This window comes from Abramis brama (genome assembly GCF_963993115.1).
Source record: "Abramis brama genome assembly, chromosome: 1".
In the NCBI taxonomy this organism is placed as follows: Eukaryota; Metazoa; Chordata; class Actinopteri; order Cypriniformes; family Leuciscidae; genus Abramis; species Abramis brama.
This window is the reverse complement of record NC_139963.1, coordinates 59,912,005-59,984,093: the sequence shown is the minus strand read 5'-3', so window position 1 is coordinate 59,984,093 and position 72,089 is coordinate 59,912,005. Positions and strand designations below refer to the sequence as shown.

The following is a 72,089-nucleotide window of genomic DNA, read 5'->3' as shown; positions in this document are numbered from 1 at the left end:
TCTGATACAGAGATATAGGTCTTGCAAAACGGTTGCTAGGGTACTCAAGTTTGGTTGCTATGGAGTTGCTTGGGAGCTGGGAGCTTTAAACTTAAGAAGTTTAAAGTGGTTTGAAGTTTAAAGTAGTTTACGAGTTTTTGAGTTTTGAGTTTATGTTTAAATGAGTTTAGAGTGTGTGTGTGTGTGTGTGTGTGTGTGTTCACACACACACACACACACACACACACACACACACACACTCAGAGTTTATGAGTTTAGAGTTTATAAGTGTATAAATTGATGAGTTTATAAGTATAAGAGTTTTTGAGTTTAGATTTTATAAGTTTTAATGAGTTTAGAGTTTATAAGTTTAAATGAGTTTAAGAGTTCAGAGTTTATTAATTTATGAGTTTAAGAGTTCATAAGTCTATGAATTCATGAGTTTATAAGTTAATTAGTTTATAAGTGTATGAGTTTATAGTGCATTAGTTTAAATGAGTCTCAATGGCTCATATAGTATATAGAACGGCAGTTTGGTTTAGTCTTCAAGGTGTTTAGATTTAAATTTTGTCAGTTTGAATTTTTTAGAACTCCCCAATGTAAGTCAATGGGAGTTTTTGAATGAGTTTTTTCGAGTTTTGATCGTCATTTTTAGGAAAACCGTAAGTCCGATCAGTCTGAAAAGATATAGCACACCGAGTCAGATCAGTTTGAGTGTCTGAGCCGAATTTGGAGTATGTGGAGTTAAAGCTCTAGGAGGAGTTTGAGTTGTAAATTTTTACGGTCAGAAGAATAATAATAATAATAATAATAATAAGTTTAAATAGGATTTCAATATGTTGGCTCTCTCAAGCCAACTTAACTAGAATGTACATTTTCTGAAGAAAATGTGAAGTGGTGCTTGCAGTGGCAAAACTCGCCACTCGGTTGCTAGGGTGTTGTACATGATTGCATACGAGCCAACAACCATGTCTGTACGCTGTTGTGGAGCTGAAATATGGCTTCTATATGTTGCAATATGGTTGCTAGGTGGCTCTAAATGGTTGCTAGGGTGTGAATACACAGTTACCATGGTGATATTTACAGACTGTTTTACAACTGAAACTAATGAGCCAACCCCCATCTCTATACAATATTCTGATGCAGAGATGTAGGTCTTGTAAAATGGTTGCTAGGGTACTCTGTTTGGTTGCTATGGAGTTGCTTGGCAGCTGCTAATGATGAAACTGCAAAGGCTTCTTGTCAGTATGAATGATTTAAACCAACTCCCATCTCTATACGATGTTCTGATGCTGAGATATACGTTTTGCTAAACGGTTGCTAGGGTACTCTGTTTGGTTGCTAGGGAGTGGCTTGTCAGCTGCCAATCATGAAACTCCAAAGGCTGCTTGTAAGTATGAATGATATAATCCAACTCCCATGCCTCTGTGACATTCAGAATGGAAGATATGCCTCTTTGGATTTTGGTTGCTAGGGTACTCTGTTTGGTTGCTATGGAGTGGTTTGGCAGCTGCCAATGATGAAACTCCAAAGGCTTCTTGTCAGTATGAATGATATAAACCAACTCATGCCTCTATGACATTCAGAATGGAAGATATCCCTCTTTGGATTTTGGTTGCTAGGGTACTCTGTTTGGTTGCTAGGGAGTGGCTTGTCAGCTGCCAATCATGAAACTCCAAAGGCTTCTTGTCACTATGAATGATATAAACCAACTCCCATGCCTCTGTGACATTCAGAATGGAAGATGTCCCTCTTTGGATTTTGGTTGCTAGGGTACTCTGTTTGGTTGCTAGGGAGTGGCTTGTCAGCTGCCAATCATGAAACTCCAAAGGCTGCTTGTCAGTATGAATGATTTAAACCAACTCCCATGCCTCTACGACATTCAGAATGGAAGATATCCCTCTTTGGATTTTGGTTGCTAGGGTACTCTGTTTGGTTGCTATGGAGTGGCTTGTCAGCTGCCAATCATGAAACTCCAAAGGCTTCTTGTCACTATGAATGATATAAACCAACTCCCATGCCTCTGTGACATTCAGAATGGAAGATATCCCTCTTTGGATTTTGGTTGCTAAGGTGCTCGACAATGGTTGCTAGGGAGGGGTTTGGAAGTGTTGAGGTGATTCATGATTGGCTGTTTGCTGCCCCGAGTCAAATGAGACCACCCCCATGTTTCTATGACAATTCAGTCTGGAGATATCTTTTTGAACTCTTTCAATGGAAGTCTATGGAACTTGTTGCTAAGGGGCTCTAAATGGTTGCCAGGGCGTGGCTTGATAGCTTCACAATGATCCTGAGAGACTGATTGGTCATCTGAGTAAAATGAGCCCTCCCCCTTGTCTCTATGACACTGTGATCCAGAGCTACGTTCAATACAAAGTCCCTATGCAATTTACCATAGTAGGAAAAGCATGTGTTTCACGGGACGTTCCTTCCCCATAGTAAGTCAATGGGGCAACTTTGGGCATCTCCTGCCCCCCAGGGGTGCAACTTTTACCCCATTGTGAGGTATGCTCTTACAGAACCTGTCAGCCTCTTCAAATGTGGCAAATCACACGTTTCTGCGAAATCCTCGCTCAGAGCTACGTGTGGTCAAAGTTCGTCGCAATGTTAAGTCAATGGGACTTTTTTGGCCGCTTTTTCGCCCCTGGGGCGAGCACCGCCCCCCCGATCGCTTATAAAAGTCATAGCACACCTCTCCTCAATGAGCCGGTCGATTTGACACCTCACTCAGGGGTCTGTGACAAACGGTGCGGGGCGAGTTACGCGCCAAACTTTTGTGTGGAATAATAAGAAGAACTAGAATGTACATTTCCTGAAGAAAATGTGAAGTGGTGCTTGCAGTGGCAAAACTCGCCACTCGGTTGCTAAAGTGTGTTTAGCTAGTTTTTAGCAAGATTATAACAAAATGATCATCATGCTAGCATTATAAGCATGTGACTAACATAATGCTAGCATGTTGCTAGCATGATGCTAATATGATTAGCATGTTGTTAGCATCATGCTAGCATGTTTTTAGCAAAAGCTAACGTGAATGTAGCTAGCATGATTAGCATGTTGTTAGCATTATGCTAGCATTTTTTAACAAGATGCTAACATGAATAGCATGTTTGCTAGCATGTTTGTAGCAAGAAGCTAGCATGATTAGCATGTAGCTAGTATCATGCTAGCATTATTATCATGTTGCTAGCATCATGCTAGCATTATTAGCATCATGCTAGCATCATGTTAGCATGATTAGCATTTAGCTAGCATGATGCTAGCTTGTTTTACCACGTTGCTAGCATGGTTTACCATGATTTACCATAGTTTAATATGATTTACCACAATTTACCATAGTTTACCAGATTTACTATAGTATAGCATGATTTACCATGTTCAAGTATGATTTACTATGATTCTAGCATGATTTGCCATAGTTTACCATGATTTACCACGATTTACTATAGTTTACCATGATTTACTATAGTATACCATGATTTACCATGTTCAAGTATGATTTACTGATTCTAGCATGATTTACCATAGTTTACCATGATTTACCATAGTTTACCATGATTTACCACAATTTACTATAGTATACCATGATTTACCATGTTCAAGTATGATTTACTGATTCTAGCATGATTTACCATAGTTTACCATGATTTACCATAGTTTACCACGATTTACCACGATTTACTATAGTATACCATGATTTACCATGTTGAAGTATGATTTACTGATTCTAGCATGATTTACCATAGTTTACCATGATTTACCACGATTTACCATAGTTTACCATGATTTACTATAGTATACCATGATATACCATGTTCAAGTATGATTTACTGATTCTAGCATGATTTATCATAGTTTACCATGATTTACCATAGTTTACCATGATTTACCATAGTTTACCATGATTTACTATAGTATACCATGATTTACCATGTTCAAGTATGATTTACTATGATTCTAGCATGATTTACCATAGTTTACCATGATTTACCACGATTTACCATAGTTTACTATGATTTACTATAGTATACCATGATTTACCATGTTTTAGTATGATTTACTATGATTCTAGGATGATTTACCATAGTTTACCATGATTTAGTCAAAAGAGCCAAGTCCCATCTCTATACTATGTTTTGATGCAGAGATATACGTTTTGCTAAACGGTTGCTAGGGTACTCTGTTTGGTTGCTAGGGAGTGGCTTCTCAGCTGTCAATGATGAAATTCCAAAGGCTTCTTGTCAGTATGAATTATATAATCCAACTCCCATGCCTCTGTGACATTCAGAATGGAAGATATGCCTCTTTGGATTTTGGTTGCTAGGGTACTCTGGTTGCTATGGAGTTACTTGGCAGCTGCCAATGATGCAGTTCCAAAGGCTTCTTGTCACTATGAATGATATAAACCAACTCCCATGCCTCTGTGACATTCAGAATGGAAGATATCCCTCTTTGGATTGTGGTTGCTAAGGTGCTCGACAATGGTTGCTAGGGAGGGGCTTGGAAGTGTTGAGGTGATTCATGATTGGCTGTTTGCTGCCCCAAGTCAAATGAGACCACCCCCATGTTTCTATGACAATTCAGTCTGGAGATATCTCTTTGAACTCTTTCAATGGAAGTCTATGGAACTTGTTGCTAAGGGGCTCTAAATAGTTGCTAGGGCGTGGCTTGATAGCTTCACAATGATCCTGAGAGACTGATTGGTCGTCTGAGTAAAATGAGCCCTCCCCCTTGTCTCTATGACACTGTGATCCAGAGCTACGTTCAATACAAAGTCCCTATGCAATTTACCATAGTAGGAAAAGCATATGTGTTTCACGGGACGTTCCTTCCCCATAGTAAGTCAAAGGGGCAACTTTGGGCATCTCCTGCCCCCCAGGGGTGCAACTTTTACCCCATTGAGAGGTATGTTCTTACAGAGCCTGTCAGCCTCTTCAAATGTGGCAAATCACACGTTTCTGCGAAATCGTCGCTCAGAGTTATGACTCGTCAAAGTTTGTCGCAATGTTAAGTCTATGGGATTTTTCGGACGCTTTTTCGCCCCTGGGGCGAACACCGCACCCCCGATCGCTTATAAAAGTCATAGCACACCTCTCCTTAATGAGCCGGTCGATTTGACACCTCATTCATGGATCTGTGACAAACGGTGCGGGACGAGTTACGCGCCAAACTTTGTGTGGAATAATAAAAAGAAGAATAATAATAATAAGTATGAGCAATAACAATAGTGATGCCTTGCTTTCAGCAAGCACCACTAACTAGAATGTACATTTCCTGAAGAAAATGTGAAGTGGTGCTTGCAGTGGCAAAATTCGGCACGGTTGCTAGGGTGCAGTTAGCTAAGTTTTAGCAAGATGATAACATGATAAGCATATGACTAATATAATGCATGGTTGCTAGGGTGTTCTGGGTGGTTGCTATGGACTTGCTAGGTGGTTGCTAGAGTATTCTGGGTGGTTGCTAGGGCTTTGCTAGGTGGTTGCTAGGGTGTTCTGGGTGGTTGCTATGGTGTTCTGGGTGGTTGCTATGGTGTTGCTAGGCGGTTGCTAGGGTATTCTGGGTGGTTGCTAGGCGGTTGCTAGGGTATTATTGGTGGTTGCTAGGGCGTTGCTAGGCAGTTGCTAGAGTATTCTGGGTGGTTGCTATGGTGTTGCTAGGCGGTTGCTAGGGTATTCTGGGTGGTTGCTAGGGCGTTGCTAGGCAGTTGCTAGGGTATTATGGGTGGTTGCTATGGTGTTGCTAGGTGGTTGCTAGGGTATTCTGGATGGTTGCTAGGGCGTTGCTAGGCAGTTGCTAGGGTATTCTGGGTGGTTGCTATGGTGTTGCTAGGCGGTTGCTAGGGTATTCTGGGTGGCTGATATGGGGTTGCTAGATGGTTGCTAGGGTGTTCTGGGTGGTTGCTATGGTGTTGCTAGGCAGTTGCTATGGTATTCTGGGTGGATGCTAGGGCATTGCTAGGCAGTTGCTAGGGTGTTCTGGGTGGTTGCTAGGCAGTTGCTAGGTGTTCTGGGTGGTTGCTAGGCAGTTGCTAGGGTGTTCAGGGTGGTTGCTAAGGTATTTTTGTTAGTTGCTATGGTGTTACTAGGTGGTTGGTAGTTGTCAAATATGGTTACTATGGAGTTTTTATAGAGTTCTTAAAATCTTTAATAACGAGTGCCTTCAGTACTATGGCCGAATAGGCACAAGCATGGAGCGATATCGCAAGGCCATGAGAGTAAAATTGCTTTAAAAAATAAAAATATATATTTTTTTTGTTTTAGGGTGGTTGCTAGGGAGCTCTTAGTGGTTGCTAGGGTGCTGTAACTGGTTGCTAGGGTGTGGCTATGAAGATTTTAGGCCATTACTTATTGGCTGCTTGATAATATAAATCCTCTGAGGGAGAGAGAGAGGGAGAGACGCAGGGGTGTCAGGCCCTTTGGAGTCTGTGTGTGTGAAAACGTCGGTTGGGATTCAAATGTTTTTAGAACTCCCAATGTAAAGTCAATGGGACTTTTTTGGCAGCTTTTTCGTCCGCTGTGCGAACATCGTACACCCGATCGCTTAGAAAAGTCATACCACACCTCTCCTCAATGAGCCGGTCGATTTGACACCTCACTCAGGGGACTGTGACAAACGGTGCGGGGCGAGTTTCGCGCCAAACTTTTGTCCGGAATAATAAGAAGAAAAATAATAATAACTAGAATGTACATTTCCTGAAGAAAATGTGAAGTGGTGCTTGCAGTGGCAAAACTCGCCACTGGGCAGATGCTAACACAATTGACATGTTGTGATACCATGATATACCACATTTTAGCATTATTTACCACGATTTACCATGTTTCTAAGATGATGTACTACGATTTACCACATTCCAGCATGATTTACTATGATTAGCATGTTGTTAGCATGATGCTAGCTTGATTAGCATGTTGCTAGCATTCTTTTAACAAGATGCTAACATGATTAGCATTTTGCTAACATGTTTTTAGCTAGATGCTAACAGGATTAGCATGTTGCTAGCATTATGCTAGCTTGAATAACATGTTGTTAACATGATGCTAGCTTTATTAGCATGTTGCTAGCATGATGCTAGCTTGATTAGCATGTTGGTAGCATGATGCTAGCATGATTAACATGATGCTAGCTTGATTAGCATTATGTTAACATGATGCTAGCTTGATTAGCATGTTGATAGCATGATGCTAACATGATTAGCATTTTGCTAGCATGCTTTTAACAAGATGTTAGCATGATTAGCATTTTGCTAGCATGTTTTTAGCTAGATGCTAACATGATTAGCATGTTGCTAGCATGATGCTAGCTTGATTAGCATGTTGGTAGCATAATGCTAGCATGATTAGCATGTTGGTAGCATAATGCTAGCATGATTAGCATGTTGCTAGCATGATGCTAACATGATTAGCATATTGTTAGCATGATGCTAGCTTGATTAGCATATTGCTAGCATGATGCTAGCTTGATTAGCATGTTGCTAACATGATGCTAGCATGATTAGCATGTTGCTAGCATGTTTTTAACAAGATGCTGTTGCCAGGTGGTTGCTAGGGTGTTCTGGGTGGTTGCTATGGTGTTGCTAGGCAGTTGCTAAGGTGTTCTGGGTGGTTGCTAGGCAGTTGCTAGGGTATTCTTGGTGGTTGCTAGGGTGTTCTGGGTGGTTGCTATGGTGTTGCTAGGCAGTTGCTATGGTATTCTGGGTGGATGCTAGGGCGTTGCTAGGCAGTTGCTAGGGTGTTCTAGGTGGTTGCTAGGTGTTCTGGGTGGTTGCTAGGCAGTTGCTAGGGTGTTCTGGGTGGTTGCTAGAGCATTTCTAGACATTGCTAGGTGTTCTGGGTGGTTGCTAGGCAGTTGCTAGGGTGTTTTGGGTGGTTGCGAGTGCCTTCAGTACGGCACGAGGCCGGGCTGAATAGGGTGTTCTGGGTGGTTGCGAGTGCCTTCAGTACGGCACTCGGCCTGCGGCCTCGTGCCTATGGCCGAATAGGCACAAGCATGGAGCGATATCGCAAGGCCACGAGAGTAAAATTGCTTTAAAAAATATAAAAAAAATTAAAAAATGTGTTTTTTTGGTTTAGGGTTGTTGCTAGGGAGCTCTTAGTGGTTGCTAGGGTGCTGTAACTGGTTGCTATGGTGTGGCTATGAACATTTTAGGCCATTACTTATTGGCTGCTTGATAATATAAATCCTCTGAGGGAGAGAGAGAGGGAGAGACGCAGGGCTGTCAGGCCCTTTGGAGTCTGTGTGTGTGAAAACGGCAGTTGGGATTCAAATGTTTTTAGAACTCCCCATGTAAAGTCAATGGGACTTTTTTGGCCGCTTTTTCGTCCGCTGTGCGAACATCGTACACCCGATCGCTTAGAAAAGTCATAGCACACCTCTCCTCAATGAGCCGGTCGATTTGACACCTCACTCAGGGGTCCGTGACAAACGGTGCGGGGCGAGTTACGCGCCAAACTTTGTCCAGAATAATAATAAAAAGAACTAGAATGTACATTTCCTGAAGAAAATGTGAAGTGGTGCTTGCAGTGGCAAAATTCGGCACGGTTGCTAGGGTTTTACTAGGTGGTTGCTATGGTGTTCTGGGAGGTTTCCAAGGTATTCTGGGTGGTTGCTAGGGCGTTGCTAAGTGGTTGCTAGGGTATTCAGTGTGGTTGCTAGGCAGTTGCTAAGGTGTTTACCATAGTTTACCATGATTTACCACGATTTACTATAGTTTACCATGATTTACTATAGTATGCCATGATTTACCATGTTTTAGTATGATTTACTATGATTCAAGGTTGATTTACCATAGTTTACCATGATTTAGTCAAAAGAGCCAAGTCCCATCTCTATACTATGTTTTGATGCAGAGATATACGTTTTGCTAAACGGTTGCTAGGATACTCTCTTTGGTTGCTATGGAGTTACTTGGCAGCTGCCAATGATGAAATTCCAAAGGCTTCTTGTCAGTATGAAAGATATAAACCAACTCCCATGCCTCTGTGACATTCAGAATGGAAGATATCCCTCTTTGGATTTTGGTTGCTAGGGTACTCCGTTTGGTTGCTATGGAGTTACTTGGCAGCTGCCAATGATGCAATTGCAAAGGTTTCTTGTCACTATGAATGATATAAACCAACTCCCATGCCTCTGTGACATTCAGAATGTAAGATATCCCTCTTTGGATTTTGGTTGCTAGGGTACTCTGTTTGGTTGCTAGGGAGTGTCTTGGCAGCTGCCAATCATGAAACTCATAGGCTGCTTGTCAATATGAATGATATAAACCAACTACCTTGCCTCTGCGACATTCAGAATGGAAGATATCCCTCTTTGGATTTTGGTTGCTAGGGTACTCTGTTTGGTTGCTATGGAGTTGCTTGACAGCTGCCACTGATGATACTGCAAAGGCTTCTTGTCACTATGAATGAAATAAACAAACTCCCATGCCTCTGTGACATTCAGAATGGAAGATATCCCTCTTTGGATTTTGGTTGCTAGGGTACTCTTTTTGGTTGCTAGGGAGTGGCTTGGCAGCTGCCAATGATGCAATTCCAAAGGCTTCTTGTCAGTATGAATGATATAAACCAACTCCCATGCCTCTGTGACATTCAGAATGGAAGATATCCCTCTCTGGAGTTTGGTTGCTAGGGTAATCTGTTTGGTTGCTATGGAGTTGCTTGACAGCTGCCAATCATGAAACTCCAGAGGCTGCTTGTCATTATGAATGATATAAAACAACTTCCATGCCTGTGTGACATTCAGAATGGAAGATATCCCTCTTTGGATTTTGGTTGCTAGGGTACTCTGATTGGTTGCTATGGAGTTACTTGGCAACTGCCAATGATAAATCTGCAAATACTTCTTGTCACTATGAATGATATAAACCAACTCCCATTCCTGTGTGACATTAAGAATGGAAGATATCCCTCTTTGGATTTTGGTTGCTAGGGTACTCTGTTTGGTTGCTATGGAGTTGCTTGACAGCTGCCACTGATGAAACTGCAAAGGCTTCTTGTCACTGTGAATGATATAAACCAACTCCCATGCCTCTGTGACATTCAGACTGGAAGATATCCCTCTTTGGATTTTGGTTGCTAGGGTACTCTGATTGGTTGCTAGGGAGTGGCTTGGCAGCTGCCAATCATGAAACTCCAAAGGCTTCTTGTCACTATGAATTTTATAAACCAACCCCCATCTCTATACGATGCTCTGATACAGAGATATAGGTCTTGCTAAATAGTTGCTAGGGTACTCTGTTTGGTTGCTATGGAGTGGCTTGGCAGCTGCTAATGCTGAAACTCCAAAGGCTGCTTTTTCAGTATGAATGATATAAACCAACTCCCATGCCTCTGTCATATTCAGAATAGAAGATATCCCTCTAGGATTTTGGTTGCTAAGGTGCTCGACAATGGTTGCTAGGGAGGGGCTAGGAAGTGTTGAGGTGATTCATGATTGGCCATTTGATGCCCTGAGTGAAACGAGACCACCTTTGTGTTTATATGATCTACTAGAGCGTTTCTAGACGTTTCTAGGGTGTTCAGGATGGTTGCTAAGGTATTTTTGGTAGTTGCTATGGTGTTACTAGGTGGTTGGTAGTTGTCAAAGATGTGGTTACTATGGAGTTTTTATAGAGTTATTAAAATCTTTAATAACGAGTGCCTTCAGTACGGCACTCGGCCTGCGGCCTCGTGCCTATGGCCGATTAGGCACAAGCATGGAGCGATATCGCAAGGCCACGAGTGTAATATTGCTTTAAAAAATACAAAAAAATGTACAAATTTATTTTTTTTGGTTTAGGATGGTTGCTAGGGAGCTCTTAGTGGTTGCTAGGGTGCTGTAACTGGTTTCTAGGGTGTGGCTATGAAGATTTTAGGCCATTACTTATTGGCTGCTTGATAATATAAATTCTCTGAGGGAGAGAGAGACGGAGAGACGCAGGGGTGTCAGGCCCTTTGGAGTCTGTGTGTGTGAAAACGTCGGTTTGGATTCAAATGTTTTTAGAACTCCCCATGTTAAGTCAATGGGACTTTTTTGGCCGCTTTTTCGTCCGCTGTGCGAACATCGTACACCCGATCGCTTAGAAAAGTCATAGCACACCTCTCCTCAATGAGCCGGTCGATTTGACACCTCACTCAGGGGTCTGTGACAAACGGTGCGGGGCGAGTTACGCGCCAAACTTTTGTCCGGAATAATAAGAAAAAGAAGAAGAATAATAAGTATGAGCAATAACAATAGTGATGCTTTTAAAAAAGCACCACTAATAATAAGTATGAGCAATAACAATAGTGATGCTTTCAAAAAAGCACCACTAATAAGTATGAGCAATAACAATAGTGATGCTTTCAAAAAAGCACCACTAATAATAATAAGTATGCAAGAGAACACTAATGATGCCTTGCCTTTGGCAAGCACCATTAATAAGTATGAGCAATAACAATAGTGATGCTTTCAAAAAAGCACCACTAATAATAAGTATGAGCAATAACAATAGTGATGCTTTTAAAAAAGCACCACTAATAATAATAATAAATTAAGATATAAATCAATATAATTCGTTGTAAATTAAATATTTTAAACAATAGCTACAAAAAGGTAATAATTGACTGTATAGTCCTAACGTTCATGCATGAACTGTCATTCAGACTTACTGTCTAACAACCAGAGAACAGAGAACATCAGAGATATTAAAATACATACTCTTCTGAGTTTTAAGATGTAGGCCTTTTTTTATTAACATTTATCGGCCTATAATTTATACCTATCTCAAGGATGCGCGCTTGTGCGTGGCGCAGGTCAAGTCAAGTCGACCTCATTTATATAGCGCTTTTAACAATATGGTTGCAGCTTTTGGATATAGAAAATTACTGTAACAGATTGTTTATAGGCTATAGCTTTACAACAGCTCTTGGATAAAGTTCTACACGTCCGCATCATGTTGTTTTCTTTCTTTTTCAAAGGCATGACATTTTGTAGTCATTTTGAATGTACACAAATAAAAATATACATTTTACTGTTTCGAATGACAGAGTATGAAACGATAAAGTATTAAGTTATTTCCCCAACTGAGGAACAAATTCAAGTGATGGCGCCGGCGAATCGCGCTATTAACAACATCGGCTCACTTCTGGCATTAACTTGACATCACAGCCGCGGTTCATTATTAAATGATTATTAATTCCTGTTCAGTATTAAACTTTGGACCGAATGAAAGATGCGCGAACCCAACTTTGCGGTATAGTTTCAGTTTCGATTCAGATAAATTCGTTTAGGCTTCACTCTCAGAAAAAAAGGTACAACAGCTGTCACTGTGGCGGTACCTTTTCAAAAGGTACACCTTTGTACCTAAAGAGTGCATATAAGTCCCTCAAAGGTACATATTGGTACCAAACGTGTCCATATTAGTACCTAAATGGTACATATTAGAACCCTTTTGAAGGGTACTGTCCCAGTGACAGCTTTTGTACCTTTTTTTCTGAGAGTGTTGGCGTTTAAAATAGGCTAAAAGTTGTTTGTAATAAAAGGCACAATGGGCTATTTTTATAGACTACTATGCATTTATTATTATTATTATTATTATTATTATTATAAGTGGTTACTTATTTTTCATTTCTTGTTGTTTTCTGATTCCATTCATTTAAGGATTTGGCTATGGGGAAGTAAAATACGCATAGCCTATATGTTATTAATAGTGTTTATAATGTTAATGTTGTATTTTATTTACAGGTCTTTTACACTATTTCTGAATAGACTAGCCTAATAATATAATGCGTGTTTCCCTCTCAACATGACTGAGTGCGCCACGCACAAGCGCGCATCCTTGAGATAGGTATAAATTATAGGCCGATAAATGTTAATAAAAAAAGGCCTACATCATAAAACTCAGAAGAGTATGTATTTTAATATATCTGATGTTCTCTGTTCTCTGGTTGTTAGACAGTAAGTCTGAATGACAGTTCATGCATGAACGTTAGGACTATACAGTCAATTATTACCTTTTTGTAGCTATTGTTTAAAATATTTAATTTACAACGAATTATATTGATTTATATCTTAATTTATTATTATTATTATTATTATTTAAAACTTACTGGACGAGGGCGACCATGGTAGACCAACAGTCGTCATTTACCCTGTATACAGTAGGCTATACAGAAGAAAGACCTGTCTAGGCTCTTCGGTACGGGTTGTGTCGAACCATTCGTTAATCTGGTTGTTTGATGAGAAAAAGATGAAATGTAGTTGCAATAAATGCGTTAAGAATCCGTACAACTGCAGCAGAGGATGACTATTTTATTCTGCAGTGCAGAACTGAGGAAGAGCTGATGACGGAACAGTTTGATCAAGATAAATAGCAATCTTGTGAACTTTACTTCTTTAAAAAAATGTTTCCTTCATCTCAGTAGCAGAAGATTATTAGCCTGTTGTTTATTTTTTATCAATACACATACAAATACAAAGTTTATTAAAAGTAGGCCTATTTTCAAAGTTAATACAATTATTTGAATTGTGACTAAAATATGCCTCTAAGTCTTGTCTTTAATAGCACCTTGCTTGAGATTTTTGCTAAAATATACACTTCAAAACATGTCAAACAACAACATAAATGATATATACATCATCCATATTTCCACATTTGTATTAATGACGCTATAACGCAAACCGAAAGTTTCTCGTGCGCACGCGATAGTTTCTCGTGCGCACGCGATAGTTTCTCGTGCGCACGCGATAGTTTCTCGTGCGCACGCGATAGTTTCTCGTGCGCACGCGATAGTTTCTCGTGCGCACGCGATAGTTTCTCGTGCCCACGCGAAAGTTTCTCGTGCGCACGCGAAAGTCCTATTTTTTTTTTTTTTTTCACAGGTCCCCTCAGGGGCTCCGTAGGTTTTTCAGGCAATTTGAAAAAGAAATATTTCGCAAAACTAAAATGGAAACAGTTTTTGCGCATTTACAGGTCACCTGACATAGATGACGTGGTGTGTTTGGACAAAATACCAGACAGAGTTCTTTATTAAATTCATAAAAGACAAAAGAATTACAGGAATAATGGATTATAAACCTCAAATAAATGCCACAATCAAGACCCCGAAGCAGATATGAGGGAGAAACACCTCATATCTGCCACTCACAGTATAAGGGTCTTTCCTTACCATTAATGATTGGATAACACATGTACATCTCCTTTGATTAATAATAACGGCCAGTGCAGTGGCTGTGATATACATAAACGTCTACCAACGTCCGTTGCCATGATTTTTGGAATGACTTACTTATTGCAAGAGTAAAAATTAAATGTTAGTCGCATAACATCGGTTAATGAATACGCCACCATTTTGCAATAGTTCTTTGTCGACATTTAGGAAAAAGAAGAAGAAATAAAAAAAAATCGCAAATTTTTTGCACAAATCTGTAATGGAAACACACCTACTGATGTTTGTGTGAAACAGCTTGTTTAGAAGCTCTTTACTGGCAAAGCTAAAACTGTTGTTTTAAACTAGCAAAATGCAGTGTGTTTTCTTTCAAATAAATTAAAGACTCACTGTTTTTTTCCCCCCATATATTGCTATTTGTTTTTACTTGGCCAAAAACTCCTTTTACTAGTGTTAATTATATAAAACAGCACATTGAATGGTTTGAGAGATACTGCTGTGGTAAAACACACCTTTAAAATATATGTGATATTTCTGACAATCATTGTCAATGATCAAAGCTGTGAGAGTCAACTTAGTATTATGTTAAGAGTAACACTTTAAAGGTGAGGCATGTAGTGAAGAAATAATACAATTATATATGGCAGTGTTTCCATCAACACATCTAAACCCAAAGAAGCCTTTTTTACACAAGACTTTAACAGCTCAAAAGACACTGATTCTGTCTCACTTTCACTGGATGGTTTCTAGAAGCTTATAAAAGACTGAGCTGAAATGCTGATGATGTCACAGTGATTGACACTGGTGGGCGTGTCTTATCTCATCAAACTGAACTTCTTCTACTGCTCTTTCTCTCCATCCTCGTCTGTTTGGCTAATAGAAGGTGTTTCTCTTCCTGATGATTCTGGAAGGAATTAGAGACAATCACACAAATAATAAGAGAGAAATCTGGAAATCAATTCTGAAGCCGTTCATGAGAAATCAAAATAAATGTCAATAATTTACCATCAAATTACCAATAGAAATTAAATGTACAAAAATAATTTAAAAACATTGCCAATAGCACATTGTTTGGGCACTTGCTCTTTTCTCATCAAGGAACATGACATTTATAATAGAAAACGTATGCGTATTGGCCGTTTATTTACACGACAACAGCGTTTTGGAGGCCTGAAAACACAAGCTGTTCAAAACTGTGCCTTTACTTTCTCCATGTAAACAACAAAAATGTGAATCTGTGAAAACAGTGAAGACATGTACTTGCGTATTATGTGCTTACGTTTTCGCAAGGTGTTTTTCAAAGTGACACTGCCAACTACTGGCCTGGCATGCACATTACAGCCTTTTTAGTCGGTTTAGCAGATGAACGTGTGAACGGGGATCACTTTGACAACGTTGTCGTTTGTTTTCGTGTAAACATACTAGTCATGCAAACTCAAATGTAATTTTTTTTTTTTAATTGACGTATTAAAAGCTTTACAACTTGCCCATTTCTCTCAGGACAATCACTTTTATATTCAATTACGTTCATTGATGACCATCTGGCAGCTTGTGTTCAAATGGTCTTCAAAATGAACTGAAAGAGCTGAAACAAGGCGATATTCTGTTTAAAACACAATCATGATCTGCCATGTGTGATGTATAGCTTCATTCATATGATTCGTTCAGTTTTCAAACGCCATTTTACACTCTGATCTGTTCATATATTCAAAAAAACAAATCTTTTCCTACTGATCCGGTTTTAACAACAATCACAGAGGAATTAGACAATGGAACTTTTCATTCATTACACATGATGGTCACATAGAAACTTTAGGAAGAAAATGAGGTCTAAAACCTGGTTTAGTGTTTTATTTACAGGTCCAGTCAGCAGGCGTCTGGCTCTTTAGTAAAAAACATTCGTCAAACAAGTTGTGGACAGTAGGCAAACAAGGCTTAAAACACACTTTCCACTCAACGGCATGGAGATTTGTATTTCAGTGTGATCGGGCTATGTGGACAAACAGGCTGTTTTAACCTGGCAGTAACAATCATAACTATACGCAAATACTATTTAATAAACAAACCCTTCTTACATTAAAAAAAAAAAAAAATCAAAAGACTCACCATGATCTCCAGCACATTTAGTACTGGGGTTACGGATTGCAATGCTCCTCCTGCCCTGTCGGTCTATGAATGTCTTATTATCACCTATCGCTCGACTTAAGGCAGTCTCTGCAACAATCATGTGCCGTACCCCTTCACCTTTCTCCATCTTTGAGACATCAGTACCTAGAAAGAGAGAAATACACAGAAAAAGTAGAAATTAGATCCTCAACGATCGAAATAACTACACAGAAGTCACAGAGGATCACCAGGATTTTTAGGACTATAAAACGGCTTAACTCTTTTTTAGCTTGTCCACAAACAAATTTGATGAAAAAGACATTGCTTTATCAAAGCTCTGTTGCTTGGAAAATGGTTCCCATAAACGTCCAAAAGAGCAAAAGCACACAGTGTATATAAAGATATGCTTTCAAATATGTAGATGCATGTTGTAACTTGTATGTTTGATGCTGCTACTGCTAAGATGTATAGTTTGTTGATTTGATTGTTATTTTTTGTTATTTTTTTGTCTTGTATTGCTCTGTGGACCCCAGAAAGATTAGCAACCACTCAGTGGAAGCTAAAGGGGATCTGAATAAAGAATAAAGAAAACTAAAGGATAGGAGATTCAGAGAGAATTAAAAGGAATATCCCGTCACGTGAGGAGCCTGTACTTCCTCCATATTCTGTGTGAAGACAAAGACTTCATATATAGGAAGACGGCACACTCCGGTTACTTATGAATGGGAGAAAGTGCAACGTCCAATATTGCGAATAAGCCCCGCCTTCTAAATAACAGCCAATCGTTGATTAGTAAAGTCATCGCATCACAAAACAAGCTTTTTTTAACACTATTTGAACATAATAAACAAGCTTTATGAGACTGTTGTTGTTGTTGTCAAGTTTCAGTGGTGTTTTCAAATATGAAATGTAATCATAAGCTTCATGAACAGTTTTGGAGAATTTGATGTTTCCTCCTTCAAAGAGATAGGAGCTGCACTTGATGCCCGAGAGGCGTTTCAAAGATTACAATTTAAAAATAAAACTGCATAATTTTAACCACGACTATACAGATTTTTATTAATATTATTTTAAGATTTTAAAAAGCAATCATTTAACCATTAATTAACATGCAAAATGTATTTTGTTTGACACACAGTATTGTGGGCTATAGCAGCAATAGAGATCCGACTTTATCAAGCTTATGGGCTTATTTAGCAAAGCAACAAACTTCTTTTTCATTGAACATTTATTGTCGCACAGCATAACACATTTTGCACTTGCTGTTTTAGTTGTAATACTCACATATTTCTTTTTCAGAGTTCTCCAGTTCATCAGTCAAGTCTGATCAGAGAAACAGAGAAATTAGATTATAGTGAATGAATAGATGATGTACAATGACTGTGATATGTTATGATAAATGCTTTTTTTTAAAAAGGAGGTAATAGTAATAATAATAATACTTTAGCTTTTCATTTATTAGAGTTGAAAGAAATGTCTTCTCACAACATTTTTTTAAACAACCATGTAAGAATATGTATCATGACCATATTCCAGGACGTCAATACACTGCAAAAAAACGCTTTTCTTACTTAGTATTTTTGTCTTGTTTCCAGTCCAAATATCAAACATTTATTAAATCAAGATCCATTTACTAAAGTAATACAATGACGTAAGATATTAAGTCTTGTTTTCTGGGGAAATAAAAAAAAAATTAAGTGAGTTTTTGTTTAAAACAAGCAAAATTATCTGCAAATGGGTTAATAAAAAATAATCTTGTTTCTGTTTGAATCAATTATTTATTTTACATAAGCTTATTTTTTTTAAGCATCAACTCACTTAAAGGGGTACTTCTCCTCTGGAAAGATGAATGTGTATTTAAAATTTGAAATTATTTTTGAATTTGGAGCTTTCTAGACTGAGAAAATCCAGAAAATGTATTTTTGGCTTATGTGGATGAAAGACAACAACTCCCAGAATGCACTTGCTTCGCTGCTCTACGAGGCCACTCCCAAGCCACGCCTACCGGTAAGAGTGCGCAGTTGAAAACAACAAGGTTAGGCTACTAGTGAGACTCTGTGACGAGTTTGCCCGGGATTTTGAGATCACCCAAAATGTCCGGGATTCGGCTTTTGCGTTCTACAGTTGCCATTCATCATGTTTACTGTGGCGAGCAGGACGGGACTGAGGGCCGCGGGTGAACGGCGCAAGTACTGAGACGCACCGGTCTAGTATCTCTCACGGAGGAGTGGGAATTTTCTTAGCAATGTTAAAACGCACATCAACCGATCACTTGTTTAGCGTTCATGTAAACACTACATTCAGATTCACCAATCAGAATGAATTCAGTTAGATTGAAACAAAAGGTGTGCATGTAAACAATGAATGGCGACCGCAGAACGCAAAAGCCGAATCCCGGACATTTTGAACAATCTCGATGGCCGGACATGTCCGGGAAAAAGAGGATGGTAACCCCTACTACTCAGCTTTCTCCACAGAACAAGAGCCTGTTAGCTTAGCTTCCAAAGAAAGACGGCTGACACTGTGTGCATTCTGTGAGTGAGATCCCACCCTCTATGGGCGGGCTGAAAACATGCGGAACAACGCCATCTACTGGCTGTAGTCTTTAGCCTCTGGCCAAAAAATCCTCCGATGACGCAAAATGACGATTTTTGCGTCATCGGAGGATTTTTCCAGACAAAAAATACATAAATCTCTCGTCTCAGGGGGATATGAGGGTGGAAAGCATGGTAATTCGAAAATACTACAGGTTTTCTACTAATACAAAGCTTAATGCTAAATCCTGAAGTATCCCTTTAATTTGTATTGATTCCCCCGGAAAACAGGTCATAATATCTTGTCATTTTACTCATCTAGTAAATGCTTCTTGATTTAAGAATTTTTAGATATTTGGACTGGAAACAAGACAAAAAATACTAAGTAAAAAAAAAAAAAAACATTTATTTACATCAAGAGGTGCATCAATTTCAAGATCTTGTATTGACAATGCAAGAGGTGAGCACTCTGTAAAGTCTCCTCCAGCACATCCCAAAGACTGTCTCTGAATATCCCATCAACACCTATCACTTGACTTTTTCAACATTAATGCACCTTTCTCCATCTCTGATCTCGCTGTCTCTTCTTGTGTGACATCAGCATCTAGACACAGAGACATACAAAGCCAAAGTAGACATTAGATCAAGAGTTTGCATGTGAACATCAGAGATTGAAATCACTACACAAAGATCACTGAAGTGATTTTTTTCAGTTTGTACATGATTTGTGTTCTTTATATTATGGTCTCCATTTTGGTTTGCGGCATTAAAAACAAAAACACAAAATGTAAACCATTAAAACACCATAGTGATAAAGATTTTAAAAATAAAACATGTAATTTACTTCTATAAAAAAATATTATAATGATGACAACCCTGTTCTCTAACTTGCACAAATAGCAATTTTAACAAAGGAATGAATAATGTTTGTATTTTATTGCATTTTCTGTTGAAATTCTCATTTCCGCAACTTATGTGTCATGACCGCAACAGGTGTTAATTTAATAATGTAGTCATTTGATTTGAAATGCACATGAAGAATATACATTATGTTCTTTCAGGTTTGCCACATCATTTTGAAAATGTGTCAGGTTTCAATAAAATATATTAAAAAATTAAGTTGTAATTTGCAATAGCCATTGCGGTAATGAGAGAAATCAGTCAAAATTATTAGAATGATTTCATAGTTTCAAGTTTAAAACCGTGAAGATGATGTGAACTGCATTAGCTTTCTTAATGGTACTGATTTCTTCAGGCTGTAGCGGTAATGAGAAAAGCCAAAAACATGTTTAATTCCAGAAATCCTGGCTTCAAACAGATTTCTGAGAGTCTTGTGTGTGGCGATCTTCAATGGTCTGCCATGAATAAAAGTGTCTAAAGTATCTAAGTCTTTTTGATACGACACTAGCAATGACCCACAGCTTTTCTTGCAGATGTTGTTTGCAGTCACGCATGTAATTAAAGGGTCTGGAGAAAAGAATCCGAGTAAAAGTTTCAGTTTTCTCTTTAAAATTGAGTTAAGTCAACAAAATATTTATCCTATAAATGTCGGCTCAACATCGTGATGTCTGTCAGCCTATCAGCCCAACCCTACAACAAAACACATTTCACACTTGCTGTTTCAGTTGTAATACTTACGTATTTCTTGTTCAGAGGTCTCTTCTGCACCGGTCAAAGCTGCACAAAAACAGAGAAATTCGGTTATAAGTGAGTAATACGATGAACATGACAGAATTAAACACTGAGATGATCCTGTGTGATTCTTCCTGTGCTTCAAATAAACCACCATCATCTGCATGACTATATGTTGTGTGTGAACATTAGTTAAATCTATCGTTAATGTGAATGATCAATATCAGCAGCTGGGTTAAATGTTTGAAATTGTTTTATTTAGCTCAACTATTGTTAAAAAAATTTTTTGCAGCACAACATTTTTTTCCCAACATTTTTAATGGGAATTAACATATTTTAACAGTGTTGGGTGGAACACATTACAAGTAACTTGAGTTATGTAATCGGATTACTTTTTTTTAAGTAATGCATTACTTTTAAATTGTACTGAGTTACTATTTCATTTATTGTTAATTTATAGTTGCAAATATTGACTGACAGCTCTCCTGTCCCATATTGAGAGAAATGGTGAGTAAGTGCAGAGCGGTGTGTGTGTGAGAGTGTGTGAGAGTGTGTGTGACTGTGTGTGTGTTTTAGTGAGTGTGCGTGTGTGCTGTAGTTCTAGACTAAATGTTAGCATTTACTCTTCTCACTTGTACAAAAACAGATTCAGTTTTCATCAAAGTCAATAAAAACTTATAATTAAATATTTTAAATTAAACAAATATAATTAATGTATTTAATCTCACTTTAACCAGTTTGAGGATCCAATTCAACCATATTAATAAGCAGAAATAACTTTAGACAAACATCACATTTGTGATCAGCCTGAAGCTTGTCACTTTTTTGTAGTTATTAAAAACAATAACAATAATTGGTGAGCAGCAAACAGTCTCCTGAAAGACATGTCATGCAGACGTTCATACACTCATTTCACACTTGCTGTCTTAATTGTAATACTTACGCAGTTGCTCTGGATTTCCAGGTTTCTTGCTTTCAACTGTCACAGCAGAAACACAGAAATGAGGACATTATAAGTGTGTGCACAGATAAAGAAACACTGTGAAGATACTTTGTGATGCTTCTAATAACTTTTTATTAATGATCAGAAAAATCCATTAAATCCATCACTAACATGAATTATCAATAAACAATACTTTTCATAGCAATGCATTTATTAGTTTTATACACCTGTGATTTCTTAATGTTAAACTATATTGTCAATGAAGCGATTTTTCTCTCTCATTGCATCAGCTGTGATACTTACACACTTTCTTTATGTTTTCAGAGATCTCGGCTTTGTGTCACAGCAGCACGCAGAAACAGAAATGAGGAGATTATAAGTGAATGAACACGTCAGAAACACTGAGAAGATACTGTGTGATTCTTCATGAGCTTCTAATCACATCATCTGCATGACTTCATATTAATGATCAGTAACAGTTACAGTAATGTTGTAAATCACATGTTGTATGCGAATTAATGTCTCACAAGCAGAACATGTGGTGAAAAATTATACATATTGACTAAGAAAAATCATTTCTACTGTAGAACAATAAAGCTTATTATCATCAGGTTTAATACGTACACAGACGCTCTGAGATCTTCTCTTCATCTGTTACAGCAGGACATAGAAACAGAGAAACTAGATTATAGTGATTGATCAGATGAACATGTCAGAAACACTGATCAAATCACAAAATAACAGATCAAGAGTCAGCAGGACTGTGACTTTAGGCCACTTGGCACTGACTTTCAGCAGTTATGTGAGATTCAATGGTAGAAACACAGATTTTATTATTATTTCTTAAATCAACACTTTAGCAATCAGTAACAATTACTGTAATGTTGTATATGTTTTAGTCATCAGTATATTAATATCATGCAGCTCAATACTGGACAATCAAACACATCACACACAAGCAGAACTTGAAAATTATAATTAAAATAATTAATTAAAAAATAATTGAAAAATAATTTATAATCTACAGTAGCACAATAAAGTTAAATTATTTTGTTGTATCAGCTGTAATACTTACGCAGTTGCTCGAGTTGTTTGGAGATCTCCGCTTCATGTCGGCAGCACATCGAAACAGAGATGAGACACTGAGTGATTCTTCATGAGCTTCTAATAATCACTTCTACATGACTTTATATTAATGATCAGTAACAATTACAGTTAAGTTGTGTGTGAACATTAAAGCATAATGTGAATTAATAAACAATGCTTTCCACAGTATTTTGTTGTGAAATTAGTTAAGTGATGATGTGTCACTGAATGACGAACTATTGACTGTGAACAATTATTATTTATTTAGCTATATCTCATCCTGGACTACATTTCCTATAAGCCATTGTGGCTGATTACCTTCAGGTGTTTCTCTGCCTAGATACAAGTCTATACATTACCACTGCATGTCTGAGCTCTCGCTAGGATTCCCTGGATTACGGTATTGATCTTTAGTCTGGTTTCCTGGATTTTAATGTTTGCCTTTGGTTTTGACCTTTTCCCAGCTATCTGGAATATGATTGTGGATTACCTTTAATAAAGCTGCGTTTCCTCAGCACTAGTCTCTATTGTACCACAATAAAACTACACGTTCTCTTGCTGTATCAGCTGTGAAACTTACTTATTTCTTTTTTACAGTCCTCGGCTTCAAGTTACAGCAGAACATAGAAACAGAAACAAGGAGATTATTAGTGAGCGATCAGAAACTGTGTGATTCTTCATGAGCTTCATCATCTGCATGACTTTATATTAATGATCAGTAATAATTACAGTAATGTTGAATGTGTGAACATTAGTTAAATCCATCATTAATGTGTAATTTATGTAAACACTACAAATGACTAATGCTTGACCCCTAATAACACAAATAGACATTAAACACAGATCTTAATGAAGTTGTTGTAAACACACACACACACACACACACACACACACACACTTTATCTCAGCTCACACATGTGAAGCTTTAACTAAATACTGAGCAACAGTGTGTATTATATTTTATTTTGTATAAATATCGCTCACTCGCAGGACCAAGTAGAATAGTTGTTCTAAAAGACGGCGTGCGCTTTCAAAGGCCAGTGAAAGCTGTCAGTTAAGTCGTATTCGGACGTTAATTTTTTTTTTCATGGGCTCGTAAGGTATTTTAAACATTTACAGGGGTAAGTCAGTGATTTTAGTGCCGTGCGAATCCATAATGTCAGTGTTTTTTCTCACCCAACCCGCATAACAATCTCTGGCCAAATTACCTCTGTTTTTTTGACAAACAGGTCGTGTAAGGATTTAAAGGTAGGGTAGGTAGGATTTTTATAAAAAACTTTTTTTCAAATTTGTTTAAACTGTCTTTATATACCAATACATAATTAAAATGTAAGTGCTCTGAATAAGAGAGTATAAAAATTGAGTGACTGTAGACCTTTTAATCTGCAATAAACACAGCTCATTATTTCCATTCGGGACGAAACAATTGATTGGTTTGGGCGACTGTCACTCACTCTCGCAACCATGGCTACCACCCCTGTTGCTGTTGACGCTCTCGCTGCCGGCGGTGTGAACGCACAGTTAGAGTCAACAATGTTTTCATCATGGAAACTCGCAAAACACCGTATATGTTATGAATCTTACACGGAATTCACCATCACAGTGTAACTGATGGCAATGGAAAAACGTGTATCAATGCAACCTGTTTTTAGCTTTGCCTTATAAATATAAGCTCGTTACCTATAAATATAGCTTGTTACCGAATCAAACAAAGTATATTTTAAACTTTACCAGTATCGATATGCTAGCTTGATAGGGAGTACTAAAATAAATCTTATTTGTTTATATTTATAGTGATAAAGTTAGGTGTTTTATTACATGTGATTCTGACATGATGTCACTGCATGCACTGCTCTCCTTCCTCTCCACTCGTCTCAGGTAAATAAATAAATAAGTAAATAAATGCGTCTTCCAGCTGAGCCTGAGCGTTTGGCATCACGCGTTCATGTGTTTTGGGGGCGTGGCTTTGGAAGGAGCCCAGAAGGGAGGGGGTGGAGTGAATGGAAATAATTAGCTGTGTTTACAACAGTTGTGAGAGGTCTACAGACACTCGATTTTTATACTCTCTTTTTCAGAGTACTTACATTTTAATTATGTATTGGTATAGACAGTTTAAACAAATTTGGAATGTTTTTTTTTTGAAAAATCCTACCTACTCTGCCTTTAATTGTCATCTGAAACCTCTGAGTTTACAAGAAGAGATTCAAAACTTAAAAACTGTTTAAGTAATTTTTTATCACTGCCGAGCACCGTACGTAAGATGTAGCCTACAATTTTATTACTGAAATGCTGGAAAGTATTTACAAGAGCAATATTTTATCGCAGCTCCACCTCAGCGAACAAAAAACGGGAAAGAAAAGAAAGCACGTAAAAAAATTAAATGGTTATTGTGAAAGCCATATATGATACAAATTTAAAATATGTGCTAGGCTATTACTATGGAGCGAATTATGTGCCATAATTTAACAAACAAATCCAGCATTTTGCAAACAAACTCAATCTACTTCGCAAAGGAAAACTCGACTCGCAAACAAACTCGATCCGCTTTGCAAAGGAAATCTCGACTCGCAAACAAACAGAAAGCAATGTGCAAGCACAAAGGTCACAAATGTGTGCAGGCAGATTTTCTCACAAATGCGTCCAGGCAGATTTTCTCACAAATGCAGTTGAGCAACTTCCTCCTCTAAAACAGTAGATGGCGCTAAACTATAGGCTAATTTAACGCTAGTCTCCCAGGAGAAGCACTGATTTGAAACTTGCCTTTGCCTACAGCTGAGGAAAATGACCGGTGAACGGGTGTGTTTCTGTCTTATTTGATCTATAATTAACCTTTTTGAGGTTTTCTCTTGCCAAACGTTTATTGCATATCTAGACAGAAATCCACATCCACGCTAAATTAGCCTATAGTTTAGCGCCATCTACTGTTTTAGAAGAGGAAGTTGCTCAACTGCATTTGTGAGAAAATCTGCCTGCACGCATTTGTGAGAAAATCTGCCTGGACGCATTTGTGAGAAAATCTGCCTGGGCGCATTTGTGAGAAAATCTGCCTGCACGCATTTGTGAGAAAATCTGCCTGGGCGCATTTGTGAGAAAATCTGCCTGCACGCATTTGTGACCTTTGTGCTTGCACATTGCTTTCTGTTTGTTTGCGAGTCGAGATTTCCTTTGCAAAGCGGATCGAGTTTGTTTGCGAGTCGAGTTTTCCTTTGCGAAGTAGATTGAGTTTGTTTGCGAGTCAAGTTTTCCTTTGCGAAGTAGATTGAGTTTGTTTGCAAAATGCTGGATTTGTTTGTTAAATTATGGCACATAATTCGCTCCATATATTACAGGCTATTATAGTTTGGATTATTTTTAAAATGCGTTGAGCGCTGTTGGCGATTCATTTAGCGTTCAAGTAGAGCGTGCATGCGCAGTTACTTTCCACAAAGGCACACTTCACTTTTTGTTCAAATAATCCTTACGTGTGTAAATGTATAACTTCCTTCAATTTAATTTAAATGTGTAATTAAAATAAATAAAAAGTAACTGTATTTTAAAGTTTAGAATTAGATAGTCGTGCGTTAAAATTACCACAAAGTGTCCAACCTACTCTAATACTGTTAAAACCTGTTTACTTGTGAACAAGGGCTCTGCAACTTGAAAGAAAGCTATTATTTGTAACATGCACATGAAAAATTGGACACAACTAAGGGAAACGGTCATGCAACAACAAGCATCAAAACAGTAAAAGGAACCTCAAGGTTGTAAATGTGTGCAAATGTATTGGGCCCCATTCCTGTATTACGCCCAAATCACTAAATCCGTATGTCACATGTTTCATGTGATTCAGTCATGAGTATATTAATATCACGCAGCTCAATGCCGGACAGTCACACAGTTCATTAATAAATCAAATGCAGGCAAAACATATGGTTTAAAAAAAAAGAAATATTGCCTATGAAAACTATTTTTTACATTTAAACTGTACCGTCGCACAATAAAGCGAACTTTTTCTCTGTATCAGCTGTAATACTTACACATTTTCTTTAGTTTTTCCGGGATCTTTTCTTCATGTCACAGCAGCACATAGAAACAGAAATGAGGAGATTATAAGTGAATGAACAGATGAAAGATCATTTTTACTTTAAAATACTTACCCATTTCATTGTCACAGCCTTTCGCTTCATGTCACAGCAGCAGCACATAGAAACAGAAATGAGGAACAGATGAAGAAACACTGAGAAGATACGTAAGGGATAATGTATAGAGAAGCGGTCGTTATAGCGAATAACAACCCCGACAGGCTGAACAGGAGCCTTCAGCCTGAAGGGGTTGTTATTCGCTCTAACAACCGCCTCTCTATACATTATCCCGCTTATTACATGGCTACCTACAAAATAAATAGTCCGTTCCGCGTCCATAGCAACGCGCTGTTTTTCATGGCAACGGTCTGTTATACTTCGCAGCGGTCTGTTATCAAGAAATAACAGACCGCATTCTCCATTGGAATTCAGCCAAGCCATTTAATAATGTATGATAATCACTTCATCTTAATAGTCTGTCTCAATTACAGTAACGTTGTGTGTTAAAGTCAACATGAAATCACAACTGACAGTTTAAGCAATGCTTATTTGCATATTATATGTCTTCAGTCAAATGCTCTGAACAAACAATCATTTGATGTGATCCGAAATACCATAAAAAAAGGATGTCCAAAATACTGGATGAATGTGTAATGCACTAGACAGACACACAGACGTGTTTAAAACAATATATGGTTTTCGGTTCATTTATGAACAATTGTTTCAGTTTTAACACTTACCCAGTTCTGTTTCATTGATCTTGGCTTCGCGTCACAGCAGCACATAGAAACAGAAATGAGGAGATTATAAATGATCAGATGAACATATCAGAAACACTGAGAAGAAATACTGTGTGATTCTTCATGAGCTTCTAATAATCACTTCTCCATCTACATGACTTTATAATAATGATCAGTAACAATTAGGCTACAGTAACTTTGTATGCGATACACATGATTTCCATCATAATGCATCAGTAAATCCATCATTAATGTGATTTAACAAAATAAACAATGCAGTAAAACTTCACAAAACAGCTCCATTTGTTAACATTAGTTCACTAGTGCATACTAATAATTTGCTAATGGGACTATATTATAAAGTGTCACCAACAATACTTATCACTGAATTTATTGGCTAATATTAATTTAGATATATTTTAAGTGATGTGTGACACCTGTAATGTTTTTATATCAAACAACAAAGTGAAGTTTTCTGTTGCTGTATCCGCTTTAATACTTACACAAGTGTTTGGAGAGCTTCACTTCATGACACAACAGCACACAGAAACAGAAAAGAGGAGATAAAAAATGAGTGATCAGGTGAACATGTCAGAAATACTGACAAAATACTGTGCGAATATATATATAAAAAATGTATTTATATATTACAATATATAAGACTATATAATACGCAGTTGCGAGTTGGAAAGTCAGAATTGTGAGTTTTTAATCATTTCTGCTTGGCATTTCTGACTTTAAAATTCACAATTGTGAATTAAAACAAGAATTGTGAGATGCAAACTCACAATTGCGAGGGAAAAAAGACTGAATAGTGCGATAGAGTGAAAAGTACCTTTATTTATTTTATTTTTATTTAGTGCCAGAAACACTTCCATACACGGGTGAAGATTTACAAATAAAAATATAAAATGTACTAAAGCACAGTAATGAAATAAAAATACTTTGTTGATGTCTACCACTGGTTGTATATGATTCAGTCATCAGTATATTAAATTCATGCCGCTCAATGCTGGACAATCACAAATAATTAATGATTTAAATATAAAGACAAAAATAAAAAATACTGACTATGAAAAAATCATATTACACATTTAAACCATTTGTATCTGCTGTAACACTTACGCAATTGCTCTAGTTGTTTGGAGATCTTCGCTTCACGTCAGCAGCCGCACATTGAAACACAAATGAGATTATAAGTTCTCAAACGAGTTCATTCATGAGTTTATTAATGTCATGCAGGTCAATACTGGATAACCACACACTTCATTACTGCACTATATCAAATGAGCAGAACTTGTGGTGAAAATGATAAATATTGACTAAATCTACAGTAGCACAATAAAGTAAATTGTTTTGTTGTATTAGCTGTAATACTTACGCAGTTGCTCTAGTTGTTTCAAGATCTCCGCTTCATGTCGGCGGCACAGCAAAACAGAGATGAATGAACAGATGAGACACTGAGAAGACACTGAGTGATTCTTCATCATATGCATGACTTACGTATGAGTTTCTTGAGTTCAGAATCGCGGCGTCGACAGTAAATCCCGACACCAGCCGCCGCAGCCACAGCCGCCAGCATCAGAACCACACATATCCCGACCACCGCTCCTGGAGGAAGACCTGGCACTGAAGAGACGGAGAGACACCTGGATCAACTCAAGTACTAGCAGACGCTAGTGTTTCAGAGCTGTGCTGAAAGAATAATACAACTCACCAGAGACAGTAACAGTGAATCTCTTAAATAATATCCTTCTGTCACTAATGATCTTCAGTCTGAATTCTCCAGCATGTTCAGTTTCAAGGTCAGTGATGGTCAGAGATCCAGTGTTAATGTCCATCTTCAGTCTGTTTCTGAATCTCCCATCATCACCATCATAGTGTGACGCGTGATCGTCTTCTGTATCGCCTTTCGCGATGAGAGATCCTTCAGCTCCAAATCTCCACAGTATTAGATCATGTTTCTGGAGTTCAGTGTCAGTGTGTAGAGTCTCAGAGTTTCCCTTTGTGGCTAACAATGCCTTTATTTCATCATTATCTTCAACAGACTTGAGTGGAGATTCTGCAAACATAATATCTCATAATGTCATAACTGGTTATTTATTTCAGCTTAGATCTCACAAATAGAGATCTAACGGTGTGAAAATGTCATGATGTCACGATTATCAATATTATCACGGTTTTGTTCGAATGAGATGAAAATGTTCAAAAAGGGCCGATACGCACACTGAAAAGTTTTATATTTGAAAATCAACAAACAACAAATAAAATTAGCAGCTCAATTAACTTCTTTAAAGCTGCAGTAAGTAACTTTTTTGTGTTAAAAATTTACAAAATGTATAATGAGTGAGTATCACTACTATACACCTATAATAGTATTTATATTGGGACTATTTAATAGGGGTGGGGAAAAAAATCGATTCTTAGATGAATCGCGATTCGGGACGTGGACGATTCTGAATCGATTCACAAATGTCAAAAATCGATTTTCAAAAAAAAAAAAAAAAAAATCTAATAACGTAACATTGAAGGAACGCAAAAGGCGGAACTCTGAAGCGGACGTGCAGTGCGCGGACAGTCTGTGGCGTGCACATAACAGAGACGCGCACATAACAGACGCATGATGGCTGAGCGCCAAATCCGAACGGCACCAGAGAATGTCTTCTTCGTTAAAAGCTAACGTATGGAACATTGGCAATTTCATTGTGATCTATTTAGTATTTTTTGTATGAGAGCTAATTTCTGTATTGTTTAGTTTTCACATCAATATGCTGTGTAAACCGATCTGATCTGTATGCAATATGTGCAATGCCAGTCACAAAAAGTTACATTTTGACTGTAAGTTACTCTCTGCAGAATGTTCATTCACTTTCTTTGCTATTTTTGATTGTGGTATACAGCAAACATTTCAAGTCATAACTCTTTATTATTTAGTTGTGTATAAGTCAAGAGCGACTTTGTATGTTACTAATTATTCAGAATATGCAAGTCCACAAGCATTATACGTTATGATAGCTTCTGGTACATAATTCTATATTTTTGAACGAAAACTGTTTGTGAATTTGCTACAGCAAAATGTTTTTTTTTGTCTGAAGGATTATATTGCTCATTGGAAATAACAAGAGGATGTTGGTTAGAAGTCTATTATTAAATGCTAGAGATTCAGAATATGATGAAGTTTGTATTAATTTACTACAAGTACGCTGCTAGTACAGGCACACATTTATTTTCCTGTTGGTTCTCAGCAATGTTGGGACATATGCTGGCAAATGTAACCTTACAGTTGACTTGCCAAATCACTTCCATTTGTTTTATTAATACAATTAATATAGGAAGTATTGGAAGTAAGTTCGTTATGGGTCATCATAAATACTTTGCTTTAAAAGTACCAAGTAAAAATATTTTTTCAATGTTTTTGATAAAAGGCACTTCCCTGAGAATTGAACTTAATAAATGTGAAAAAGACACTTTAATGTCTCCATTTGTCATTCTGTATTGCAAAGCAGATGAGAGTAGATCATGATCAGAAACCTGATTAGAAATCATTATGAATAAAATCGAATTGTTTTGAATCGAAAATCTTTTTGAATCGAAAATCGATTTTGAATCGAATCGTGGCCTCAAGAATCGGAATCGAATCGAATCGTGAGATGGTAAAAGATTCCCACCCCTACTATTTAATATGGGTCGGGTCGGTGCCGCTGCTGAGGAAGCCACATTTCCATTACCCTTCAAATTGAGCAAATTGAAATTGTGAAATGAAAATATGCTCAATGGAAACACATCAATAGACGTGTTTCCATTACAGATTTGAGCAAAACTTTTGCGATTTTTTTCTAAATGTTGACAAAACACTATTGTGAAATGACAACGTTTCCATTAACCGATGTTATGCGACTAAAATGAAATTTTTTCCTCTCGCGATAAGTAAAATCACTCCAAAAATCATGGCAACGGGCGTAGGTTTACGTATATCTCAGCCACTGCACTAGCCGTTATTATTAATGGAAGGAGATGTACAGTGTGTTTCCAAGCCTTAATGGTAAGGAAAGACCCTTATGAGCGGCACATATGAGGTGTTTCTGGGTGTATCTCCCTCATATCTGCTTTGAGGTCTTGATTGTGGCATTTCTTTGAAGTTTATAATCCATTATTCCTGTCATTCTTTTGTCTTTTATGAATTTAATAAAGAACTCTGTCTCGTATTTTGTCCAAACAGCGCGTCGTCTACGTCAAGTGACTGTAAATGTGCAAAAACTGTTTCCATTGCAGTTTTGCGAAATATTTATTTTACGAATTGCCTGAAAAACCTCCTCATGTGAGCGTAAAAACTTGTTTGCAATAAATGGGAGTTTTTGGCGAAAATTACGTGTTTCCATTGGGCGTATTTTCAATTTGCAATTTCCAATTTGCGCAATTTGAAGTGAAATGGATATGCGGCTAATTTCACAAAAACTCCCATTTATCGCAAAAAAGTTTTTACGCTCGCATGAGGTGTTTTTTCAGGCAATTCGAAAAAGAAATGTTTCGCAAAACTGCAATGGAAGTTTTTTTCCTATTTACAGGTCACCTGACATAGGTAAAAGTCGATAATTATTTAAGGATGATGCGTATGGAGATAGAATTGTGTCTTTATTACATGCAAGAAAATAAATGATCTGAGAGAAAAAAAAAAGTTTGAGAGAAAAAGTTCATACCAATAGGAAAAAAATAATATTTGAGACTAAAAATAGTTTTGTGAGAAAGTATTTTCTCATAGAACATAAAAAAATATAAATTTGAATGGCGGAGTAATATCTTCACCAGAGGGAGCGGGGGCCGGTGAGAGGATTTTTCACGAGTGAAGATATTACTCCGCCAAGTCGAAGTGCTCATAAGCACTTGCTATGGTATTCCGCCATACAATATAGTTATCCATTTTACACGCTTAGAAAAGCGCAACATTTTGTTTTGTGTCACCGTCCTAGGTCGAGTTACACTACGCGAGTAACTGTGTTTAAATAGGGAAAACGTGGAGGTGTTTGGTAGCTTCTCTGCTTGGCCCATATTGAATGAACTGAGTGAACAAAGTTTCGCCGCGCGCCAGAGCGATTGAGTGCACGCACTGAGACGAGAGAGGTATGTATCAACTCGTCTTAGTTAAGGGAATAACATAGTTTAATATGAAAAGACGGTGGAGTATCCCTTTAAATGATATGACCGTCGTCAATCGCAACGTATTATAACACAGCACACATTCACCGTGGACGCACTCTCTCTAGTTTCATTCAAATGCAGTTTGCCTACACACAAAGAAGTTCAGATTTAATTTACTCACCTTTCACAATAACTTTGAATGTCTTGGATTTGATTCCTACACTGCTCATACTCTCGACTGTATATTGACCAGAGTGTTTGATTCTCATGTTCCAGATGGTGAGAAAGCCAGTTTGATCCAAATTAAGTCTGCCACTAAACATCCTCATCAACTTCACATCACTATATTCAACTTTGCCAGTTGCTTTGTAAATTGTTGCTATCCTAGTCTCGTTAACTGTCCACTCTGCAAGACCATCTCTCTGTGTTTCAGTAAAATCAGCCTGTAGAGTGAGAGAATCTCCCTCGATCGCCGTCTTCACTTCATCTGGATCGACATCAAACACGCCTGCAGATCAAACGCAAACACCAAGAGATAGAACATTTATACATTTACCAAGCGCTTTACCCTCATCAACAATCAACAATTGCCAGAAAAAGAAGAAAAAGAAGAAAAAATATAGCTGCGAGCAGCGATTACGGGCCCAAGCAGGTGGCACCGCAACCCCGGTAAGGCACCGGGGACGGGACATATACATACATACATACATACATACATATATAAGACAGAAATATTACTTGTCTTACCTTATTCTGATTTTATGATACACTCAAAATATTCCACAACAAATCCTTTAAATTTAATGTAAAAATAAAAATGAAAGTATAAGAACGTGTTGGTCTCACGTAACCCTCTCATCAGAATCAAAATGTTTCAATATTTGCAATGTATTTGGATGCTAATCTCTTCTTTATTATAGGCTTTGTACTTCACTTGTGTTCCAATATCGATAGAAAAAATCATCCTCTTCACGCGCAAAAATGTGCTTGGAAACATCACAGTGGAGCTCTGCTTACTGTGAATGGTACAAATTGTACTACTGACTATTTAAACAGAGCAGTGTAATTCGTATATGTTAGGTTGACTATTTTATTATGATATTTTATTAGGGCTATAATGAACAGGCTGCGATGTCAAGATTGCATTTCTGGAATGTGTGTGTGTGTGTGTGACGCGGTTTTTATTGAACAGTGGACACATAAAAACATAAATAAAATGTTTTAGTTCATTCCTACTTCCATAGGAATACATTTAAAATGCTCGCTCTACTCCGCACCATTATCAATGTCTGTGCGGACGTCTGTATTTTACTTTCACTTTTAAGTTAGCGATTTAAAAGCCCTCAGCGGTGTCATACGTCGATTAACCAGTGGGAAAATTTTATCAGAGTCACATCCCTAATATATTTATATATAAATACAATAGGCCTACCTGAAAGATAATTTTACTTGCCCGACCAGAGTATAGCCTGATTAGAACGTCAATAACAAAAAAAATAACTTGGGAATCACTAAAACGAGAGATTATTCTAATTTCATTACAGTCATTTTAAGTTGCAATCAACAGTTAATAATAAATGTATTACTGATCAATGGTAACAAGGTTGCACTGCTGAGGCTCGTGCAGCTTCTCCAGGAGAATTGTAAACAAATGAGCGCAGCACACAAAAAAGCAACCCAGTTAACAACATACTGACTATAAAAATTACAAATATGGAGTTTTTATATATTTTATAACATATGATAGAGTTAAGCAACCTCACTTGACGAGTAGGCAACTATTTCCTGAATACAATCACAAATGAAACTGTGACATTGATTTCATACAACAGGTTAATAAACAGTTACAATTAAGTCACTTACATTTTAGATGCAATATTGAATGTTTCAGCAGCAAAAATAGGTAAAGATCACAGCAGAACCATCGCGCATCTCACAGCAACTTGTTTTCTCATTACTGAATGATTCAGCATTTTAAAACAAATCGGTTGACTCAAAGATTCAATGGTCAATTCATAAACATCTGTCTCAATCATGAATGACTCAGTCATTCAAACGAATCGTTTGAACGAATGAATCAATGACTCGCTCATTAAGAAGGTCGCCTGGCGACACCTAATGGCGGTTTAGTGTTATGTTTATAAATATCATTCTTTCCAACGTGCACCATTATCAATGTCCGTGCGGACGTCCGTTTTTTACTTTCACTTTTATATTAGCGATTTAAAAGCACCCGCTTGTGTCACACGTAGATTAACCGATGGGAAAATATCCTCAGTGTCATATACCTAATAAATTCATATTTAAATACAATAGGCCTACCTAGTAAAACGTTTTATATACTATTTTGATATCCTTTTGGACACAAGAGGACAGTATAGCCCTATTTTTGTTGAACCAAATAGCACTAAATAGCCTGTTTTTAACTTTTTCATACTTCTTGAATTGCAAAAACAGAATAAAATGGGTTTAGTTCTAATATTTGTATAATTTTATATAAAAATAAACAGTGTATAATTAAATTTTTAGAAGATATGAGATGTTTCCTGCTTCCTTTTTGACATTAATTTAATCCCTCGCCATAGCAAAACCATTTGAGATATTCAATATCCGTTTACAATTTAGCATCAATATATATTTTTATCATGTTGAAAAAGTTTGATGGGAATAAAATAAACCTTTTAGGAGGAGTAACTAAAAACTCAGAGGCTGATTTAGCAAAAAATCCATATTCAGACCAAATATTCAGACCAAACAATATACACCTTTTTGACTAAAGGTGGCGCTACTGAGCCCCTCACCACGCCCGTTTCTGAAACTTTGCACATGTCTACTGGATAATAAGTGTGATGTGTCTAACGAGTTTCATGCAATTTAAAGTATGTTAAGAGTCTCAAAAGTAGGGCTGGGCGATATGGCTGAAAACTGTATCATGATATAAGCGTTTCATATTGGTCGATATCGATAATTATTGATTTTTTTTTATGAGCTATTTAAAATAAGGACCAGAAGAAAAATATATTACATTTAACATTTTTATTTTAAACTTAACCTTCCTCTGATTATAATCCCCTCAGTTATAAAGCAGGGATGCAAACACATATATGGTCAAAAAAGAGAGAGGTTATCAAACCCCACGGCAGATATCCAGATACTTGTGATAATTGTGATGAATTTAATCCTTTGTAAGTTCTCATTTTGCAGTGTAAGATTACAGTTAACACCTTTAAAAATTACATAAATGTATTATGTATTTTTATTAAACTTAGTAAATCAGCAGCAAAAAGTAATTCTTGAAAAAATCTGCAGAGTAATTTTATAAAATATAAACATGTTAATAAAAACAAACAGTATTATAAATAGTACAAATAATATTACTATTAGTGCTCTTATAAAATTCAATCAGGCAATCATACATTTCACAATTTTATATTTATAAAATATTTTAAATTCAGAAGTGTATATAGTACACAGAAATAATACACAATTAAATTATGCTTATTTTAAATGTATTGAACAGGCTAAGTATAAAAAATATATAGGCTTTTAATAATTTTTCAGTGCGCAAAACCATGGTAATATGAAACGCTTCAAAACCCATGTTCAAAACAGAGCGCACAAAGCGCGTATGCGCATCGCGGGTGCAGAATGATTTGCTCAAAGCAACATGGAGTCACAGCAAGTGCGCATTTAGAAGTTCACGGCACAAAGCGAAGAAATGTCGAGCACACAAATCCTATCTGTCCAACAGTTTATTGATAATTTGTTTCTTCAAGAGTTTTAAATTCCAGTTATTTGTTATATTCAGTTATATGCGTTTGATGCCGATTCATAGTCCTTGTGCTGTGTGTGATCTAACAGGCACACGGTAGCGAGTCGTTTAAAAACAGCAACAAACTCCAACAAAATAAAGTCATTTTATGCAAATCCAGCCTTTTCTCTACAGATCAAGTATTATAATGTGAATATATCATATTGGAGAGAGTTTTACCGTGCATCCTGCTGTAACCGGAAGAGGCGCACACGCTCTTTGAATAACGTTACTGAATGGAGAATGATTGACAGCCGCAGAGGAGGGAAAATGAGTTTCCGTAAACTTTAATGATGTAACTAGACTCCTGTCCCTCACATTAAGCTATGGAATGGCTTCAGATGACGATATGGCACAACCATACTGTGTTACATGACCGGCTGTTAGCGTATCACCCCCTATTGCTAGGTTACCAGAGAGTGAGTGCTTTTTTTCATGGAACCAAACTTGCTTCACAATCTCTGATTTCTTCTGACGAAAAAAAAAATTATCGAACGTTTTATCGAACGCATTTTTTATTGATTTTGATCACGTGTCTATCGCGATACATATCGTTATCGTTTTATCGCCCAGCCCTACTCAAAAGCATCAAAAAAGAATATTAAAGTTTGATGCGTTGCTACGACAACAGTATCTAAGATATCAATAATCCTTTCACAGGTCTACATCTGACGTGTGTTTACATTATACACATAAAGTTTGAAGCAAATCGGGTAAAAATAAGAGGGTGATTTCAAAGCATTTTGAAAATGACCTGCTGCCAGTTGGTGGCGCTATAACTTTGACTCACAATAGTCACACCCATGTGATCGGCCTCTTACAACGAACAAACTGCTGAAGTTTTATCAAGATCAGTTAATGTATGCAGAAGTTATAACACACTTCCTGTTTCCATTATTCGCCATAAATTTGTTTCCTTGCCACGGCCAAACCGTTTGAGATATCAAAAATCCGTTGGAAATTTTTCATCCTCAATGTCTTGACTTCATGCACACCGAGTTTGGTGACGATCGGGTGAATTCCCCAGGAGAAGCGTTTCAAATTCCTGAGCATGCGTTTCCAAACAACCCTAAATAGCCGACTTCTTGTTGGGCTGGCGTAAAACTTAGAGCATGAAAGTTGTTCGGCCCGATGAGATCTATATGTGTATTATTACATGCAAGTGTGTTTGATTTATGGACCAAGTTTTTGGACGCCCTTTCAAGGCTTGGGCCCTAATGAAACTTGTTGGAACTTGCTGTTCCAAACCTGTATAACCTGATTTTTTTTCTGCTGAACACAGAAGATATTTTAAAGAATGCTGGTAACCAAACAGTTGTCGGTGGCCATTGACTTACATAGACTTTATAGGAAAAATATAATAGAACAAGTTCCCATAAACTTATTATTCATCAATGAATCATGAAAAAAGTAGCGCGGGTTCCAATCAAATATTAAGCAGCACAACTGTTTAATCTGAAATTGATAATACATCAGCATATTATAATGATTTCTGACACTGAAGACTGGAGTAATTTTAACTTTGCACCACAGAAATAAATAATATTTTAAAGTATATTAAAATAGAAATCCATTATTAAAAAATCAATCCATATTCACCTTTCAGATTTCACTTCCAAAATATTCATTCTGTTTAAAAATACAACCTATAATATTCGACAGGCAATTTTTATTTCGCTTCCACAAAATAAAGTGGTTCAAATTCGACAGAAAATTCAACATTTGACATCCGGGAACGGCAGGAATAGCACTAGATTGCCGATTGATGTTCTCCATAGCTGTTAGTCAACCTCACCAGAAGGAGGTGCAAGCAGCTGTCGACGAAGACAACTATAGAGCAATGGGTGAGAGACTCATTCATTCATAAAAACAGATTTACAGAAATGGAGCAAGCCGTAAGTATTTGGGATGATTATCAGGGCCAGTATAGAAAAGCTAATAAAGACCCAAAAGCGGTGTTTACACTGAAGTCTTCACAGTTAGATTTGTACATCTAGAAATCGGATGTGTTCCAGTTTGGGTCCGTGCAGGCCTTAAAGGGCCGGACCGGCAGCCTAAATATTCTGTGATTAATGTTAGACAATATAAAAAAAAAGACAATCACCCAATGCTTGACTGAATAACTTCAATCTATTTATTAAGAATCAGTCTATGATTAATTTACAGAGTGAAGACTTAATTTCTTTTTTGAATGCTACTGTTAAATAGACTCATTGTAGCTGTTTATTTTATTTGTTTAATTTGATAGTATTTGTCATATTGTTTGTAATTTGCATTTTAGCTATTTTTTTTTAATAACAAAGATAAAATTAAATTAAATATCTGTATTGTAATTATAAAATTATATTTAAAAAATATGAAATGACTCCTATCATGAAATATGATTTTGGTCATCCCAACCTGTTCAGAATTGTAAAAGGTTAGCGAATGATAACATGATTGATAATAATCTGCTTGTTGCAAACCTCTCTGTAAGCACGTTCACACTGACATGTAATAATTATTATTATTTATTTATTTTAAAATAAAGGGGAGGGAAGGTCAAAAAGCAGGGCAGGAACATGCTGGTCAAGTGAGTTTTTTATTTTTTTATTAATTTATAAAACAATGAATTGTAAATTATGTCATATTTTTCAATTACTTTTATTGTTTTACTTTTCTTTTAGTATTGAGGTATTTTAGTCTGATATCATATCACAGTCATAATTTTGGTAGCATGACAACACTAATCTGCAAGACCGATATAATGTTGGTTTGACGTTGGAAGTTTGACATTTGTCAGAGATTCAGCTCCGAAACACTTCAATAACGATTTGGCATAAAAACAAAAAACAGGTTATGTTTGAACTGTTTTAAAATGTAGACGAGAACACACACAGTGTAGTTTATGTGTTTTAGTCGGCTTTCCCAACACACGACGTAACAGTTACGTAATGTATTCGTACTTTTTGGTCAAAGTCATGACTAACTGACAACGTAACTACCACGTCGCATGCTCGGAATTTCATTACCATCATATTACCAAACCACAACGTCGTCAGTACGTCCTCCTAAGATTATAAGATAACCAACAACGTCCCAGATATGTACTCTATTCGTAATAACTTCAAAATTTCATGACTTACTGGCAACGTAACTACAACGTCACAGGCCCGTAAATTCATTAATATCATATTACCAACCCACAACGTCGTCAGTACGTCCTCCAAAGGTTATAAGATAACCAACTACGTTCCAGATACGTACTCTATTCGTAATAACTTAGTAATTTCATGACTTACTGGCAATGGAACTGCAACGTCACGGGCCCGTAATTTCATTACCATCTTATCAGACTGCATTTCTATGAAATATTTTATTTGTTTCAATTATTTGTTTAGTATTCCGTACGTTTGAAAGACGTTAATTTTATTCAAGTAATTAAGGTTATAATTCTAGATGTTTATAAATGTTGCGTGGCTTTGACGTTTTAATGGGTGTGCGCGTAACCGACCGACCGCCCCAGTGACTGCAACTGACAAAGCAGCTGAACTCTCTCGCTGTTGTTTTCACTGCTTTCAGGTGAGTTTAGTCTCTAAAATCACACAAATAATACACAATACACAATTGTTCTTGACACTTCTCTTACTTGTAATTGACATGCTTCTGTTGAATATTTGCTTTATATAAATGGTTTAGTGTCTTCGGAAAAAGTCCATTAGCATCTCAACTGTTTTCAGAAGAGGTAACGTTAACATCATGCTAACTTCATAGCTTGAGCTTTTGATATGAACGTTTAGGCTTTTAATCACATCTTATGGGTAGATGAGAGGTTTTGATAGTTTTGTACAAAATAAGTTAGTTTGGAAGTGAGCTAATTTATTTAACAAACGTATTTATTTAACATAAATGTAACTTACTCGATGACGTCACTTACATGGAATGTGAAAATTGGCTGAAACTAGCTCAATGGTTAACACAAATTGATAAAAATAGTTATGTGATTTCAGCAGCAACACAATAATCATTTTACAACAGAGGGAAAGCTCCACGACTTCAACATTTCTGAAGAAAGCTGCTGCCAGAGAAGTTGGAAACAGGTGAAGTGAGGGAGCTCATTAAATAACTGCATATCCATTTTGTCACAATATTTTGTCAACTACTGTATATCACCATGCATCTGTTATTTTCTTATTTTTTAAATTCTCATATTTACATTTACATTCATTTATTTCATTTATTTTAAGAAAGTTTTGACATCCAAAAGAAAGTGACTGTATGAGCAATATGAATAAGTGAATAAGTAAAACTAAAACCATAGATTAAACATTTATGATTATTATCAGTGTTGAAAACAGCTGTGCTGCTTAATATTGTTGTGTTTTTCAGGGTTATTTGATGAATGAAAGAAAAAAAGCAGCATTTATTTGAAACAGAAATCTTTACTCTCTCTTCTGGTCAATTTAATGCATCCTTGCTGAATAAAATATGTTTTTTTTATGTTTTTATTTTTACTCTATTGAGCCCAAAATTTTGAACAGTAGTGTAAACTACTGTTTATATATGTTGGGTCTATTTAACAATGAATCCTGGAGAGAGAAAAAAGAAAATGGATTAAACTGTTACATTGGTTTACACAAAAAGATTAATCAGCACAACTGTTTTCAACATTGATAATACTTAATGTTTAGGACGTTTGCACTGTAAGAATGTATAGTATTCAAGTATCAAAATGCTGACTCGTTAGGCCATGTTTTCTCATTAAAATCAGATGATTTCCTATTAATTCAATAGAATGTAAGGGAATAACTCTAGAATAACCTTCCTGATAATGTTTGGAGACCAGAAACACTATCCTAATTTAAATCTAGATTAAAGACACATCTCTTTAGCCAAGCATTCAATGAACATCTTATAATCTTGCACTATATGATGAAATAGTAAAAAGTGCACATGACCATCTTTTGCCTGAAATAATATGAACAGCAGCAATGCTAATCTTTCTCCTGTTGTCTCCTTGTTTCCATCTCAGGATGCTCAGCATATTTTACTAGAGATTACAGCAGCTCCAGTTCGGATACATGGATCCAGGATCCAGCCTCACTTGGGAAGACTTCTAATGACATCAACACTCTTGAAGACAATGTGTTTAAACAATTTTCAGATGTTAAATGATATTTTAAAGTGTTGAAACTAATTTAAAGGAGAACTCCGGTCAATTTTAACATTGAGCTAATTTTTTTGTCAATTTGGAGCGCTGTCAACAGAGAACAACGACAAAAGTTCACGGCACGCGCATAGGTTTAGTTACCTATGATCATGCGCGTGAACTCGGCAATCGACTACTTTGGACTTCAACCCAAAAACAGGATGTAAACAGGTATTTGCGCTGGCTTAAATAAAATCATTTTTATTCATATCTTTCACATCTACTGCAGTCAGATTCACTCGTGTTCACTCTGAAGGAATCACTCACATGATCTGTGCACTTGTAATGACACATCAAGGATGTTAAGAGGCTAAAAGCAGGTTTAACACTTGCCCTATTGAAGTCAACAGGGTGTAAATTTTAAAAAGAGGATAACACGGTGTAGGCAACACCGATTTTTGTCGTTGTTCTCTGTATTGACAGCACTCCAAATTGACAAAAAAATGATCTCAATGTTAAAATTGAGTTCTCCTTTAAGTTTTTATGTCAGGTGGTACAACCCAAATATGTATTGAAGTTGTACCACCTGACATGAAAAGTGTACCACCAACCTACCCATAGCCTACTTGAAATTAGCAGTTTTTGTCAGTATTTGAGAGAGCTCTACAAACTTTTTCACTCTGCCAAAGAGATCAGTTATGCTCCTCTGGACGATGCATTATCATGTTTACTGTTATTACCTGGTAAATTCATAATAACATTTGAGAATATACAAATTGCTGGACAAAAGTTTCTCAATTATCTCAACAGCTTTAAAACTACTGATATTTATAAAAAAAAACAATTACATGAAAGGCTTCAAACCTAAAATGATGGCATAGTTTTTATTTTTTTATTATTAAGACACCATTTTTAATTGTTTTCTTAGTCTGTTCATTTGTTCGAACAGTTGCACCACCACCTGACATTTCGGGGATTAATGCCTTCAGGAATAATCATAAATAGGCCTAGTTTAAAAAAAAAAATGGACATCCAATCACGACTTCAGAATAAGAAAAACAAAATAATATGTATTATTAAATGTACAAAAAAAATATTTCAAACTAAGGTTTTATAGAATATAGTGATACATGTCATGAAGTTATCAAATTATTTTAAAAGGAAATGATGCAAAAATATATGAGCGATTTTTAAACAAAACTGTCTGCTTTTACAGATTCTATCTTTCAGTGCTAATTGCTTTGTGTATTTAAATGTTAAATGGAAAAATGTTCTTTTTTCTTACATTTTTCTTTTCTTATTCTTGCTTTGTTATTAGGGCCACCAAAATGAAGACGTGTAGAAGTAGTTTGATGTTCAAGCTTTTGGGGAAAACCTTGTTCATTTAAATGTATAACCTGTTTGCATACTGTTTTTGCTGTTTGTGCTTTGTTCTATAGTAAATTAACTAAATTAACCAAATTTTGAGTCTGTATCGTTCATATGTCGTTGAAAAAGTCTCTAAAATAGTTTTGGGCCAATGAGGACAAGTTAAATAAGACCACTGCATGTCCGCCCAGATTATTAAAAACTAAAATGACCAACTGGTTACCAACACACGACTGTCGATCCACAACGTTGCCACGCCGTTACTTACTGACAACGTTACAAAGTTACGTCGTCACAACGAATCCAGGAATTTCACTTTTGCGTTTGCCACGACGACGAAAGTTTGGTCACCAGATTACGTAACAGTCACGTAATTTGTGTTAGCTTACTGTATCGCAACCGTTCATCTGCACTACGTCTACGACATTTAAGATGTCTTTAAGATGTTTGAGATTTAGAATGGATGTAAAACTGCTTTTCTAACTGAATTTAGTGACACTACAGTGTGTAACATTGAAGTTATTGATCCGGGAAACTCGAATCTGTGAATATGTTGTCAACTTTACCAAACTAGTTTCCTTTAAAGCAGAAAATGTAGTTTATGATTGGAGGATAGGTTCCTCTAAATGAACGAGTCAAGCACATCATCAACCATAGGCTTAATATGTAGTTTAAAAACCGTACTTCATAAGCAAAGGTATTTAAACACAGCACTTGTCACACCTGCCAGGTAGGAAGAGAAACCGAAAGCATTACATAAAACCAGAATTCAAACACTTACCTTCTATGACGAAGCAAAATACACAAATAGAAAACATGTTCTTCATTTTGATGAGAAGTTGAGTGAAAGGTGAGTTTGATAAGGACGATTATGGCTATAAATCTCCACCGTTGTGTCTGTGTTTTGAGTGTTTGAGAATCCTTCCTGAACCGCACCCACCGCCAAAATCCCGCACTGCGCATGCGCAATCGCTCAGACTGTGACTGGACCGACTTACATGTTGTTAGTTTGGGGGAGAGCTGGGAAAACAAGACCCAGCCCAGATAGCAATTACATTTGGCCCGGATCCGTTTTAAGCCCCTTGCCTCCGTTTCTATCTTAGAGACGTTTTCTGATTGTGAACCAGATCCGTGCCAGATAGAGGTTTCAGCTTAAACATTCTAACTGCCATCAGTTCAGTATTTATATCATTTTACAGATCTGGCCCAGATCACTTTTCCCATAGGTAACCGAAAGACATTAGCTGTGTCTGACACTGATTTGGTCCAGATCTGCAATATGAATCTGAGCCGATACTGTTTTCACATAGGCTACACTGGTGTGGCCCGAATCTGTGATACATATCTGAGCCGACTGCATTTAAAAAAGGGCTAAAAACTGCTCTGGCCCATATCTGCAAAACGGATTTGAGCCAACACTGTTTTGACAGAGACTACCTGATGTGGACCACATCCGAAATACTTTTCTCAAACTGTGTGAAGAACTAATCACACAAATAAACATTTTCAAAACAACATGGTTACCTGTCTGCATATTTTTTTTTCTATCTAGAGCACGAGATAAATGCATTGTCATTAAGCTGAGCAATATTATCAGTGTTTAAAAACTATACAGCAACATTTTGTGATGCTATAAGGTCCATTACAGCACACACTGTAAAAAAAAGGTGTAATTTTACAGGTAATTGTCTGTATTTGTTTACAGATTTTTACCGTTTTGTCATTATTACAGCAAATATCTGTAAAATAAAAGGCTGTAATTTAAAGGTCCACTGTTAAATAAATAAAATTGCAGGTAATTGCTTGTATTTTGGTTTTACATCAATTTTACGTTTTTTTAAAAGGAACTTGTCTGTATTTTTATAGAGTTATGTGTAATTTTACAGAAATTATTAGGTAATATTTTACAGATTTTTTTCTGTGAAATTAGAAAACAAAAGTAAAGAAGGTATAACTGCGGAAATCAGCATCTATTCAATATGTTTCCTTACAGATTATTAAGCAGGTGGGGGTTAAAGTGAGTTTTTTTAAGGTTAAATAATAGTATTTGTACATTCAGTACCCTACATAGGCTGTAGGCCTGTATTGAATTATTTTTTATTTCACATTTTATTTTATACTCATTTTGATCATTATTTCATTGTCTTATTCTCCCATAATTTCATGTATATTTTATGAATATTTTTCCAAATCTCCGTTGCTGCACATTCAGGGCTTTGTGAGTGCGCGCGCGCACGATGACGCAGATTCAAATTCGCCGCCATTACTTTTCCGCTGTTTACTCCCACCCACAACGGTTAACGTTAGCTGATCAGTCGAGTTTGGGCAAGCGGGAGATTTGAATTCAGTATACTCTCGTGAAGTGGATTGTGAGATCAACAGTGGTTCAAAGCAATCGTATTCGTCAAGAGGCGAGCAGCCGTGAGCAGGAGTTCTGTTGTCAGTCTGTCCCTTTGGATTCTTTGAAAATAACGCCCTTTTCTGTGAGCCTTGTTCGTCACAGCGGACATCATGCCAACCGGTCACCGGCTGAGGTAAGAGTCTCATTATCCTAAGTTACATGTGAACGATATTTTATATTACATTTGTGTTACGTTTACAGTTTTCAAGCTAACGTTAGCATTCTTAAATGATGTTCTGTCATAACTGGCGAGAGCTGGAGGGCAAAACACTGAAAATGTAGCATCATGCGTCTTTACATTTTCCATCAGTTGAACCCACATCTCAAAAGACCTAAAACAAGCTTTCGTAGACTTGTTATACATATCAAAGTCCGTTTAATTGTGTATAAAATCGATGTTAATACGCGATAGTATCTGTCAGTAAATCAATCTCTTAAATGGCGGGACATTTTGAAACACTGCCTGGAAGCTGAAAACTCTTCTCTTAAAAAATATCCTCGGTTTTAATTATAGTAACCACGTTTTTGGCGGATTTTTAATAACCACAGTTATACTACAAATACAAATAGGCCTACCATGTTTTTTTTTTTGTTTTTTTTCTTTGTGGTTAAACCATAGTTAATTTTCGTAAGGGTTAACATGGCTATCTCAAGACTGGTAAGAAAACGAATTTAGTAAATACTGTACTTGATACAGGAAAGCACATGAGACTAGAATATGAACACAACATGATAAATTGCATATTCTGGCTGCATCTGCTTGCCAACACGTAGCTATAGAATGCATACATGTGCATATATTAGGCTTATAAAATAAAAGTTGATAGAATGTTTGTGTTCTGATGAAGGAATTAACGTATCTACATTTTGGATGGCCTGGGGTCATCATAGTAGCCTTTTTCATAGGATACTTTTGATCATTGGTTATGAAAATTGCATTGATCCAGATGAACAGGCAGTTAACTTACACCCCTAACGTTAGGTGTCTCGTCTCAGCTCAAAACTTCACTGTTAGCCTTTCCTGCTCAGCTTCCAGATCATAGTCAGGTTTTGCATTGTCTCAGTGGAACATATTCTTACATGTGTAAATGTAATACTGAGTTGTTAATTTTTTTTTTTTGTGTGATTTCAGGTCAAGTGGAAAGCAGAATGATCATGGCAAACAAGGTATGGGAAGAAGTAATTTAAAATATTGTAATGGCCGAGTCTTCTGATTCCATATGATTGCACTAAAAGTGGCAGAAAATTTAATTTGTTTTATACTATATTTTCCCATGTGAATATTCATTTGATCCTTGTGAGGCCACTGTAGCTGCACAAGGTTTGTTTTTACTACAGTAAGACCACGATTGTGTTAGATTCCACCCATCTATTTATTTTTTTGTAGCATAACTAGGCTTTGTCATTTAGAAACATGACTTTTCCTATCACTTAATGACACGTATCTCTACTTTTCATTACAGCCAGAGGAACTGACGGTTGCTGCTTGCATCTCAGCCTACCTGATGGAAAATTCTTGCTGGATGAATGACCTTCACCTTCAACTCAACCTTGCCAAGGCAGAACTGCTTATGGTTTCACTTTCAGCCAAACCATCCTTGCTGTGTGATCCTGCTGATTTGCCTTCTACAACATCAGAAAGATCCGGCCCTTCCTATCGGAGCCACACAACTCCTTGTCTAAGCTCTTGTTCTATCCAGACTGGACTATTGTAATGCTCTCCTGGCAGGCCTTCCAGCATCAGTCAAACCTCTGCAACTGATCCAGATGCTGCAGCAAGACCTAAACTCACTGCTTCAGATCTTTGTGTCTCCAGAAGCTTGTGTTCTGCAAGTGAACGGCGCCTTGTGGTGCTATCATCCCAAAGAGACACAAAATCACTTTCACTGACCTTTCCCTGGACTGTTCCCTGCTGGTGGGATGACCGGCGCAACTCAACACATTTTCAAGAAACTGTTAAAGATCCATCTTTTCATAAACACTTGACCCAATAATACTAAATCTTTGTTTTAATAAAAAAAAAAAAAAAAAAATTGTGCACTGTGCTACACTAACTGGGACTTGTCACTGCACTTGTTGCTTCTATTGTTCTCTTAATTTTAAGTCACTTTGGATAAAATGTAATTGTAAATGTTTAAAATAAATTATATTAGAGTATAAAGGTATACAGCAATTGTCTTTTAATGTGGATATTTTTACATGTTCTAAATTATATACTAAGCTTGTATTTCCTATCATTCACGTATCTTGATGTTCAGAGTTTGTTTAATGAGTAATACTGTAAATGTGCAGGTATACTTGTATTTAACAGAAATTGACTGTACATTTGCTATTATTAAGTACTTAATTAGAGATTGGTCAAAGTTGTGAAACTGGATCTGCAAAAATTGAAAATATACAAACTTTGTATTTGAATTTATGTACTTATTGCATTTTTATACATAACTTCTTAGTTATTTTACACAGAAAAACTATATATTAAAAGATAATTACTGTAGATAGACAGAGCATTATTATAAAATAACTTTATGTATGCCTAGGTAGCATAGGTTACTATGATAACCTAACTGACAAAAATGCCGAAAATAAGGCAAAAGGACAATCCAGTGGTGATTTAAGTGGAATCGTAACCCATCCGGCACAGCTCCGGTAGGCGGAATCGTTTCACGCACCCGTTACGCATCTGTAACGGGATGATCAGGCGGTGCTGGATCGGCGCTGTCACATATCCGCAACAACCCCTAAAAACAGACCAGAAACGGCTTTGGCCCGATGTGCGTTTGGACTCAGGAACGAGTCCGTGAGGCGGATGCGGAACAGACCCGGCTCTATCGTTTTGGGGTTGCGGCCCTGTTCCGTTACAGCGTCCAGTGGCTATCTGGGAGGTTAATGAATGGCAATAAATATTATATATGTTCTGTTGTATGATGAATATTTATATATATTGATGCTGAAGATTATATGATTATTATGTAGGCTATCCTAAATGTAATTCATGTCAATCACCACCGGAAGCACATGGTAGACTCCATGTGGGGGAATGTGAGTGTTTCTTTAAATGTGTTACCTTTTTAGTAGTAATAATGGTTGAACAAAGCTTTGTGAAGCACTGAAGCTTTTCTTAATCGGGTGCGCTAAACAAACAGTGAACACCGCATTCTCAAGCAGTCAACTCTCACTAGCTGGCCTCCGTTACACACGCAATGTGTATGTCTATTTATCGAAGAAGAAGTGCAACAAATTAAAGATGATGAACGAACGACAAGGAAGCACATAAAACGAACATACAGACACAATAATAAATAGTCTCCAACAGCACAGCAGCTCCAGACAAACAGTGACCCACAAAACTGTCCTGTTATAGAGCTCGGGATCGTTGCGTCACGCCGCAATGCATTGTGGGAATCACGGTACGGAAGTAGTACTGTATAGTAGCGTATAGTAGGCAGTAGGTAACGTTGATCATTTGGTCATTAATTTAGGTTATTTTTTGGAAAATGGTTCAGTATTGCTGTATTGTGAACTGCTGTAATCGGTCTCATGATCGACAGGGCAAACGCCTCATAAATCATATTAGTTTTCCCTATATGGCTTGGGTCGCCGCTGGTCGTCAACCGGACGAAATTGCACGTATAATAAATAACTCCTTAAGTGTAACAAACCCACATAGACAAGCTTCGTAGCTCACAGAATCTGACAAGTGTGTGCAGGGCTGCCAACTCTCACGCATTGAGCGTGAGACTCACGCAATTGACACTTTTCACACGCTCTCACGCCACACATCCATTTTCTCACGCACAGAAAAATTGCGGAGCAAAGAGGTACTCGTAATATTAAACTAATTCTCAGCTCTTAGATTCCGTCAATTTTATTACGAAATTCAGACAAAAATACGTTTGGCGCTTGTAAATGTGACGTGACAGATCGCTGAGCGCCTCAGTTCAAGTGCACGTGAACCGATCATCTGTTACTTTTTTATTTAAAGATGCAGTACAACTTACCGAAAGTATACATAATATCGACCAATTAGTGTTTTTCAACCACGGAAAGAGGTCAATATAACAGCAGGAGAACAATTATGTCACATAACGTTACATTTACCTCAGGAAAGCCATTTAATGACCATAGCATGTTAATTGAATAGAAAAAAATTGCTAGAGAGGAGATTTTGCTGAGCACTATATTACATATTTATTATATTTTTACTTATGTCATTAAATAATTGTTATTATAACAAAAACTGCATTATATTTAATTTAATTTGTTATTTTTAACCTTTAATAATACCAGCAGATTGGGCCCTCTATGTTTACAGCATTAGGTGAGATTATTTTTTGAAATAAAATTTAAAATAAACATGTATCCAAATTAGACAATATAATATTGAATAAAATCGGAATCAAATCACAAGAATGGAATTGAAATCTTGAAATTTTTGTCAAGCAATAATAAAAACTGTATCCTACCAGTCACTGTACAATGTAAACATTGTAACATGCTGTCACTAAACTTCATAAAATTCTATTTAGTTACCAAATGTTTTGACAATCACAATTACACTTATTGTGATGCAATATTTGTTTTTACAAAAAAAAAAAAAAAAAAAAAAAAAAAATCTCACTCCAAGCTAAACTCAAAAGTTGGCAGCCCTGTGTGTGTGTGTGTGTGTCACCACTGATGCTTGGTTCACGGTGCGAACGATTGTTTTCTCCGCGTTTACTTTGTAGATCTGTAGATCTTGCACTCATCCATTTGTGAACTGCAAGTGAGCCTCCAGTGACAGGTTCTACTTTTCTAAAAGTGTCCACTTTTAAACAAACAATTCAAAACGAAAGAAAACAGACAGCTCTCTTATGTAAGTTAATCAATTTGCATTTCTCTCTGGCGCGTTCACTTAACTTACAGCGAAGATCGCCAATCAGCATCGTCAACCTCATCTTTGCAGCCGACTGTGACAAAAAAAACCATTTGTTTATTAAACAATTAAAATGTGTGTGTGAATGTTGTTGCCGAGGGCACAGGAAATTGTAAATCCGGCTCTGGATCGTAAGCGCTCACTCCACAGACCAGGTAGGAAAATATCAGGGAAACTGAGGCTTGGTATTAAGCCTCTGTTATACTCCAGTTTGGACGCGTACACGACAGCTGCGCACAGCTCGGACGCGGACTACTTGTATTTATACTTTCTGCTGAGGTCCGCTCGGTAAACGCGTTCAACGCATGCGCAGTAGATCGGTCTGGCCAGTATAATCGATAATATTTTAAATATTTATAGTTTATATTTGCATTTATGTCAAAACCTAGACACTTTCAAACATCAAAATGACATTCATTAATATGTATTCGTGTCAAAATGACATATAAACATCTTTTCCTATTCTATTTTGCCTGGAAACGCTTCCAACAGGCTTGCGTGAAAATTAGGCATTGGTTCTATTTCTAGCATGCACGCGTTTTCCGTTTTTTCAAATTCGGCGTCCATGTTATTTCCATCTCTTTCGCGGTTTTAACCTAATGAACGTGCGCCCTTGGTCCGCGCGGTCACAAAAAATGGGAGGCACGCGCCAGTCTGCAACGAGCCTCCGCGCGCACCCCCGATGCCGATTTTTACGTCACGCGGACCCTTGCGGACCCTCGCGCCATCGCGGTCGCGTAAAGTATAACAGAGGCTTTAGCCTACTCCAGACTTTATTCATAGGGATCGATTCGCCTATAATCTAATTTGTTTTTTAAGTAGCGTTGTTTGGCTTCATTATTAAGTTTGTAAGTATACGGTATAGCCAACTTTTTTTGTCACGGCCCATAACTTTTTCTCTTTCTTTCTCGGTGCCGGTGGAGACCGGTCGGCTACGCTATTACTTTATTCCGAACGCTTCTGCGTTGCCTCTAAAATGGCCGCCGTTACCCACAATGCATCATTCCATAACGTCTACGCCCGAGCTCTATAGCTAACATTACAACCACAGCATCTCTTGATTCTGTAAAAAAACAAGTGTTACTGACGTATGAAACGGAATTAAAGGAGAAGTTCACTTTTAAAATGAAAATTCTGTCATCATATACTCACCCTCATGTTGTTTCAAACCTGTATGAATTTCTTTCTTCTTCTGAACAGAAAGGAAGATATTTATAAGAATATCATTAACCAGACAGTTTTTGGGTCTCATTGACTTCCATAGTATATTTTTTTCCTACTATGGAAGTCAATGGGACCCAAAAACTGCCTGGTTAATGATATTCTATATCTTCCTTTCTGTTCAGAAGAAGAAAGAAATTAATACAGGTTTGAAACAACATGAGGGTGAGTATATGATGATTTTCATTTTAAAAGTGAACTTCTCCTTTAAAGCAACATCCGCGTCAGTTATCAGGCCTTCCCGCTTCGCTCTCTCCAGCACTGGAAAGCTTTGCTAATATTAATGCGGGTGCTAAAGCTCTTTCTTGAACCATGCTATGGTACAGTAATTAAAATACTATAGTCTTTTATAGTATACTTTACTAAAGTAAAATGTGTGGTATTCTTGACTGTAGTTCTAGAAAACTAGAGTACTGGGTAAAGTTGTTTATATTACCACATATTTACCACAACATCTATAGAATTACCACAACAAATTCATTCAAGGATGGTTCAAAAACAATATTTACTAAAGAAATTTTAACCACATTTTCTGTTATGTTTACCACAGTACAGTAGTTATTACAGTTTATCAGTTCACCATGGTCATCATGCTGTAACAAAGTGCAGTACTATAATATACTACAGCATACTACAATTTACTACATTTTACTATAGTAAATAGGCTACTAAAGTTTAATACAGGCGAATTTTTTCACGTGTACACTCTTCAGTCATTCTCATCTCTTATATTGCATGTATTTCAGAAACTAAAGCAAAAGTATTGTTTTCTCATTTCCTATTACAACTAACTCTAATAAAAGGGAAATGACAAGCCGTGCTTTGTGGTTGTGTAACTCGACACGAGACCAGCACAGGAGTTTATTCTGACTTCCGACTTTCACAAACATCACTTCATACAACTTTTGTTCTCTTTTAATTACAAAACTTGAGGGCTTTGAAGAGTTTTCAGGAGATTAATGCCGATTGATAGGCTATTAGCTACTGGAGACGTCTGCAAACTTTTGAGGAAAATGTTTAGTCTGTTTGCTTTGCTCTGTTGTTTGTGGAATCCCGTTGGTAAGCATATTATGGCTTCAGTAATACAGAATAATAATAATAATAATAATAATAAACTACTATGTCCTCTAAGCAACATACCTTTTTATTAGCTAAAAACACTGTTATTTAGATACCTTTGTAAATGTATTTTGTTTTGTCGTTATTATCTAATTATTTATTATTTTATTTACCCAGCAAAAACAGAACCTGGCATTAACGCTAGTATAAACATGCAAAAATTAAAAAAAAATCATATCCTTATGGGAACAAATTTAATTCTTTATAGGCAACTTTCATCTTCATTTAATCTACTCTATACAATTCTGCAGACTTTTATATGTGTGTATAATCCTTAGGCCTATGTGTGTGTGTGTTTGTGTGTTTAATTGAAAGTAGTAGTGGTTAGTGCTCTTTTTTTCTCAGGTATTTTTCATTTCTCTATAAGTTTGTTTTGTTTTGCAGGTGTGTTTGGTGATAAAGATGCAGTTAAGTCCGTGTCAGTGATGGAGGGAGATTCAGTCACTCTAGAGCCTGGTGTTGCTATACAACTGAGAAATAAGATACTGTGGAGGTTTGGAGATCAAGGTGCTCTCGTAGCTCTCATAGATGCCAGTCAGATCTCATTATTCGATGGTCCTGATGGGAGATTCAAAGACAGACTGAAGCTGGATCCCACTGGATCTCTGACCATCACAAACACCAGAACCACAGACACTGGACGTTATGAAGTAAACATCAAGGCAGGAGCAGGAGACCAAGTCAGGAGATTTTATCTTACCATCTATTGTGAGTAACTTGACCACAATTCAATTTATTTTATTGGTACAAAACCACAATATTGAAATATGATTTAAAATAATAAAATAGATGGGATGAGATACAGAATCAACAATTAGTTAATTTTTTGTAGCATTGGTCTTAGGATGTGTTCACCTACTGTACTTGTTAGTATCGTTATTGCTATAACCTATAACAATTTCTAGAACTGAGATGTTTCAGTTCAAGAAACGTAATTTTCGTGGGCTCATGCCGAGTCATGTGCATGTGGTTTTCAATTTTTGCCTGAATGGACTTTCTTCCTTTTTTATTTTTCTGGAAAACCTACTTTTTAAAACCTTTATTTGGATAGCTCTTTCTTACAATACAGAATGTTTCAAAGCAGCTTTCCAGAGATAACAGGAAAATAATGCAACAAAGTTTGTTTCCAGAAGAAAATAGCGTTACAGTCCATCTGAAGTAAGCTTTGTTGTAAAAAAAAAAAAAAAAATGTAGTTTATATATATAGCCACTCGGGAGAAAACCGTGATGTCATTGTCCATCTCAGTTCAGTTCTCATATAATGGTGTTAATGCAGGCAGATCAATAATATGTAAGGGATAATGTAGAGCGAGGCGGTTGTTATAGCGAATACAACCCCGACAGTCTTGATTCAGCCTGAAGGGGTTTTATTCGCAATAACAACAGCCTCGCTATAAAAAAGGAGTTTATTGATTTAAAAACGATTGTATTGCTTCCGCAAAAGAAAATAATCTGTTCCGTATCGACGGTTAGAATCCTGCGTCCATAGCAACGCTCTGTTTTTCATGGCAACGGTGTGTTATACTTAGCAGCGGTCTGTTATCAAGAAATAACACACCGCATTATACATTAGAATTCACCCAAGCCATGTAATAATGTTAATTATAAAACGGTTAGTTTCAATCCTTGATTCTGATTGGTCAATAGCTGTGCTTTATTCACGATAAAACACGGCTATGACCGCTTCACCCAATGGTTCTGTGTATCACTACAACACCCCTAGCAACCACTCTTAGCAACTTAAACACATGTGCGATCTCATTGATATTGTCCATTGAAGCTATAGTGGAGTATTGTGAGAGATCGAGAAAGCGAGTGTAAAGTTACCTGCATTCACAGTAGACATTGCATTTTCCTTCAGGTCAGTAGGCTATATTCATAATCAAATATTCCGTTTGAATGTCCGCTGCGATATCTTGTCCTTTTAACAGTTAACCGTTAAGGAGTTTTCCTGTGTCATCTGTCAGTTGCGTCTTCCTTCTCCGTGAAAACAAGTTTGACGCCCGTTTCACACATACTCCGTTTGCAGTGCGTATGCGGTGCATATTTTTTTCCGTACCCATGTTAACAGGTTAGAGCTTTCACACTGCACGCGGTTGCAGTCCGTCGATCCGTTCCAGTTGCGGTGCGTATACAGCAGTGCAGAGATCGTTTCCGCACCGAGTCTATTTTTGCTGTGCTGCAAACGCTGAATTAAAGTGACAGCACATGTTGCGTGGTGAAAATTAACACAGATTGACCTGAAAATGTAGTAATTTCACCATAAATGCGATTAATTAAATAAAATTTAGTAAATCTCACCATAAGGGTGATTCTCCAACTATGGTACTTTTTCTGTCCTTGACAGATATTAAAAAAACTAAAAAACATTTCCACTTTCTTTTTTTTTTCACACTTACTACATGTGTAGGGGAACCTATATATAAAAAATCATTGTTCAATTCTGTTGTTTTATATAAAATAGGAGGCATTTTATATGCGTTTTTTCCTATTTTGCCTCTGTCCCTAGGCCAGACTTTGGGTCTTCAACCTTATCTCACTTAAAATCTAATACTGATATAATTTTAAATTCAAGCAGAAAGTATGCATTATAACCCAATTCATTCAAATCTAATATATTTTTTTTATATTTCTTTTCAATTTGACATATTTTAAACATGTTGAACACTTGTCCCTTGGGTTCACTGTCATTTCCACACCTCTGCATTAAATGCAGTCCCAGGCTCAGTATTCTAGTTCCCTTTCGAAAGGGAACTCTACACTACGTCAGAATGACGCAATGGGGAACGCCTCAGGCGTGACAGGTGTCTGAAATCACTATCAAATCACGGCAATCACATTGACCGGCGACAGCCCGTGAATCATTACGTGAATGATTAACGTGCGACCTGCAAGTATAAAAGGGCGCCTTGCAAACATGACAAACATCTTTTCGTCTTCAGGGACTGTCTGTTTGATATCGCTGGAAAAGTCGGCAAAGAAAATGAAACGCACGGAGAAGGCTGAAAGCTTCAGGAGGTGTGCGGATCCGTGCCCAAGGTATTTGACGCCGGGTGATTCACACGAACTGTGCGTTCTCTGTCTGGGCAAAGAGCATGCACAGGCGGCTCTTGAGGGAGCTGTCTGTGCAAACTGTGAGCGTTTTGCGTTGAAAACGCTCCGCTCTCGTCTAGCCCTCTTCTCGAGTGAGGAGGGCTCACCATCTGTACCTCGTGGCTCGGGTCCCGCTCGCGCTGAGGCAGAGCGGCGACTCGCGTCATGGGGTTCCCAGAGGGATCTCGCCGATCGTCTTGAGAGGGGTGTTAACCTCTCAGATGATTCGGCGGATGACGAGGGTGAGTTGCAGGTGGATGACGAAGAGGATTTTTCTCCTACTGTGCCTGCAACAGATGCTCTTCAGGACGGGCAGGTGATGGATGATGAGGAGGTCATTCAGGTGGACCCTGAACCCTCTCAGCCACCCTGCCCCGTGTATGCTGAGCTGCTGGATGTAATGGAACGCGCCACTGACAGGTTGCAACTGCCATGGCGGCGCGTTAGGGGAGAAGTTGTTCGTGGCAGGCTGGACGATCGATTTCTCCCCGGCCATAGACCACCAGCTCAGGCGAGCCTTCCATTTCTTCCTGATCTCCATACTGAGATCGAGAGGGCATGGAAGAACCCATACTCTGCTCGGATCCACCGACATCAGCGGGCTAGTTTCGCTGATGTTGAGGGGATCGGCGAGTATGGGTATGTGTCGATGCCGCCCATTGAAGAGACGTTTGCGAACCATCTCGTGTCTGGGCGGGCGTCGACACTGAGTGCTCCAGCCCTGCCATCCAAACCGCTCAAGACCACAGCGCGTTTGAATGGCAGAGCATACACGGCAGCGGGTCAGGCCGGTGCTGCCCTGCACACTATGGCGGTGTTGCAGGCGTACCAGGCCGACCTGCTGGGGGATCTCGACCAGGGGGCAGGGCTGTCCCCTGAGGCGGTGGCTGAGCTGCGCCGCACCACAGATCTTGCTCTCCGGGCCACTAAACAGACTGCCGCTTCGATCGGTCGATCGATGGCGGCAATGGTGGCCACGGAGAGGCATCTGTGGTTGAACCTGGCTGGCATCGGGGAGAAAGAGAAGGCATTTCTCCTTGATGCACCGGTTTCGCCCTCTGAACTTTTTGGCACCTCCGTGGAGGCGGTGGTTGGAAAGTTCAGGGAGGCGAAGGCGCGCTCAGCGGCGTTTAAGACCTGTATACCGCTGAGATCCGGATCCGAGCCCAGACAGGCGGGAGAGCCTGGCCCTTCACGACCTGAGGGCCGTAGACAGGGCCAGAGAGCTAGTGTCGCCTCTCGTGCACCCCCTCCATGTAGGAGCAGGTCACAGAGGAGGCGTGACTCCCGCAGGAAAAAGAAGGATCTGAGGGAGGTGATCCAGTACAAACGATCACAGCGTTAGTGATGGATCATCTCCTGGAGGGCTGTTACTATCCCAGCCCTCTCCTCTTTTTCCCGACTCCCCAGGCGTTTCTTACACCAGGCCTGGGGCTGGGTCTATGATGAGAACAAGGTTCTGATGGCCCGCCTCGGCTTGGTTGGTGAGAGCGCCTCTTTCAGGCATGTAAAGTGATGGACCCCAGGTTCATAAAGAACTCTCTGGCGAGTCTTCACTCCGCACGCCGCAGGTGAACTGGTTGGTTTTTAATATAATTTCTGTGTGTATACTAACACTGATTTGTATTTCTCTACAGACCTTGTTCCCTGTATAGACCTAGGGAGTCATTCTTAGAGGAGCAATGAGGTAAGGTATTGGAACTTCAGGGCCCTGAAGCCCCCCCCCAGCTTGTGGCTAGAACGATTTAGGGAGAAGCTCAAAAAAAAAAAGATTTGGCTCCCGTGTGAGTATGTGATGGCCTTCCTGTCATGACATTTTTATGCGTGGTGGGCCACCACTCATCTCTATTTAGCCTCAGGGCTTTTAGCCACCTAGGGATAGAGTAGTTGGTCTTCCTAAAAAGAAAAAGCTTTTTTGCTTTAGGTTTGGACTGACGCTGGTGCTTCAGATAGATCTTAGGTCTTACCTATTGGTTTGTGACTTTGGTATCCTGAGTATTTCGCTCCCCTGAGCTCTGTAAGGTGTCAGTAGGTTGAGTGTTTCACAGCCTCTCAATCGAGTAGGCTGTGGCTCCTTCGAGCCCTCAGGTAGATCTATGCTTATAGGTCGGCCCTAACCCGGGCCGCCTCTGTAGCTGGCCTAGGCTATGTTTGGGATGTTGGAGGCGTTCTGCTAAGTATAGCTGCCGCATTCATTATGTGTTAGGCTTCCTCCCCGAGATTTCAGCCTCCTCCCTTAAATGGGAGTTGTTGGCCAAGGCCCGCCCCTTTCACTGCATTCAGGGGTGATAGAGTAATGCAGGGTGGTAGTTGAGGTATGATCCTTCAGGCGGGTCAGGCTGTCTTTCGCTCTGCGATGTGATAGTTTGCCAGACCCTGCCGAACAGAGCTACTTGTTTTTAGGCCTCTAGAGCTGGCTCCACTCAGCCCGTTGAGCTGAACCGCTCGAACGATGGGTGAAGGTTGGTTGGCTTGCAAGCAAGCTCCGCTCCCCCAGGCTGGGCACAGGACAAATCCCTGTCACCCTTTGGAGCCACTTGCAGGCCTGCTCCCTGTCTAACATTTCAGGGGCATTTGGTGTTACTCCCCCGCTAACGCAGGGTAGTTTTGAGTAATCCATTCTCAGCTCTGTATTATCTACCTCACACCATGATGGCTCCGGTTGAGCAGGGAGTTCTAACTACATTTCATTCCGGTATTTGAACTCCGCTCCCTTGAAGCCAGAGCATTGCCATGAGCTGATGCCCATGCATTTAGTAGGTAGGCCCTTAAAATGGGGCCTCCACTAGGCAGAGTGGCGTACGTTGTACTCCCCTGCTATGAGGGTATTGCTTTTTGCTGAGTACACTGCCTTTGGCAATGTGATTAGGTACCAGGATGCTGTAAGCGCTGTAGTAACAGTTTTTCTGCCTTGAAGGCTGCACAGTTAGGTAGTAGGCCCCAGCAGGCCTCCTTGACGGGGTAGCCCCTAAGATAGGGCTCCTAGGCCAGCTCACCTTCGGTGGTTGGCCCTGGTAGTTCGGGCAGAAGTCTCACTAACGAGTAGTAGGTCTTAACAGGCCTCCTCGGAGGTGGGTCACAACATTTTGGAGCATACACTAGGACAAAACTATAGGAAAAGTTTTTATTAGTATGGTTCCAGCAGTGTTCATTAAAGTAGCAGAAAGACTCGCTATCAGCTAGTAGGCTCGACCGGGCCTCCCTGTTAGGCGAGTCCCCAGCAGCAGTCACATCCAGCTGACTAGACTGTTTCAGGAGGTAGTGTTTCTCTGGCAGTAGGCCTCACCAGGCCTCCCTGGAGTTGAGTTCCAACATACTTTGAGTTTCCACTTAATGTGGTTTTTCTGGTAATGGGTAGTAGGCCTCTCTGTAAGCGAACTCCCATGTACTGTGGTAGGCTTCACTAGGCCTCCCTTAAGTTGAGCTCCCACGTTTTGTGGTTGTCATGTAGTAGGCCTCTCCAGGCCTCTCTGTAAGTGAACTTCCATGCGCTGTGGTTATCAGGTAGTAGGCCTCACTAGGCCTCCCTGAAGTTGAGCTTCCACATACTGTGGTTATCATGTAGTAGGCCTCTCCAGGCCTCCTTGGAAGGTTAGCTCCCACTTACTGTGTGTTTCCACTTAGCATGGTGTTTCAGGTGGTAGGCCTCGCTAGGCCTCCCTGAAGTTGAGCTCCCACATACCGTGGTTGTCATGTAGTAGGCCTCACCAGGCCTCCTTGAAGGGTTAGCTCCCACTTACTGTGTGTGTTCCACTGAGCATGGTTTTTCAGGTAGTAGGCCTCTCCAGGCCTCTCTGAAAGTGAGCTCCCACGTTTTGTGGTTATCAGATAGTAGGCTTCACCAGGCCTCTCTGAAGGTGAGCTCCCACATACTGTGGTTGTCAGGTAGTAGGCCTCTCCAGGTCTCCCTGAGTAATTTCACTGTGGTGCTGGGTTTTGTAAGCTAGTGGCCGCTTACTTCTTAGTTTAGCAGACCTTATCAGGCAGCTACCGAAGGTGAGCTTGCGCCCTGGCTCGACTCAAGTTTGTATTCTCTGCTACGGGTTCCCTCCTGGAACCTCTTTATCCTGCTACAGCCTGGTTGCCTACCAGGTAGATCTAATGCTCCCCTCACTGAGGGTCAGTATGAGTATGTGGTCTCCTGAGTCTGATCAGTCGGTCGTAGGCCTCTCATGAGGCCTCCCAGTTAGATCAGTCCTTAGGCCCTCACAGGCCTCCTTAGTGTTTTGAAACACAAACACTGGGTTGATCCGTGGATCGAGTAGAGAAACTCCCCTCGCTGGCAAGGGTTGTAAAGCACTATGTTGAGTCATACTCTCCAGGATATCCCGTCTCTGAGATCCGGTCCGAGTGGTTCACTGCCTGCTTCGCAGTCCCTCGGGTTGGATGCCTTCCTAAAGGCAAGTGTCCAGAGGCTCTGTCTTCGGACAGACAGGAAGTGGCCAGACTGTAGTGTCTTATATGGTGACACCAGGTCAGGCCTGCCTGGTGGCATTTCAGGTGGCACGTTCCCCTGAATAGTGACTGGCTGGGGTTCCCTCAGGTTCCCTAGCCACATTCCCGAGAAGGGACCCCTTCTAAGAAGTTGAAGTTGTGGTCCTAGGCCCTTGAGCAGGCCCAGGTAGACCTTTCACTAAACTATGTTTATGGAGGTTTTCTGTGGTATCTTATAGCTTGGGCTATGACCGTAGGGAGTGCTGTCACTGACAGCCCAGTGTGACCTGGGGGTGAGTGGTTCTAGCGTTCATTTGAATTGCCGGTTCTGACAGTTGTCACTGCCTTTGGGCATGCACTCCCCTTAGCATGGTGGCGTTGGTATATCGTTCCCCATTGCGTCATTCTGACGTAGTGTAGAGTTCCCTTTCGAAAGGGAACGTCTCAGGTTACGACTGTAACCTATGTTCCCTGAGAACAGGGAACGAGACACTACGTCTTCCTGCCATGCCTCGGGGCCTGCCTGCAACAGTCCCTTCAGACGATAGGATGTTTGTCATGTTTGCAAGGCGCCCTTTTATACTTGCAGGTCGCACGTTAATCATTCACGTAATGATTCACGGGCTGTCGCCGGTCAATGTGATTGCCGTGATTTGATAGTGATTTCAGACACCTGTCACGCCTGAGGCGTTCCCCATTGCGTCATTCTGACGTAGTGTCTCGTTCCCTGTTCTCAGGGAACATAGGTTACAGTCGTAACCTGAGACGATTTGTATACTCAGTAACCATAGTAACTGACACTCCAGAGGAAACCACATGGCTGAATGAAAGAATGGTCCCATCAGAGGTTAATAAATTGAAGATATATCAAGGTAAATATGAGAAATACTGTGAGTATGTTTATTGTATGTCATTTCTGAACCGCTCATAATTCATTCTAACAGAAACATTTCTGGATTTTTACAATTTCATCAGGTGATATTTGAGATTATTTAATGCTAACTCTAATACTAACACTAACAGGCTAGTCAAACACGAGATATTAGAGGGAAAGGGGGGAAATGCAGGTCCGTAGCCAGCCTATTGAAAGGGGGGGGTTCTTTTTTTCAAAAAGTGGACCTTTTTGCAGTTTTTCTCTTCCTTTTGTATTTAATTATGAGGTTCAAATACTTCATTTTGGTGACCTTTTATGCACTAATTTGTGCTGGATTAGCTTGTCTGCTGGTATCTTAATGAGCACGTTTTTTGATGCACCTAAAATATTTACTGCATTGTTGTCAAATTGCTTCCTCATGTAACACCTTTGTTAGTCCATACACAGTTTATAAGTTTAAAGACCACACTAACAACAGAAGAGATTTAATGAACTTTACTGAAATATTAATAATAATTCTTCTCATCATCATTTCTTTACTCTCTGTCAATGCCTCTTTGCTTGTTGCTGTATTTGTCTTGACACTATTATGGATTTAGTACACTGGTCAGTTCCAATCATATTGCACAGCCAATATCACTGAATATCCCACTATGTTTTATTATTATAATTATGCTACGTTTATATGGCTATTATATTGTAGACTATTGAGTGGATAAAATATAGAAATCCTTTTAACTAAAAAAATATATATATATATATATATATATATATATATATATATATATATATAACCCCAGGGGCGGAGCCAGACGATGTAAACATTCGGGCTCAGGGGCATACTCCCCCGGGGAGATTTTTTTCCCATTTACGTCAGCTAAATGCACTATTTTTCAGGCTGTATTAGATAATAGAATGCCTAAAAATCTATACACTATCTGGGAAAATGATGATAGTTACTCAGTAAAAAAAAAAAAAAAAAAAAAAAAATAATAATAATCACCCAGTAGAGCCTACAACCTATTTTGTATTTAATTGTTCTCCAGCTGTAGTGAATCCAAAACACCAAACATGTTAAGGATGACTCATTTTCACCCCTGGCAACTAAAAAGAGGCAACCATTATCTGACTATTTTTAAGTTAGCCTACATAGGTAAAATTGGAATTTAATGTAAATATCATTACATCATATCATTATATTGTCCGCGGTTCGTCTGACGCTGCTTCTGAATCTCTCTCCGGCCGGTGAGGTTTACTGTTAGTGTTCCGTATAAAAAACTTTGATATGTCCATATTAACTTCAGCCGGTTAGCCAGTAAGCTCGCTACGACGCCGGTGAAACACACAACAGCCCGCCAGCCCCTGATGACAATGACGTTCGTTAGTTTTTATGGCAGTATAACAAGCTGAGTGATGCGCGATGCATTACCGTCCGCCACCACGCACGGTAATGGAGCTTGTGTTTCATTTTTTGCCGCTCCAGTCAGAAAGACTGAGAGGAAATGAAACAAAGTTGAAGTTATTTTAAAAAACCTAAAAGATTCGGGGCTTTTGACAAAACATTCGGGGCTTAAGCCCAATTAGCGAGAATTACCCCCCTTCATTCAGAGGCGATGCTTCTTCACCGTTTGAAAAGTGCATTGCGAGAACTCTCTCTGAACTGCACGCGCGCCACACACACACACACACACACACACACACACACACACACACACACACACACACACACACACACACACACACACACACACACACACACACACACACACACACACACACACACACACACACGTCCAGCTACAATAATCATATTAATTTGAAATAGCAACCCAGAATATTTGTCACAAGCATTGATTAAAACAATGATGAAAATAATCACATGAAAAAAAAAAACGAAAAAAAAACGACTTAAATTCTGGACCTTTGGCAGTGAGGAGGGGGTTCGTTCGAACCACCCGAACCCCCCCCTGCCTACGGGCTTGAGTCATTTCCACAACCGTCTTTTCCACATCTGTCTCCATGGAAGTGATAAAGACAGGTTGGCTTGGCAAGGACATTGTCTGAGCTTAAAAGCAAAGTAGTTTGCCTATAGTACTAAAATACAGTGTAAACACATAAACTTAACATATAATGTCATAGAGAATGTTTTAAATTGAGATATTTTATTGTTTACAACTAAATCTGACATAGTCTCTCTGTTGTTCTTGCACCCAAAACATCAGCAGAGAAGTCCAGACTATTCAGGGAAAGACTCAAATCTGATCCAATTAAAGGAGAGCTAGGTAACTTTTTTAACTTAATAAAACTGTCTAGAAATCATTTGGATGGTTAAACAACATGTTCTGGTGATATTGGTGACTTTCCCCGCTCCCCCCAGCGTTCCCAGGCGGAAAACCAACCTTGCAACTTGGGCACTACCGTCCCGGCAAGATAGAAATTGGAAGTCTCGTGAGAAGCGAGAACTAGAACGAGAATGAGCGCGAAACACAAATTGCTTTACGGCAATTCGACATAAACACACACGCATGTATGATGGTTTACTAGATTACCCACCTCGGTAGACATAGCTCCACACGATACAGTTGGCTTGCTCCAATCAAAACAAACGCACATGAGCAGCGGTAGAGAGGGGGAGGAGGCCGCCGCAAGTGAGTTTTTTACGACTGTGTTGTGAAATATAAGCCCCCCCACAGCTGTAGGGGGAGCTCGTGGGGAAAACATGCGACAACAAAAGGGAAAATCAGCGAAGAAGTGACTAGAGTTCGCTAGAGTTGCAGAGTTCGGCTTTAAATATGCTGAGTTTCTAAGGAAAGACAGAGAAAGATATGAAAAGAAAAAACAGCAAGGACTTATTAAGTCTGTCAAAGAAATGTCAGTAAGCAACCAAAAAAAATTCAGAAGACAGTGGCGAACTGTACAATGACGCAGGCGTAAGAAACATAAAATCATCTCAGCAACTGAGAGTTTCATGGCAGGGGCAACACCACCGCAATCACCAGATGCTGATGACGTCCCTGAACCACGTCAGCCGAGTGGGCCAGAGAGAACTCCTCAAAGACGAAGAGGGAGAAAAAATGTTGCAAAGGGAAGGGCACAGGCTTACAGAGACCTTGATGAAATGAAAAAAAAGCTTGCCCATGCCCTTAGAAAAGCAGAAAAATATAAGAAGAGGTCTGATCGACTTACGAGAAAAATGGAGCTAATTGAATCTCCTAAACAGAGAACTAAGAAACAGATAAACCAAAGCACAACACAACTGAAGAGAACACTATTGTTTCATAACACAATAATTTCGGAAATTAGGAAGAAGGTTGAAAATCGCAAAACACGGCAAATAATCTCAAAAATTGTGGCTGGTAGGATCCTCAAAAAATATGGCCTGGTCACCATGGCAAAAAAAGAGTTTGGGTTCTCTCTAAAGCTTATGAGGACAAACATGACAAGAACCAACAAACTGATATACACTCGCAAAACCCCAAAAAACAAAGTTAACCAAGATCTGAAGAAAAAGATTACAAACTTTATAGAACGTGACGACAACAGTAGGGCAACAACAGGAAAAAAAGAGACGATTACGAAGAACATGAAAAAGATGCAAAAGCGCTTCCTGACTGAAACAATGAAGCAACTGCACTTGAAATTTAGACAGGAGAATCCTGAGGTCAAAATCTCTTATGCAGAGTTTTGCAGACAGAGACCTTTTTGGGTTGTTAAACCCACCTTAGCAGAGAGAGAAACATGCCTGTGTAAGCTGCATTCAAACATGCAATTCATGGCCAATAGGCTGTTCTTTCATAAAATCATCAAGACATCTAAACTCACCGATCTAATTAATTCAGTTTATTGTGATGATGTCACTAAGGAATGCATGTACAGGGAATGCCTGGATTGCAGAGACAAAAAACTTGAAACATCTGCCTTTGATGATGGGGAACAGACGTGGTGGTTCCAATGGAGAAGCATTGTGGAAGACAGGGAGAAAAAGAAAAAAGATGGGTCCAAATAAATAATTAAAGTGCACTATACAGCAAAGGAAAAAGTGCATGGGCCTATGCATAAACTGTTCGAAGACTTTTCAGACCAACTCACCAAAAAGATGGGAAAGCACATCCAAAACATAAAACATCAATACCTTTCTTTGAAAGGGTTAAAAGAAAACATCAAGGAAGACAGTATTGTTTTACAGATAGATTTTGCAGAAAATTATATCTGCAAGTATGCAGAGGAGATCCAGGCCACCTATTATGGTGATTCACATAAGCAGACAACTCTTCATACTGGTGTTGCTCACTCGAAGAATGGTGTGGTGTCCATTTGCACCATCAGTGAATGCATGCGCCACGACCCATCCGCCATCTGGGCCCACCTGAAAAAAGTGCTTCCCTATCTAAAAGAATTGAACACAGCAGCAACCACCCTGCATGTTATAAGCGATGGCCCAACCACCCAATATAGATCCAAGAAAAACTTTTTTTTTTGAGCAAAATTCCTTATGAGATGGGATTCCAGAAGGTAACATGGAACTTTTTGGAAGCTGGACATGGAAAGGGTCCAGCTGATGGAGTTGGTGCTGCAATCAAGCGTCAGGCTGATGCAATTGTGGCCCAGGGCATAGACATCCCAAACGGCAAGGTGTTGTATGAAAAACTTAGGGACCAGCCCTCATCTGTTCAGCTTATGTACGTCACTGAGGAGGAAATTGAAAGGATGGACAGGGTCCTGCCTGAGGACCTGATCAGCATCAAAGGAACAATGCAGATTCATCAGGTATCTTACTCACTCACACAAGCTCACTCACTCACTCACTCACTCACTCACACACGCTCACTCACTCACTCACTCACTCACTCACTCACTCACACACACACACACACACACACACACACACGCTCACTCACTCACTCACTCACACACACACACTCACTCACACTCACGCTCGCTCACTCACACTCGCTCACTCACACTCACTCACACATGCAGACACACACACACCCCATCATCATCATAATCATGAGAGTTAATCAATTAAACATTTTTCTTTTAGATTGTGTCTACAAGACCTGGAGACATATCTTGGCGGGTTTTAAGCTGCTTCTGCTCAGAACCCCAAATCTGCCAGTGTTTTGGTCTGCAACATGTGGAACAGCCCGGAGCACAGAAAGCACAGAGGCCTGAGTCGGCTTTGGGCCCACCAATCCCAACTCTCAAATCTCAAGACATCACTCTTCTACATGAGGGACTGATTGGAAGCTAGTGTGTGGTCCGCTATGATGGGAATCCTTACGCAGGCCTAATCCAAGATGTGAACTCAGAAAATGGAGCCTTGGTGAAAACCATGAGCCAGATAGGCAAGAACAGGTGGTACTGGCCTATGAATGATGACATAATTTGGAATCAGCCAGAGGACGTTGTAAGGTTGGTCCCAGAGCCTCAGCCAGTGACGAAACGTCACATGATGTTGGATCCATTAGTGTGGGAGGAAGTACTCACTCCGAACTTGACTGTGAGTGAACCTTGGCTAATATACGGGTGATTTTAAATTCAAACAGAAAGTATGAATTATAACCCAAATCAATCAAATCTAATACAGTATAGTTTCTTGTATTTCTTTTCAATTTGGCATATTTTAAACATGTTGAACACTTGTCCCTTGGGTTCACCTGTTCATCTGTGAGTGAACCTTGGCCCATATACACTGTTCTGGTTCAGGGAGTGGTGAAACATTTCACATTTTCACAGAAATGATCATTTAGATTTTTTTATGAAAACATGAGGATAATTGTGTTTATGAAATTGTTTTTGTTTCAAATGATTTGTGACACATGGAATGAGTTATCTTTTTTGTTACTACTGCTGTTAGGCCAGTTGTTCATCAATACACAATCCCTGTTTGAAATAAAAATAAGAATAAACTTCAAACTTGAATTTGGGATTCATTTTGTCCTACACATTGAGGTCATTACTCACTTTTGCATTTCCATCATTTATAATTCTACTACAGGTTTTATATCTGAAATGTTATTTTCAACCTAACCCGCCTTTCCCTTGTCATTTCCACAACCACAAATTTTTTTTGGTAAAACATTAAAAAAAATAAAGTTAAGGTAATGATGGTGGTGGTGTTGATTATTTAGCAGTTAAGGGTAAAGTATATGTATTTGAGTTGAAAAATATCAGATTTGAAAATTTTTTTGGTGTTAACTTTGTAAAATCTTAACAGTTGCATTTCAGAGAAATAAATCAATTTACAATTTGGAAAGATGCAAGTGTGATGTGTAACCCAATATATATATAACTACAAATATTTCAACATTTTTGGTTGAAAACACATGTTTTTGTCCGGTTGTGGAAATGACAATTTATTTTGCGATGTCTGGAAAAAATAAAAAAAAATACATATTATTTCAGAAAAATCAGCACAGCCAACTTCAGGGCAGGTATCTAGGCATACTGGGGAACCAAATTATGCCAGTAATATTTTAATTAAAAATGTTTCATTTTTTGAAAATGTCCAGGTCCAAAAAGTACCATAGTTGGAGAATCACCCATAAATGTATTTAATTAAATACTATGTTTATGGTAAAACAGGGAAAGCTACAATTTACCTCAACAAGACGACATAATGAACAACACTTGTCACATTCGTGGAGGTAGAAAAACAAGTTGTGACATGCAAGATTTATTGTATTAAAATTTAAATGAAAAAGAAAAGGCATGAGAGTCGGCTGTTTTTGTCAATTTTAAGTTTTAATTTAAAATGTTTACGATTTAATATAAGTAGGCTACATGGTTAAATATTTGACCACTTGCTTGAGCAACTAAATATAAGTAGAAGTAATGCTTTTAATAATAGGCTGCCATTGTTTAAATTGTGTTTAAACGTGCATACGTCTATTAAAGAGTGTATATGTGTACAAAGAGAATCGCAATGCTGAGACGTTAAGACCGCGGGTAAATCAAGGGAAAATACAATTTACTTCAACAAGGCATAATGAACACACTTGTCTCATTCGTGCAGGTGGAAAAACAAGTTCTTTGTGACATGCAAGATTTATTGTATAAAGATTTAAATTATGCAAAAGAAAGTGTATGAGTCTGCTGTTTTTGTCAATTTTAAGTTTTAATTTAAAATGTAGGCTATTCGATTTTAATATAAGTAGCCATGGTAAAATATTTTACCACTTGCTTGAGCAACTTAATTATATAGAAGTAATGCATTCAATAATATGTTTTTAAATTGTCTAATTGTGTAATATGTTTTAATACGTCTATTAAAGAGTGTAGGCCTACTGTATATGTGTACAAAGAGAATCACAATGCTGACAGAAAACTTTTTTTCTAAATAAAAGTTGCTGATAACTTCTGGATTTGAAATACAAATAGTGAGTGTATTTGTGGTATAGCCTACAGCAGCGGATCAGTTACGCACTGCAAACGCAGCATATGTGAAAGCACTATTGCTCGTGCTGCTCCTGCACTGCATACGCACTGCAACACGCACTGCACACGGAGTATGTGTGAAACGGGCTCGAGTCTTTTCAATGTAAAAGTCTTCTCTACCGACTGACTCATTCATAAGACAGTCTTTGCCGCCATCTATTGGCGAAATAATGTATGTCACTTCTGATGCTGTTAACGGTCAGGGACTATTTTTTCCAGCGGAAGGAATATGCTTTTAGTGATTTTACTTCATGAAAGTTGCATATAAATATTTTCGGCTTTAATATTTGTATTGTGTGGCAACCGTTTTATAAAAACTCCACTTCGCGTCGTGCCTAACAACGCCCTTCAGCCGTTACTTATTCACGATACAGCACAGCCTCTCGTACCTTATTGCTTACATATTAAATTAAATGCCCCCAACTAAGCAAGCCAAAAGCCAATAGTGACAAAGGCGAAAAAAAAAAACCTTGGGATAACCCAGGCTCACGCCCGTTTCACACATACTCCGTGTGCAGTGCGTGTGCGGTGCGTGTTGCAGTCCGAATGTCCGACTCCGCCGAAGTCCATTAATACCTGAAAATGGACACCTCAAAGGGCATTAACCCGCTTATACCATGGTCACATGCCAAATAACACCTTTTTTAAAAATTAGTTTATATTTTATTAGTTTTACAATCGAAATCTAAAGTTTTTACAAACAACAACTTGGTTTCCCTGGTTACGCCTGACGTTTTTTTTATTAGGTGTTCTCTATCACTTTTTAACGGACACCCTGCAGCCAATCAGAATCGAGTATTCACCCAGACCATGGTATAAAGTAATATTTAACCACAGTTTTTATCTGTGGTTGTTCCATCTGCTGACAGGATTTTGATTATGGGTGATTTTAATATTCATGTTTGTTGTCCTGGTAAACCCATGACCAAGGAATTCTTGAATTTAGTTGATTCTTTTAACTTATCTCAATGTGTCTCCGGACCAACACACGATCATGGCCACACACTTGACTTGGTCTTTTCTTTGGGGATAACGATAGATAATATTTGTGTTGAAGAAATGGCCATCTCGGATCATATGCCTATTAGGTTTAATTTTACCTCTACAACAAATGACTGTCATCAGCCTTCATCATTCTTGTCTAGGGTTATCACTACTTCTACACCTAGTGCGTTCTCAACTGCTTTTACTGAATTAGCCCTTCATATTGAGCCTACCATATTGTCAGTTGTGGGACCTGATGAATTGGTGGACTCTTTTAATCATGTTTGCTCTGAGATCTTGGATAATGTTGCGCCTTTTAAAATGAGATGTCAAAAAGTCAAAAAATGACCGTGGTTAAATGATGTAACGCGTAATTTGAGGCGGGTTTGTCGGCTTGCAGAGCGTAGGTGGCTGAAAGATAAATTGCAGATATCTTACGATATTCTTAGAGATTCTCTATCAAATTATCAAAACGCTGTTAGAGCCGCTAGATCTTCGTATTTCTCGCGAATTATATCACATAATGCATATAATCCGAAGGTACTATTTTCAACTATAGATAAAGTACTGAGTCCGTCTATCAATTATTTCCCTTCCCCGTCTAAGGATCTGTGAGTAGTCCTTATGGGACGGCATGTGTCAAAATGATTTACGACTTTGACCTTTGACCTTTTGACAGGTTGAACTTCCTGTGACCTTTTATGATTGATGGGTTGAACTTCCCGACTGAGGTCATGGGATTAACCTTTGCCCTATCGATCATGTAGTATGACAGTTAGTTTCCCCTATTTGAATAGAACAGATGTTTTGAAGGATAGTTTTGCCCTATTTGAACAGAACAGATGTTGTTTTGCCGGATAGTTTTGCCGGATTCAAACAGCCGGTGTCATGTTATATATGTGTGTGTGTGTCACAGACCCTTTGTGTTCTGTGTGTGTGTGTGTGTGTGTGTGGTGTCACAGACAAACCCCCCTCACATTCCAGAGCATCGGGCACTGACATCTGAACATGTGCTGTTCGGTCACTGTGAAGTGTATGTCACACAAACACATACTGTTCTTTAAAAGTTGAAAAACACACTGTTCCTTAAAAGTGTATAAATGAAAATATATAATCTTACATAAAACATTCTATCCTTTATATCCTTTATATAATATAAATTATATAATATAAAACAATTAAACTAAAGTTGAAAACATGCCTTTAAAAGTATAATATAAATATCTTATTGATCCAATTGTTTTAGCTGAATAAAAGTGTATAAAATAAAAAAGCTTACTAAAACCAATTATTTTAGATAAATATAAATTACATAAAACATTCTGCTCTTTATATTCTATCATTTATATAATTTATATAATATAAATGATATAATCTAAAACAATTAAACTAAGGAATGGAATTAAATAATGGAATGCTTACACAATATATCTTACTAAAAAGAATAAAAATAAAAATCTTCTTACATGTTTGTAAGTCTGGACGGTCTCTGACTTCAGTGATCAAGATATCAGGGGCTGAAATTATAATCCTAAAAGTTTAAAAATGTTTTAAAGTTGTAATAATGCTTTTAAAATCAATGAATTATTAAAAGTGGTAAAACAAAAACACTCCTTTCCTGAATGACCTCACCAGAGCATTCAGAATGGTGCGCGCGCGTGTCTGTGTCTATGCGCGCCCCCTCTCCGTCTGAGCTCTGACCCCCTCCTTTGCATACCAGAGTACGGTGAAATCTCACACTAACAAAAGTTGAAAACATGCCTTTAAAAGTCTAATATAAATATCTTATTGATCCAATTGTTTTAGTTTTAGATGAATAAAAGTATAAATGAAATGCTTACTGAAACCAATAATTTAAGTTTTAGACGAATAAAAGAATATAAAATGACAGACTTAAAATGAACACATCAATGTCCATACCATTGATGTCCACAAAAATAATTAAACTAAAGTTGAAAACATGCCTTTAAAAGTATATAAAATATAAATATCTTATTGATCCAATTGTTTTAGATAAAAGAATATAAAATCATCTTACATGTTTTAGAAAGTTGAAGTATGTCCTACCATTGATGTCCACAAAAATGCAATGTATGAATGGGTTCAAAATTGTTTTACACAGCTGAATTCATATAGTCATTCCTAAATGACCTCACACTGTCTCAAAACATAAGGAGCGCACGCGCTTCTAATGTATGTGCGTCAAAAAGTAAAACACACGTGTCTGCGTATCTCTCTGGGGGTGGGTGTGTGTGTGTGTGTGTGTGTGTGTGTGTGTGTGTGTGTGTGTGTGTGTGTGTGTGTGTGTGTGTGTGTGTGTCTGTGCGCGCCCCCCTATTCCTGTGTGCTCTGACATCTGAAACAGGACCCCACTCCACATTCCTGAGCACGGTGAAAGTGAGATTAAACATCACATACAATAATATGAAATAAATATCTTACTAAAAAAAATCTACTGAAATGCTTGTAAAAAGAATAAAATTCATCTTACATGTTTAGAAACTTACAACTCTTGAACTTACATGTTCAAGAAGCTCTTAAGAGAGTTAACATAAATCACAGAGTGGTTCTCTCTCACACCAGCGTCTCTGACTCAGAGGAGTGTATTCAGTGATGGGATGAGACTTTGTGAATGTTGTGTTGAATTTACTTCAAAGTAAAATCTTAATGATATCTTTTAAAAAATAAAATTTAAATAAATTATTAAAAGTCTTAATAAAAACAAATATTCTACAACGATGGTCTGTGGAAAAATTCGACTTGAACTTAAAGTATATTTTTTTATTTATCATGGGTATGTAAAATAATTTGAAGCGTCACAAGTCATCTCACGCCTGTGAAATGTTCAATAATTCCTTAAGTTGTATCTGTGAGAAAATGACAACAACATAGGCCTATCTTCAGAGAGAGCAACCATGAAAACATTTAGAAACTGGGAATCTTCCAGAAATAAGGTCCTTCTGA

At 38.3% G+C, this 72,089-nt stretch overlaps 4 protein-coding genes across 4 annotated transcripts; 2 read left to right on the top strand and 2 right to left on the bottom strand.

The window, feature by feature from the left end:
* Positions 1-13,930: 13,930 nt before the first annotated feature.
* Positions 13,931-22,875, bottom strand: LOC311077796 (uncharacterized protein). The gene is made up of 9 exons (XM_084106421.1): positions 22,390-22,875; positions 21,939-21,965; positions 21,618-21,647; positions 21,315-21,350; positions 20,378-20,416; positions 19,296-19,343; positions 17,490-17,528; positions 16,206-16,370; positions 13,931-15,003 (listed from the first exon to the last, which is right to left on the bottom strand). The coding sequence occupies exons 1-9, from the start codon at positions 22,436-22,438 to the stop codon at positions 14,939-14,941; spliced, it is 498 nt and encodes a 165-aa protein (XP_083962547.1). The 5' UTR covers positions 22,439-22,875; the 3' UTR covers positions 13,931-14,938.
* Positions 22,876-22,930: 55 nt separating this feature from the next.
* LOC311077771 (uncharacterized protein) lies at positions 22,931-43,601 on the bottom strand. The gene is made up of 11 exons (XM_084106390.1): positions 43,426-43,601; positions 32,519-32,845; positions 28,919-29,263; positions 28,705-28,830; positions 28,583-28,612; positions 28,327-28,356; positions 27,705-27,725; positions 27,202-27,225; positions 26,537-26,560; positions 26,417-26,446; positions 22,931-23,004 (listed from the first exon to the last, which is right to left on the bottom strand). Exons 1-11 carry the CDS (start codon positions 43,469-43,471, stop codon positions 22,964-22,966), a joined length of 1,044 nt encoding a protein of 347 aa, XP_083962516.1. The 5' UTR covers positions 43,472-43,601; the 3' UTR covers positions 22,931-22,963.
* A 12,557-nt stretch (positions 43,602-56,158) lies between these two features.
* Positions 56,159-58,648, top strand: LOC311096084 (uncharacterized protein). The gene is made up of 2 exons (XM_084135032.1): positions 56,159-56,964; positions 57,031-58,648. Exon 1 carries the CDS (start codon positions 56,202-56,204, stop codon positions 56,736-56,738), a length of 537 nt encoding a protein of 178 aa, XP_083991158.1. The 5' UTR covers positions 56,159-56,201; the 3' UTR covers positions 56,739-56,964; positions 57,031-58,648.
* Positions 58,649-64,807: 6,159 nt separating this feature from the next.
* On the top strand, positions 64,808-66,379 carry LOC311066504 (uncharacterized protein). The gene is made up of 2 exons (XM_084087733.1): positions 64,808-65,468; positions 65,746-66,379. The coding sequence occupies exons 1-2, from the start codon at positions 65,199-65,201 to the stop codon at positions 65,953-65,955; spliced, it is 480 nt and encodes a 159-aa protein (XP_083943859.1). The 5' UTR covers positions 64,808-65,198; the 3' UTR covers positions 65,956-66,379.
* The last annotated feature ends 5,710 nt before the right edge of the window (positions 66,380-72,089 follow it).

What these genes read in the sequence shown, in the direction of transcription:
- LOC311096084 (XM_084135032.1), top strand. Translation starts at nt 56,202, where the DNA reads ATGGCGGTGTTGCAGGCGTACCAGGCCGACCTGCTGGGGGATCTCGAC.
- LOC311077771 (XM_084106390.1), bottom strand. Translation starts at nt 43,471, where the DNA reads ATGAAGAACATGTTTTCTATTTGTGTATTTTGCTTCGTCATAGAAG. An exon ending in ATTCAAAGTTATTGTGAAAG is followed by an intron (nt 29,264 to 32,518) that starts GTGAGTAAATTA and finishes TTATGTTTGCAG; the next exon opens with AATCTCCACTCAAGTCTGTT. An exon ending in GGAAAAACTAAAGAAAATGT is followed by an intron (nt 23,005 to 26,416) that starts GTAAGTATTACA and finishes TGTAACTTGAAG; the next exon opens with CCGAGGACTGTAAAAAAGAA.
- LOC311066504 (XM_084087733.1), top strand. Translation starts at nt 65,199, where the DNA reads ATGGGATTCCAGAAGGTAACATGGAACTTTTTGGAAGCTGGACATGGA. An exon ending in GAACAATGCAGATTCATCAG is followed by an intron (nt 65,469 to 65,745) that starts GTATCTTACTCA and finishes TTTTTCTTTTAG; the next exon opens with ATTGTGTCTACAAGACCTGG.
- LOC311077796 (XM_084106421.1), bottom strand. Translation starts at nt 22,438, where the DNA reads ATGTGCTGCCGACATGAAGCGGAGATCTCCAAACAACTCGAGCAACTG. An exon ending in TGGAAATCCAGAGCAACTGC is followed by an intron (nt 20,417 to 21,314) that starts GTAAGTATTACA and finishes GTTTTTGTGCAG; the next exon opens with CTTTGACCGGTGCAGAAGAG. An exon ending in GACCTCTGAACAAGAAATAC is followed by an intron (nt 19,344 to 20,377) that starts GTAAGTATTACA and finishes CTCTGTGTCTAG; the next exon opens with ATGCTGATGTCACACAAGAA.